The sequence below is a fragment of the Chlorocebus sabaeus genome, chromosome 17 (genome assembly GCF_047675955.1).
Source record: "Chlorocebus sabaeus isolate Y175 chromosome 17, mChlSab1.0.hap1, whole genome shotgun sequence".
In the NCBI taxonomy this organism is placed as follows: Eukaryota; Metazoa; Chordata; class Mammalia; order Primates; family Cercopithecidae; genus Chlorocebus; species Chlorocebus sabaeus.
Window position 1 is genome coordinate 41013279 of NC_132920.1, and position 72089 is coordinate 41085367.

Sequence of the window (72089 nt, forward strand, 5' to 3'; positions counted from 1 at the left end):
CCTCGTGTACTGAAGGAAAAAGGACGAGAGGCTGTGGGAATCCCAGTGGAGCTTGGAAGAGTAATTGCTGCAGTTCTCTCAGCATCTCTGGGAGAGCACAGCCCAGCCTGGGCTTGGCGGGCTGTGGTGTATCGGGGCAAAGTTTCTATGAAAGCGTAAAAGGTAGGAGATTTTGACAATGAAGTGAGGATTTGGGAAAGCAGGTGGGGGAAGGAAGGGTTCATTATAAGAGAGGCCAAGGCAATAAGTACCTGAGAGAAAAAAGCAGATAATGAAGGGAAAAAGAAAACTGCTACATTTTTTCATGTGGAAATGGATGGTTATAAAAATAAAATCAGAAGTCGCTGACCTACAAAATTCAGCTTCGGTGTGAGTCCCTGTGGTGGCAGAACTTTCAAGGTGGTAACTGTGGTGGATTTATGGAGGAGTCGGTGTGGGCCTTTGTCTTGCTGAGTTAAAGGCAGATATCTTGGGTGCACACAGCAACAAAGAGGGCTCTGATCTTTCTCCATGGAGAGACGTCTTGATGTATGGGGAGTAGGGAGGGCCCTGGTCTGGTCCCAGCAGGGACTGTCTTACAGTGAACAGACACACTAAGTATTAAGTAGATCAAAGAAAGATGATGTGCAAGTCTAGGAAGTTTTTAGGGGAAAGAGTCAAGTTTAGACTACATGTTAAGAAGATAAGGTAGTTTCTGGTAGGATGCTTTGGACATGGATGTGGTGGGAGAGGAGGGAGAGAGGAGACTGTGCTACTAGAGGGTGCCTGTGGGAGAAGGGAGGCTGAGGCCCAGGAAACCCCGTACCTTACAAATTTTGTGTCTTCTGTGCCTCCTCGTGGTCAGCCATTTCCACTCCCTGCTCAGCTCTAAACTTTCCTCCTCACTGGTTTTTTCTAAATGCCTCAGCATGGTCCCTGAGGCCCTTCCGAATAGCTCTGCCTTCCCAATAGCCTCCTTCCTGTAGTAAGCATGCCAGTATCATCCAGCGAGTAGATAACATTCTCATCGCCTCTCCTGGTTCATATATTTGAGTGTTACGGCCACTTGGTGGACCTCTTCTTTCTCTCTCCAGCCTTCCTGGATGAGCACCTCTCTGTTCTCACTGAGTCCTGGGGATTCTGGTCAACAGCTTGATCTTGGGTATCTATAAGACATCATTGCTGGGTCCGATTTGGCTACTTAGTGACTGTGTGGTCTAGGTAAGTTACTTAACTCACTCATCTTGGGTTAAGGATGTAGTCACATATGTAGTATAGTATCTGACACTCATAGTAAGTGCCTAGTCAGTGTTAGCTACTCTTACTACTAAAGCATCCTTTGTCAGACTCCAACTCCAGGCAGACTTAGGAAAGAATGAAAGTTCACCAGGGTCCCAACTATCATATGAAGATGCCCTGCTAGCCACCTACATGCTTAACAGATGCATCCCTTTTTCAGTATCCATTGCTTGCCCTTCAGACCTTTGCCAGAGCCCTCCAACTCCAGTGTTCTCTCCAGAGTTCTGCAAAATTCAGTGGACATAATTGGGGGAGTGGAGGAGGGGCATTCTAGGCTGTACTTACACAGATTGCATGTACCTTAGAGAACGAAAATGACATTCTAAATATTCACTCTTCCAGAAACTACATTCTAGAATTGCAATATTTTAGCTTCAGGTGAAGATGCTTTCTCAGAACTAGTTTGTCATTATGTCCTAATCCCATTAAAATTGAGATTAGACAGAAAGAAAAAAAAAAAAAAACGCATTTTTGTAATGCCTTGACATCATGTGTGTGCCATGTAAAGAGAGCCAAAAGTGGCTTTTAGAGTTATTGCTACCTCTCTCAATTCATTAGTGGTCATCTAGCTATTACATACTAAGAGAAAATGGAAGAAATGGAAGAAAATACCATTTATTAAGCCACTTAATAAAGTCACCTCTGAAAGTTGCCTTCCAGTGCTTGACATCACATAGGCTCCACTTAGATAATAATTTCCTTTGGGTATATACCCAGTTAGGGATTGCTAGGTCAAATGGTGTTTAAATGGTATATAATGGTGTAAATCATTCTACTATGAAGACACATGTTCATGTATGTTTATTGCGGCACTATTGACAATAGCAAAGACTTGGAACCAACCCAAATGCCCATCAATGATAGACTGGATAAAGAAAATGTGGCACATATACACCATGGAATACTATGCAGCCATAAAAATGGATGAGTTCATGTCCTTCACAGGGACATAGATGAAGCTGGAAACCATCATTCTCAGCAAACTAACGCAGGAACAGAAAGCCAAACACCACATGTTCTCACTCATAAGTGGGAGTTGAACAATGAGAATACATGGACACAGGGAGGGGAACATCACACACTGGGGCCTGTCAGGGGGTCAGGGGCAAGGGGAGGGATAGCATTAGGAGAAATACCTAATGTAGATGATGGGTTGATGGGTGCAGCAAACCACCATGGGAAGTGTATATCTATGTAACAAACCTGCACATTCTGCACATGTATCCCAGAACATAAAGTATAATTTTTAAAAAAAATCCTTACTCTCCCCCTTCTCTTATCCTCCATCCTTCCCCACTCCTACTCCCTCCCAGAGTGTAAATCTTAGAGGGACCAGCATCATTATTTATGACCATATTTTCAGTGGGTGAAGATTTGATCACAAAAGGGATTGATAAGAAAAAGAATTCCAGAAATTTGGAATGAGCCAAATGCTAAGATCCTGCGGTTACCCAGCTCTTTTACTTCGATTGAGACAGGGGAACTTGAGCTATGGGATTAAAATGGTCTCTCTATCACTTAATATTTCTCCTTTTCAACTGCATGTCACAAGGGCCCCTTCTGAAAGCTTTGGGCAAAATTCCCACGGCAACAAATTTCCCTGACTCTCTACTCTGTGTGATGCAACCACACAAACTCTTGTGCTTAGTCACACACACACACACACAAATGTAAAGCAGTGGTTCTCAAACTTGAGTGCACATCAGAATCACCCAGAGGTCTTAATAAACCACAGCTAGGTTGGGGTAGGACCTAATAATTTGCATTTCCTATGGGTTACCAGGTGATGCTGATGCTGATGCTGCTGGCCTGGAAAACATACTGAGAACCATTGAAGTAAAGTCTTCTCCTTTTCTAGCCTCAGAAACTATGCCTGTAGCTGAAGACTACACAGTTACTCATCACATCCAAGCTCGTAACACTGATTCATCTTCACTCCTAAGCCTGGGGCTGAGCTGCTTCCTGCACACTGGCTCTCAGCTCCCTGGGTGTGCCTCTGTCTTAGTTTGCAGGCCATAATCCATCTTGTGGCACCCACCCTATCTTGACTGCAGAATTTGCCATCTCTATTAGTCAGCTCAGGCTGCCATAACAAAGTATCACAGGCTGGGTGGATTGAACAGCATAAATCTATTTTCTCACAGTTCCGGAAGCTAGAAGTCCAAGATCAAGGTGTTGGAAGGATTGGTTTCTTCCGAGTTCTCTTTCTTTGGCTTGGAGGTAGCCATCTTCTCCTCCCTGTGTCCTCACTTGGTCATCTCCGAGTATGTTTCTGTGTTCTTATTTCCTCTCCTTAGAAAGACAGCAGGCGTGCTCGCTTTGGCAGTACATATACTAAAATTGGAAGGATAGCAGGCGTATTGTATTAGGGCCCTTGTTAGTGACCCCATTGTAATGTAACCACCTCTTTAAAGGTGCTGTCTCCTAATACAATCATGTTCTGAGGTCCTGAGAGTTAGAACTTTAACATATGAATTTCAGGGAGGGATATAATTTAGCCCCTAAGAGAGATGTGCCATTTTTCACGCCTCTCACCCTTCACCTCTTCCCATTCTTCTTGCTGTTTTATTCTGTCTTCTGCCAGCTTCCTAAGGGGACCCAGAGCCTCAAAGGCCTGAGGCTAATTGTGCTGCAGGGGCTCACGTGGGGTGGGTTTTGGTGATCTGCACACCGACGCCTACCTCTGTGAGGACTCTGTAGCCAACACCCGAGATAAGCAGCGCCCAGTCACAGGGAAAAGGGTAACAAATTGCTTGCAGAGGGACGACTGGCTCAGAGGTGGGTCATTATTCTTGTAACCTCCAGATCACAGGTAGCAGGCTGCACTGGGCTCTGTTGGCACCTACCACCCCGCCTCTCCGCTCCACTTGGAAATGGTACTGGATGAAACTAGAGGAGAAAGAGGCTGAAGGGCCTGTTTGCCTGGAGCCCATACTCTTTTTCATGGTAATGCAAACAGCTCCAAAAACCCACTAGAAATCTGTGGTCTATGGAGGAGAAAATGACCTCCCCCCATGGCTAGTAATAATTCCTGACGCTTTTTATGCTTTACATGGTTTTCTTCCATATGACGATGTTTGATGATGATGCCAGCCCCATGGGCAGCCAGACTGCTATAATTACACCCCACATTAGAGATTAAGAAACAAGTCTAAGTAAACAAAACAAAGACTTAGGTTGTGATCCACCCCCAATCAGAGGTCTGCCCTCTCAATTGTACTCTACCTACCTCATTTCTTTCTTCTAAGTGTTTTCCAAGATGTGGTCATTCACATAGCTTGCTTGCATTTTTGGCTATATTCACCCAAGCACCACTCACTGATTAATGAAGTCCATGGAAGATGAGGTCCTGATCTGAGTTTGGTACTAAGCAATATATTGAATTTCCAGGGGTTTGGTATGCTATTTTTTTTCCAATATGTATTGAAAATAATTATTAACTCCTATTACTTTAGGATATGCTTTCCATCTCACACTCTCTTCCCTCTGCTGTGACTTCTCCGTGGGGCTACAGAGGCATCTTGACAGCAATGTTTTTCAAACTCTTGGCTGCAATCCACAGTAAGAAATAAATCACATGGCAACACAGTACTCACATACATACGCATATATAAAACAAAAACCAGGTTCACGAGATAATACGTAACCTGGGTGTGACACGTACTATTTTCTATTCTATTTTTAATGCTTGTTGTGATACACTAAATTGATTTTATGACCCAATAATAAGTAGCTACCTGCAATTGGAAAAAGAATAGTCTTTTTACAGAATGTTCTGTCCAACTTTCAAAGCCTGACTTACATTTTGTTTGCACCTCCCAGGAGAGGAGACTGCAGGAGTCAGGCTGTAGAGAAGCTTCTGGGGCTCTCCCCTTACATTTCTCTTTTGGCCACTTAGGGCTCAGCAGGCTGCAGCCACCCAAAGAAGGAGGAGGCTTCTTGGACAGGGAGGGCACTGTAGCTCCAAGGTTGCTGGACTCAAGGTGGAAGTCTCCACTACATCCTTCCCTGAAAAAGAATCCAGAGAGACACACATTGGGAAACTCCACAGACACCCTCCCTCTGCCCTGTAGTGGGATAATTGGACAACCCATCCTAAATACTACATGTCGTCACCCCTCTGACCCCATCTGAGCTGAAATGGAGCTCTGGTGCCTACAGAGTGGACTTTTCCCTTTGCGATATTTTAAAGTTCTAGTCTAAAATATCTCTCCACAAATGCCTGAGGTCCCATCATCAGAATTGTATTCCTGTGGTTTCAGCATTACCATCCTAAAGATTCTTCTATATATATGAGTGTGCCTAAATTGAGTTTGTTTTTTTTTTTTGAGACGGAATCTCACTCTGTCGCCCAGGCTGGAGTGCAGTGGCGCGATCTCAGCTCACTGCAAACTCTGCCTCCCAGGTTCACGCCATTCTCCTGCCTCAGTCTCCTAGCTGGGACCACAGGCACCCGCCACCACGCCAGGCTAATTTTTTGTATTTTTAGTAGAGATGGGGTTTCACCGTGTTAGCCAGGATGGTCTCGATCTCCTGACCTCGTGATCCGCCCACCTCAGCCTCCCAAAGTGCTGGGATTGCAGGCGTGAGCCACCGCGACCAGCCTGAATTGAGTTTCTAAGGCTTTTCTCCTGGAGTCTGACCTTAGCTATAAGTTCCAGAAGTTGATTCTTCTTTTAAAGGGAGACCTACAGTAGTTGTTACCCTTCCTTACAACATAGAACTCATGACGCTGTAATGAAGGCCATAGCACTTCTTCTCAAAATTATGTTTTTAAACTTACAAAGTAAAATGTGTAGGATTACAAAGAAAACTATATCTATAATATCAAAAATTATCTTAGAATTTACATAAATGATGAGTATTAACAATATTTGGGGGTAACTGTAAAAATTGTAACATGATGAGAATAACATTAGATATATACTCTATGATATGTGTAACAGTTTTATGTGTAATAGTTATATATAATAGTTATATGTCTAATCAGCTATTTTCATCATGTTACAATTTTTACAGTTACCTCAAAATGTTAATATTCATCACATCTAAATTCTAAGAGAATTTTTATACTATATATACTGTATCAAAATATGTTTTAATTTGTAATACAATTATACATATATTTAAACCTAAATAAAATCTAGAGGCAGGTCTAATAAATAATCTAGAATAATGATAAGTATAAACAACATTACAAGGTATCTGCAAAAGCGTAACATGATGAAAATAGCAAATTTCCTTTGGTGGAAAGCCTCAGGTTCTGGTAACACGCTGTGGTTTGTCTACCTTCATAATGAAGGAAACGCTAGATTACAGTTAGAAGTTAATGACGCTAAAGATGTATTTTTTCCTGTCCAAGTTCATAGATCCTTTATATTCTTTCCATAGACCCCCACTTAAGGAGCCCAGATCTAGAGAGTTGTCTACTACTTTACCATTTCCTTTCCTGTCACGACCTTCCAGATTCTAAAGCTTCATCTGCTGAGCCTGGTTTTATGAATGTTGTGTGTTCTGCCTTCCAAATCTTGCTGTGTCCTTCCTCACGCGTCCCTCACCTGCCCGTGTGGTCAGCCCAGTTAGAGCAGTCAAGCCAGGGCCCACTCTCTACTACATCTGGGGATGGCCTTAGTGATGATGCTCCCCAAGTTCCCGGGGAGACCGTATCAGAGGGCAGCTTGACTTTGACTCCAAGAACTCCCTAAATCAATTATTCAGCCCCTGAAATTTTGTCAGGAGACCTGTAATTATCTCAGCATATTAATAATGTGAAGGAGAACCTGTCCTTATTTAAAGCCAGGGCCTTTTCCCTTCTCCAACCCTGCATATGAATAATACTTGTGTCTAGACTTTGGTTCCAAAAGATAGATCTTTATTCAGCAAGTGGGAGTCTACTGAGCTCAGCACAGAAGAGTTAACAGCAAAGCTGAGACATATTGCCACTTACCAAGGGGAGACCAGTTCTTGTCCCAGAGGGTGCAAAGAAGAATGTCTTTGTGGATCAATCAGGCCACTCAGTGATGTATCAGAGTGTAAAAAGACAGTATGACACAGTGAGAGTGCAGCAAATAAAAGCATGCATGTCATGTCTAAAGCAGTCAATTTCACATATTTTTTAAGTATGTATTTTGGGCTGGGGGACTGCAGCTTAGAGCACCCAACACAGCTCTGAAGCCAACATGTGGAGTCTGCTCAAAGGACTGCCATCACCATCTCCACGGCTCTCCAAGATGCAAGGGGCTGCCTAAGCAGTCACTTAGGGAAGAGAAAGGGGTTTGCCTTGGTTCTGACAAGTGGTTAGGAATTGAATTTAGCACTGTACTAAAGGTCACAACAGTTTAGACCAGCCTGACCAACATGGCAAAATCCCGTCTCTACCAAAAGTACAAAAATTAGCCGGGTGTCATGACAGACATCTGTAAGCTCAGCTGCTCAGGGGGCTGGGGCCTGAGAATCACTTGAACCTGGGAGGCGGAGGTTCAGTGAGCCAAGATCGCACCACTGCACTGCAGCCTGGGTGACAGAGGGAGACCCTGTCTCAAAAAAAAGAAAAAGAAAAAAAGAAAAACAACACTCAATTTTCAGCAAGGTAACTATGACAAAATTCTTCTTTGAGAGGAAAAAAAAAGTGGGATTAACATAAATAGACCAGAGTAATTCTGGGAATGACTTAAGGAAAGTTAGTCTTTGGGAACTATCTCTAGCATTTGGGGAGAAATAAGGACAATGACTCCTATATTTTTGTGCACCCCATTTTTGTTGCCCCCGTCAAGACACAAAATCTTGAGTTTGGAGGTTTACCCAGAGAACCAGCTTTTCTGTTCTTAGGTTCATATGTCAATTCTTTTGACATAAGCCCCTAGGTCTACTACCTCTAATCTAAATCAGGGCTGGGGCTGGCAGACCTCTGGGAGAATTGCCTGTGACATGTGGGAGGAACCTGAGGAACATTCAGGAAAAGGAAGAATGTCTCAGGAAGTTAAGCAGGGGATGTCCCATGGTGTAGATGAGATGAGGAGGGCTAGTCAGAGAATAAGAAACCATACTGAAGCACTCTGTTTCTTTCCACCTAGCCCAAGTGACTGAGGGACATGAAGCTGTCCAGTCTGATTCAACACCACCTTCCCTCTATCTCTTTCCCCACTCAAGCTGGCCTCAGGCATTTGGACAAGATGACAGGATGCAACCAGCACTCAGAAATGTGCGGCAGGCAGCCTAGGTAGAGTTACCATAGCAACAGCAAGACTTCTTGAAAGTCTTCTTGGAAGTCTTCTGAAAGGCTGTGTGGAATTGGAGGCAGGAAGACCTTCCCACTTTAAGGGTGCCTGTCACACCAAAACTGACCTGCAGGGGCAGCAGAAGAGAAAGACCAGAAAAGCAGCCTCTCCTGTCTGGACTAGGCTGGTAGGTGCTAGATGACCCTCACTATTACTTCCTATGAACAGGTGCACCTTTCTTTTGGGGGCATTGTTCAATGTTTCATCCAAGTTTAACCACAAAATAACTCCCCTACCTTCCTGTGTGGCAGACACATCACACTAGCATCTGAACAAAAACAGGAGCTGGGATGTGGACTCTTGAAAGGACATGGATCTGTCCCCTACTCCTAGAACACAATGTGCCAAATCTGGCCAGAGGTCAGTCTTTAAAAATCTAGTAATCTAAGGATTGTCTGTAGGTCTTCTTTGGTCAACTCATACGGGAGGGTTTGGGGTAAGAGTCATCCTTATATTGTTTCTCCACTTCCTTCTGACTATGGCATCAACTCATAATCTTTCAAGAGGATTTATATTCTTACTCTATTAAAATGTGAAACATATGCTATTGCTTCAATGAGGGACATGACACATGGCAAAGATGGTAATAGATGTGTATGGAAAGTGGCTCCCTGGTTGACCTGGGGGAACCCACCAGAATATGTGCCTCAGTGGGTCAGTGCCCTTGAGGGCTGGGTCCTGGGCTTCACAGGTTCAGCTCAGTGCAGTCACACTCTGATAGATGCATGGCAGTCACAGGCAGAGGCTGACCTGGAGACTATGTAATGGTGTATTAAAATAATTTCCCAAGAGGAAACCCAGACACACTCGGGTTTAAATTGGGCATCCTCATTTACTAGCTGTATGACCTTGGACAAGGTTATTTAACCACTTCTCTATGCTTCATCTGTGAAACAGGGATAATAATAACACCAGCTTTGCATGGTGGAGGTGAGGATTAAATATACTTACATATATACAAGTGCTTAGAATAGTACATGACACTGTAGAAGTCTTGTTATTGTTATTAAACTTGTAGAGTAGGATAGGCTGCACACCATACAACTCCAGAAGATGCCATTCACATAGACTCCAATGTCAATGGTGTCCCCAGAGTTGTGTAGTGCACAATCTGCATGGGTATGTGATAGCCCTGAAGTATTAATTCCCACTTTGCAAGGTTATTGCAAAAATTATAGTTAAATGCATGTGAAGTACTTTTTACATCATAGGCACTATAACTCACAGCTGCTGCTATGATTTTTACTGAGAGATATATCTGGCAGTTTAACAGCAATATTTGCACAGAGTACTTCTTCGTTTTGGGCAGGTTTGCCCAGAGACTAAATTTTATTAAAAGGCTATTGAGGAATTTGAAATATGTGAAAAGAAGTTAAATCTCATCTCAAGGTTATTCTCATTCCACCAGTATGGAGAGGCATCAGTCTTTAGACCACTGGGACTCACCATTCAAAAAGAGAGTCTTCCACCCTGAACATGGGCCATAGAAACACTGGCAATTCTTTACTCTTTAGCTCTTCTTTTCTTGGTCTCTATCAGTTGCCAGGAGCTTCTCTCACTGGATTACCTCATGGGCCTGCTACAATTAATTAGATAACTGCATCTCTTACATTAGCTAATCTTTAAATTGGTCTCCTCCTAATGAAATTTTAAGGAAGGCCCACAGGCTCCTTGATGAAATTTGAAAGGCCTCTTAGTCTTATCAGCTACAATTTTTAGAAATTATTAACTTAAGCAACATTACAGCCAAAAGAATCCATTGAGTATGAAGCTCAAACAACACATCTCTCTGTGGTCATTCTCCAGTGCTGTTGGACACATTTTCTCCGTGTTCTAACGAATGCGTGTGCCCTCTGTTTTGTTCTGCCTTTTTCATACAGTGTTATTTCATAAACAAATCTTCAATATTAATCATGTTTTAATAGCAAGTTATTCCAACAAAATATTCATCTCAGCATGCTGAGATATGTCCCTCTAGTGGGGTGTTTGAAGCAGCTAAAAATCTCAGCTGGCAGATATGATGTCTACAAGACACAAAGGATATGAGGGTACTGGGAATGACATGAAACAAACAGAAATGAAATAAACTGTACAACATTAGAGTTGGGAGTATCTTAGGGGCCTGTCTGGTCGAATCCTTTCATTTTACAAATGTAAAAACTGAGGCCCAGTGAGGAGATGTGACTTGCCTGAGGCTACATAATTAATCAGCCCCCTCCATTGGGTGGGGACCAGCTCCAGCAAAGGAGGAGCTTCTGCTGGCCTTCCGGGAGTGAGGAAGAGTAGCTCACACACAGCGGCGATGGGTTGCTGCTCTGTAGACATGCCCCATCAGCCTCACAAAGGGTCAGCACAGAGGCATCCATGCTCAGGTCCTGGGCTGCAAGCATCCCACGGAGGGGAAAGGAAGGTGTCAGAGCCAAACATGTGGCATTCGTCCACTCCCACCCAGCACCTGGAGGTGTGAAAAGACATCCCAAAAGGGAGAACCCAAAAGAGACAGGCAGCTAGAAACTCCTACACGGCTCGCTTCACTGCAAGACAGAGCCAAGCATGCCAAGCACGGGGGCGAGGAGCCCAGGGAGGAGGGGCCTTGGAAGAGTCATAAACAGCAGCTGCAACGTGAAGATCCACCCCGCCCCCAAAACCTATGGAGTCAGGTAGACTGGCATGTACTGGAACGGTGGGACTGGGTTGAACTTTCGAAGCCAGCTGGTCTTGCTGCCTCCTCTGATGGATGTAGAGACCAAGACCTAGGATCAGGAAGGGTCTCACTCAAGGTCACACATAGAATGAGGGGCTGACCAGTCTATAGAATGGAGCTGTCCTAATTCCAGTCCAGGACACTGTCCTGGGGTCCCCCTTTTTCTGGGGCCAGGGAAAGTAAATAATAGCAACTTTTGGAGGGTTGGGTGTATAAGATGACACCAATTGATTAATTGGGCATTTGTGACTCCAGCAACCTATTCACACATTCTTCTAGATGTCAGCGTTTGTTGCTTGGCGGCTCTAACTGGATGTAGGGTCTTAGGAAAACTGCATAGATTTGCATGCCTCTATTTCTTCACCTGCAAAATGGGGCTAATAATTGGACCTACTTCTTGGGTGGTTGTCTGAGTTAAATGTGAAGCACTTAGCACAATACCTGGGGCTGTGATGAATGGTATGTTATCATTCTATTCCACCACAGGACTGCTTCCTCCGCCCATGCAGCCCTCCCCATGGGAAAGTTTCCATTTCTCCAACGAGTTTACATCATCTACTATCTTCTCAATGTGGTATCTGTGCATCTCTGCCTTCACGAATCAAGAGCTGACTCACCACAAGTTCCAGACCAGTGTTTCCCAAACTGGAGTATTTTCCGAGAGTTATGAATTCTTGAAGTGTCTTTTTTCATCTTGTTAATTATAAATTTAGGAAAATCTACCTCATCCCTTGAGGGAAGAGAAATGTCCCCAAAGCTCCTGGCTCCCCTCTCTCCTCTGCAGAAAGTTCCTTTCTTTTTGATTGCCCTCTGGTTCTAACCATTCAAGAAGAGAGCGGCCCCAGGGACTAAATTAGAACTGGAAGCAAGGTGATGAGAAAGAGACCAGGAATGAATGACAGGCTTTGGAAAAGGGCAAACTGCAGTTCTCTCCGTGTTTTCTAGGAGCCAGCTCTTTTCTGAAAGATTTAAGGGAAGCTAAGGACCCATGGGGAGACAAGAAGATGGGAGGCTGGGAACAGGATACTGCAGATAAGAATTTGTTTTTCCTTACGCCTCCAAGAAAAAAAAAAAGGGGAGGGAAAACTGTAAACTAACCCTTTGCTTAGTTTGCCCAGAATCCTTCAGGGGTTCAGCACCACCACCCTGGAGGTCAGCCTCCACTCACAAGGGTTCATGTGATACAACTGCCTGGACCCAATACCACTGTTGGGGACTCTTCCCAGTCAATACCGGCAAAGGTGGCTGGTGACCCGAGTGTGCGTCTGGTGATCTCCGAGAGCAGGAGAAGAGGAAAGATGATGTTGGTAGGCATGGCACATTCCTTGTTTCCTATTCAAGATTGCAGAGCCCTTTCTCAAGAGCTTCCGGATTGACCAGAGGAACAGCAGGAATACTCCTGTTTGCAGCCAGTAGTAGGGAAAACTGAAAATACTTGTACTTAACCCTAGAGTGCAAGAAATAAGCATGGCAAGCCCTAGAAAGAACATCAGGAAAGCATTTCTTCCAGATAAGGTGCAAGCATGCTCATTTTATAGATGAGACACCTGAGGCCCAGGGAGATGAAGGGCTTGTCCAGCACGCTAAGCTTTTTAACTGTGGAGGAAGACTAGAACCCAGGCCTTCTGGATCCTCCTTTCTTCCCCATCCCTGCAGCCTCCATCCCAGGGAGTCTGGAGTCTTTTCGAGTGTACTGTGTGGCCTCAGGGCCTCCTGCAGAGCCCGGCACACTGTTGCCTTCCCAAATGCCCTCCTGCTGACTAGTGATCAGCCCCAATATTTATAATTTATAATAAAGATATGAGCCTATTTGGATATGTTTGTTTGGATAGCTCACATATTTAAGTTTCTATCAAGAAATGCAAAAAAATGCAACAAATACTATTGATATAGTTTGAATGTTGTCCTCTCTAAGTCTCACGTTAAATTGTAATCCCCAGTGTTGGAAGTGGGGCCTGGTGGGAGGTGATTGTATCATGAAGGTGGATTTCTCAAGAATGGTTTAACGCTGTCCTCTTCACTCAACCCTTGCAATAGTGAGTGAGTTACTGTGAGATCTGGCTGTTTAAGAGTGTGTGGCGTCTTCCCCTTCAGACTCTTTTTTTTTATTTCCATAGGTTATTGGGGAACAGGTGGTATTTGGTTACATGTGTAAGTTCTTTGGTGGTGATTTGTGAGATTTTGGTGCACCTATCACCCAAGCAGTATACACTGCACCCAATTTGCGGTCTTTTATCCCTCATCCCCTTCCCACCTTTCCCCTGAGTCCCCAAAGTCTACTGTGTCTTTCCTATACCTTTGCATCCTCATAGGAGTGAGAACATATGATGTTTGGTTTTCCATTCCTGAGTTACTTCACTTAGAATAATAGTCTCCAATCTCATCCAGGTTGCTGTAAATGCCATTAATTCATTCCTTTTATGGCTGAGTAGTATTCTATCATATACATACACCACAGTTTCTTTATCCACTTCTTCATCTGTGGGCATTTGGGTTGGTTCCACGTTTTTGCAATTGCAAATTGTGCTGCTATAAACATGCATGTGCAAGTATCTTTTTCATATAATGACTTATTTTCCTGTGGGTAGATGCCCAGTAGTGGGATTGCCGGATCAAATGGTAGTTCTACTTTTCTCCACGCTGTTTTCCATACTGGTTGTACTAGTTTACGTTCCCACCAGCAGTGTAGAAGTTCCCTCAGACTCTTGTTCCTGCTTTTGCGATGTGAGATGCCAGCTCCCTCTTCACCTTCCACCATGATTGGAAGCTTCCTGAAGGCTCCCCAGAAGCTGAGCAGATGCTGGTGCCATGCCTCCTGTACAGCCTGCAGAACCATAAGCCAAATAAATCTCTTTTCTTTATGAATTACCCAGTCTCTGATATTTCTTTATAGCAATGCAAGAACAGCCTAACTAACTTAGACTCCAACTTAAGAAATAAATATTATAAACACAGCCAAAGCCCCTGTGTGCACCTCCCTAATCATACTCCCCTCTCTCTCCCTCTCCTCTAGATCTAACTAGAGACATTGAATTGAATATTTGTCATTCCAAAGCATTTTTTTATACTTAATACATTATTCTTTACACAGACAGGACTCTGCAGGGCTATAAAAATGACCATACAGGCCGGGCGCGGTAGCTCAAGCCTGTAATCCAAGCACTTTGGGAGGCCGAGACGGGTGGATCACGAGGTCAGGAGATCGAGACCATCCTGGTTCACACGGTGAAACCCCGTCTCTACTAAAAAAAATACAAAAAACCAGCCGGGCGAGGTGGCAGGCGCCTGTAGTCCCAGCTACTCGGGAGGCTGAGGCCGGAGAATGGCGTGAACCCGGGAGGCGGAGCTTGCAGTGAGCTGAGATCCGGCCACTGCACTCCAGCCTGGGCGACAGAGCTACACTTCGCCTCAAAAAAAAAAAAAAAAAAAAAAAAAAAAAAAAAAAAAAAAAATGACCATACAAGCTGAAACTGTGCAAAATTATCTTAAAAATCTGTGAGAAAAAATTACAATGGTCTTGTGATCTTTACCATTTCTTGTCAAAAACATTAAAACTCTCTTAAGACTATAAATAGTATATGGAAATTGTTTTAAAAAAAATAGTGAAATCAGCATTTAAAATATTAATATTATCCAAATTATTTAATTTAAAACTTTAGAAACATTGAGAATTAAGGTGTTTTATTTCTTCATAAAAAACTTTCAAGAATAGTATGAACAGTGCTCACCTTCTCCTCACCATATAACTTACAATACAGAGCAAACATCTTTTCTATACTTGGCAAATCATCATACTCTTAAGTTTGTATCAACTTCTAGCATTTCATCCTTTGCATGCTCAGTGTTGCACAGTGTCTCTGAGAGTTCCCTTAATGTGAAACTTTCACCAGCATCACTTCCTCTGGAACATCCCCATCCTTTTCATCACAACCACTTTCTTCATAATGTCACTAAGTTGTCCTTCACTAAGTTCCTCTGGCTGCATATCTAGAGTCCCTCTCCTAGTGGTGGTGTCCATATTCCCACCACCAGCTTTTCCTTCTACAGTTCCATTGACATACTGTTTGAATTCCACTTGCAGCATTATCACTTTTTGTTTCTTTTCTGTGCTTTCATCTTTCAAGGTCAACTTCCTCTTTAGATTATCTATTTTTGCAAAGCGTAACATAGGTTTATCACCCAGAGACATGGAAGCAACATAGCTGCACACTTTGCTGTCTGTGTGTAAACTGGAAAACTGGATAGCAGATGCTCAGTGACCAGTCACCTGACAGACCATGAAAGAAGAAATCAGGATGCACATCTGTTCTTCATGGAGAAATGTGTGGAATGAAGAATTTGCATCAAAGTTTGTACTTTGTGCAATCACACACAGTCAATACGCTATCATAATTCAAATTTTAACCTTGTTGGGGACTGGTTCGACTAAACCACAACAGAACTTTGTACATGGGAACTGGGAAGAGCAAGGACTGCGTGCACTTCAAACAACACAAGTATGTCCATCAAAGCAATATGAGAAATAATTTTTTTGCTTTTAAGTTTCATATAAATTCTCATCATACTGCACGAATATTTCTTCATCTTCCAATACTATTTTTTCTTCCGTATGTTTGCATATCCATGTGGATATCCCCTGGATGAGGCCAGGAGCTCTCGGAAGTCACAGCCATGACCCTCCCATTGGCTGAGGTGCTCCCTAAGGGCCAGGTCTAATCTCTCCTTTACCTGAGTTCACTTGGAACCCCCAAAGGCACTGTCCGTGGAGCTGCTGAGAGAAGGGTGGATATAACTAACTGCAAAAAGTTTGGATTAGGATCACACCTCAGTTGCTGGAGAAACCATACTGGGACCACCTAAAAGATCCATGTGAGCAGAGGTCCCATCCCCAAAGGCACCTTTCAGTGTTCCAGCAAGCCCTCAGGGCTGCAGCTGTAAGCTTTTCCTGTCTCTATCATGTCTCCACTGTTCATTGCCCTTTAAAGTTAAATTGACTTTAATAGCATCCAATTTTCTCAAGTGCTAGAGAGACAGACAGGTTACAAAGGGAGTATTATTACCACCTCCTTTACCTTCTGGATTCCCAGATGGACATTAAAAAGTCACTTCATCTGACACTTGGCCCCTGGCCCCGGGAGAGGTAACCAGGGCAATAGTACTGGGCCCAGAGCTGGCTGTTAAAACCATAAGCTTCCCATTTTGCCTTTCTTGTGAGTGATAGGACAAAACCCCATTGCCCATTGCTGGGTGTCTATGGATGTATAGTTGTGTGTGTGTGTGTGTGTGTGTGTGTATGCATTTGTGATGCAAGTGAGCCTACATTTGCTTATGTGTGGGGGTTTCACCCCAAATACATATGATTAGGGGACTGTGTTGTACAAGTATATGTATTTTTTCATGTCTGTATCCTCAGTGTTTGGCACTTGGAGGTGCAAAGTAAATATTTGCTTAACAAAGTTACCAATCAATAGACAATGAGGCTGCACACTGTGTACATGCCCCTTCCATTTCACAGCACATCCTTTCCTTATTCCTACTTTTCCATGAGGAGAAGCCAGTTGAAGCCCATACTATACCACTGTATCAGTGTGTGGTAAGCAGGGAATGTTTGATGACTGTGTACTTATTGTCTCTGTGGTGTGTGTGTGTGTGTGTGATATGAATGGGTGTCCATGAGTAAGCCCAACCTACCTTCAGAAACAGCCTCAGGATGGGATCCCTGTGCCCCCCTTCTTATCCCTGCACCTCAGGCGCGGGAGTGCCCCTTCCTGGGCTCAAGCTGCACAGCTTTGTCCCTTTCCACTCCACCTCATGCACTTCATATCCATAGGGAAAGCAGCAGCCATATCACAGTCAACCAGCCCCAGGGGATAGAGAAACCTTTCTTACATCATGTGTACTATCTCCAGGCCCAGACCTGGGCCCCTCTGAACTGGCAGGCAGCTCAGTGAAGTTTCAAAGGAAAACAAATACTATCCCATCCCGAAAGTGTGTGTGCACACATGTGTGCATGTGTATACAAACCCATGAACATACCAGTGTCTAGGCGGTGTCCCAGGTCCAAAATCAGTATTTTAAGATTATGTTACTGGGTGATTAATCTAAGAATCCTTTGTGGTGACTGATTTTGCAGCTAAGGAGTGCTCAGCCTGTCTGTATTTGGGGTCTATGTAATGAATAAAAACACAGACACATACGAAACAGCACCTTGTCGGCCTTAGAACTCAGTTGGGTGATGCCAGTCTAGTGCAAACTAAGTGTACTGACCAAAACGTGGATAGCAGCCAGACGATGCAGTTGTGCCAGCTGGGGGCAGCCAGGAGGGCTGCATGAGGAACATGAAGCTCCACCAGGGCTCAGAGTGAGGCGGGATTTGTGCAACAGAAGATGGACAGAGGCTTTTTGTTGTTGTTTTTTTGTTTTTGTTTTTGTTTTTATTTTTTGAGATGGAGTCTCACTCTGTTGCCCAGACTGGAGTGCAATGGTACAATCTCAGCTTACTGCAACCTCTGCCTCCCAGGTTCAAGCGATTTTCCCCACCTCAGCCTCCTGAGTAGCTGGAAATACAGGTGCACGCCACCACACCCAGCTAATTTTTGTAATTTTAGTAGAGATAGGGTTTTGCCATATTGGCCAGCCTGGTCTTGAACTCCTGACCTCAGGCAATTTGCCCGCCTTGGCCTCCCAAAGTGCTGGGATTACAGGCCTGATCCACCATGCCCAGGCGAGGCTTTCAAATAGAGAGCCAACTGGGATACCAAGAGGAGGCCAAGATGGTGTCCCCAGCATCTGGAAGCAATTTATTTTACTAAGTGCATCTGTTCTCAACCCTAATTGGTGTCTGCTTACCTGGCACAGTAAAGCCAAAACATCCACACCAAGGTTTGCAGCAGACGAAAGGAAGGCATTTATTTGCAGGGCAGCAAGTAAGGAGAATTGGGCGGCTCACACTTAAAACCCCAACTCCCAGATGGCTTTCAGGTAAGGGTTTTTAAAGGCAGGGAGGCAGAGGTTACAGGCGAAGTCATAAATCAATACATGGAGAACATACATTAGTTTGACCTAACACAGTGGGACATCTCAAAGCAGGAAGCCACAGGTCAGAAGTGGATTCAGAGATTTTCCGATTTATGATTGGTTTAGGAAGGATTGCCTAAAAATGTGGGATCAGCAAAAAGGGATGTTAGCTCTGGCTGCAGGATGTGACTTTCTCCAGGCCCCTCAAGGAGAAATTTAGAACAAAGAGAGGTCGGAGTCCAGGCGTCAGTTTCCCCTTACCTGGGGTCTATGTGCCAGCATATCCATTTGGTGGGGATCCAGGTTCCTGAAAAACAACTCAGTGGCATGTGTTAAGATGTTACGTCTAGTTTCTACTGGGGAACCAAACATCCCATGATTCTAACTTCCTTGGCTATGGTCTTAAGCTAGTATTACCTTCTTCCTTACCACATTTACTTCTCAGGCACAGCTAGGTGCCTGAAATTTCCCTTAAAGGAACTGAAGAGGTTTTTTTTTCTATACTTGGGGGAGCCCACAGGCTCCTAAGAGGTCCCTGTTAAGTCTCACTTCCATTCAGCAAGTGATACAAATCCACGTGCATCTGTGTCATCCTCTCAGGAAGCCGTGCATTCATGCATCCATGTGGCATCTGTGGACCACCACCAAATGTGCACCAAGCATAGTGCTAGGCCCAGGAGGGTACAGACAAGGAGAGAGATCTTTCACAGATGGGAAAGTTGAGTCTCTGAGACTGACTCACGCAAGATCAGGGTCTAAGTGGTCAGGACTGGAGACCAGGTTGGCCTAGCTTCAAGTGCTATACCCTCTGCATGAAACTTATGATGGCAGAGGAGGTGGGAAGGGGACCCGGTAGGGTGGGATGCCAGGCTGACTGAGGAAGTCATGTGGATGAGGCTGAACAGGCTGGGCTTATGTGGGTTGAGGGGACAAAGATAATGACCTGGGCTGCCCTGATCTGGATCAGGAACTGTGGTTTTCTTGAAAGGTGACCTAGAGCTTCCAGGAGCTGTTGAGACTGAGGAGTTGGCATTGCCGCAGCAGGAGTGAGGAGGGGGTGGGAGTGCAGGCAGTGAAGGTGTGTATGGCACTGTGGCTGGTGTTCGGGGGCGACTGTGTCTCCTGAATGCTGATGCCATCCCCAAGGCATTTGTAATCAGCCCATGAAACCTGCCCTGGGTCTGAATCCATGAATACATTTATAGGTCATCCCTGTTCTCCAGGTGCTGGTGAATGGTCCCATAAAACACATCTCATTATGGCCCAAAGGGCTTCCCAACTCTAAAACCCCTTTTTATTTTAAAAACAAATTCTTAAAATCATTCCTTGATGAGGAAAGTACCCATGCTGACATTTCCAAGGGGGGATAGTGGAGGAAGGAGTTCCTGGGTGTTCCTGCAGCTGTGCCAGGGCTCTGGCTGTCTTCTGGGACATCATGCAACTCTTCTGGTCCTTTTTCTTCTCTGTATCGTAGCAAGGAAACGTGCATGCACATTCCTGTTTCTCAAGGTTGCTGTGAGGATAATTAGTTTACCTTCATCTGTCACCGTGCTCCCTTTACACCCAGCATCTGAGATTGTCTCTAATTATTATGACAAATCTCATGGAGCCCGCTGAGAGATCTGAGCTATCTCTGGACTTCAAACCCACGTGTGGCTTTTGTTTTCACTTGGTTGCTATTGGCTCCAAAGTTTCTATCTCCCTTCCGCACTTCTCCCCAAGGCTGCATGTCTGGTAGCCCGCAGGCCAGCCTGACATGACGGTCCTGTGGGTATCTTAACTTTGACCATACTGTGAACACCCCTCCAAGCCTGTTATCCTTCCCTTGGTCTCCCTCCCCACTTCTGGAATCAAATTCATTCAACAAATATTTATGTATTGAGCACCCCCCCCCCCCCCATGCAGGCCTTGTGGGGTGCTGGCATGGGGTAAGGGGAAAGGATGAGGCCTCAGCCTTTATGGAGTCTAGAATCTCCCATTACTTTCCTTCCAGATAGTTCTGGCAAGAAACCAAGAAACTATCTTAGATGTTTCTCTCCGTCTCCTCTCACTCCCAACCAGTTATCAAATCCCCTCAGTATTAGTTCCATGACTTTTTAATCTGCCCCTTCCTCTTCACCACCCCAGCCTGGTTCAGACCTCCTTTGTCACTGGAATGGACCACTGAGAACTTGCTGGCCTTCCCGTCCCCACCTTAGCTTCCTCCATCATATTGCTGTAACTCCCTTAGGGATCACTGTCTTCATAATAAAAACCAGACTCCTTCTCCTGACATCAGAGCCACAACCATCTAGACCCAGCCTGTCCTAGGTCTCACTTCTCACCATGCACCGCACACAGGATGCTTCACACACATAGATCTACTCTCTCTGCTGAACCTGTCAGACCTCCTTGCCTCAGTGAATGCAGTTTCCTCCAGGAGAAACTCCCTTATCCCTCCCACAAGCCCCCTCTCCACCTACACACACACTACCCTCCTTTCTCCACTGAGTAACATCTACCTGTCCTTTCAGGCTCTATTCAAATGTTGTGACTCTACAAAGACTTCCCTGATTTCTAGGTAGAAATAACTCATCTCTCTTCTTTCTTCTCAAAATGCTTCATCTGCACCTTTGTGCCAGCATTTATCACACTTTATCCTGTAGTCGGCTGAATGCTGTTCATGTTATTTTCCCTACGCTAATAATAACAGTCATAACAATAATTAATGCTGATTGATTGCTTGTACTGATCATTTGATATATATTGTCTCATTTAATTCTCAAGAGAACCTCACAAAATAGGTGTGTTATTTTCCCCATTTTGCAGAGGAGGAAGCAAGCTATGTAGCACGTAATCACATGCCTGAGGTCACCCAGAAATTTGGGCCCAGGTGCTCTGACCCTGGAGCCGGCACCCTTTCCCACTCCCATGAACTGCCTTCGGGAGGCTAGAGGTCAACAGGCAGAGGTTCAACTCACATCTCTGGGCTGCTTCTGCCTCCATCACAAAGCCAGGCACATGGAGGCAGGTCACCGACGCTTGTTGATTTAAGAGTTAAAGACCCATTGGCTGAAGAGTTGAAAGGAGATAGAGGATAGAAAATAGAGAAGGACATGGGGGTAGAAGAAAAGAGATTCCAGGGTTCCCTTAAACAGAATGTCCTCCTTCCTCCCAGCCTCCTTCCTCCCACTTAATTTTTCTTTCCTACTCTATTCATTTCCTGGGGTTGCCAGTTAAGGTGTTGGCAGGGCTATGCTTCCTCTGCCACCTCCAGGGGAGAATATTTCCTTGTCTCTTCCAGTTCCTGGTAGCCCCAGGAATTCCTTGGCTTGTGGCTGCATCACTCTAACCTCTACCTCCATCTTCACATGACTATCTTCCTTTTCTCTCTCTGTCTTCTCTTCTTATAAAGATAATAGTTATATGGGGAGGAGGCCCACTCTAATAACCACATCTTACCTTAATTATATCTTCAAAGACCCTGTTTCCAAGAAGATCACATTCACAGGTTAGAACCTCAACATATCCTTTGGGGGTATATAATTCAACCCCTAACACTGCCTATTAATCAGATTGCAACACGTGAGGATATAGGGCTTTCATAGCACCAATAAAACTGTAATCATCCACTACTGAGATACAAATCCCTGGTTCTGCTTTCTGAGTTGACATCGCCATATGATAAATCCCTAGTTCTTTAAGATGTTTAACTTGTGTCATTTTGAGACACATGAATTGACAGCTGGGGATGAAGACAGAGTGAGCCAGAAGAAAGGAGTGAGTGATGGCCCCTCTGGGCTGGATGAGTGCAGCCAAGGCAGTCCTGGCTTGTGACAGCTGCTTATCGGAGCTAACCAGGTGTTTTGTACAGCATTAGCCCCACCTGAGCTTCTTGCCCATCTTGGGTTCCACATTTGAGTTGGGTGATAGTCACAGCACAATCTCCCTTCCTCTCCCATGAGGGAAACTGTTTTTTCCAAAGTAAGACTTGTCCACTCTGCATTCTCTGTCGTTTCCCCACTCTCTGCCTCAGTTTACCCATCCATCAAATTAGGAAACCAAGAACACCTAAATTTAAGTGATTGGCATTGTGCCTCCTCCATTATGATCCTGGGTGTTCCCATGCATATCTGTGGGGCTCTGCCTGGCTTCCAAACACCAGGTAGCTCTAGCTGCTAGAGAGCTTTAAGGGCTTTGCTTCTCCATCTGAGCATCCTGACTGCTGCGTGTGGGGCTCTGCCCAGAGTCTAGAAGCTACCGTGCCTTCTCATAGGGAATGGGGGAAAAGACTGTGGATTATACATTGACTAGGGAACAGAAACAGTGCTGGGATATTTTATTAAATAACTACAACCCTGTTAGGTTATTATTATTAGCTCCATTTCACAATGAGGAAACTGAGGCCAGGGAAGTTAAAGTACCTTGCCTGCCCTCACAAGGCTCATAAGTGGAGGTTCTTTGTACATTGGGGTGCTGTGCCTAGACTCACAGTGCCAGCCTCCACAGGCCAGCTCTTGCTATGGCACCACTGTTCATGTTTACAGTTTCTCTGCTTCTGCCATTTTGGGTGGATTGGTTGAGCCACTGTTCAGCAGGACCACAGAAAATACTGGTTCCCCATTCCTCCAGTCCAACCCTGATTTCTGTCTCACACAGGGTCACTGAAGCCACAGGGCTACCACCGTGCTTCCTCCATCACTTAGTGTCTCCTTTGCTGCCCCCAACAGGGATTCTGGGGCCAAAGCACACACTGGCTTGCTTAGGCTCAGGTCTCAGGATTAGGAAAAAGGCAAGCAAGACAGTGGGAGTTACCCAGGGCACTGGCTCACATGGGCCTCCTCCCTGCCACCCCTCCTTAAGGTTTTATTTAACCAGGTAGTTGTGGGTGCAGTAAGGGAGGCTCAGATTGAATAACAGTTGAACACCAACACTGGGCTAAGCTAATGTCCACTCACAACCAGGGGCTCCAGAGAATGACCAGGAGGGTGGCGACAGGAAGAGCAATCCCCTGCAAAAAGAAACTCTGCCAGGGTGAGCTGTGAGCTCCGCCTGGTCTGCTGGTCACCCTTCATTCCTCTCTTTCTGGCTCCTCCTTCTTCACTTTCTCCACCCCTGTGTCTGCTCTTCTCTCTCTTTCTTGCCCTGTTTTATCATTTCTCTCTGCCAAGAGATCTTTGTCCCTGTCTTTTCATCTCTTTCTCAATCTGTCTCTCCTTCACTTGCTTTCTCCCTCCATCCCTAAACCAAACTTAGCCCCACTGGGCTCCAGGACCAGATGGATTGTGAAATAGAGTCCCCTTCCAAGGAGGAACGCTCTAGGCTCAGGTCAAAGCAGGAGCTGCTCACATGTGTGTGTGAGCACACACACACACACACACACACAGAGAGAGAGAGAGAGAGAGAGAGAGAATGCCATAGTCTAGGACGGCACAGGGAGATGTGACTTCCTTCTGTTCCCACATTCCCTTGGAAGCATCCTCCCTTTCCACTTCCCTTCTACATGGTGAGTGGTAGTTGGACGAGATGATGTTACACTGTCTAGTGTCCGGCACTGACACTCTGTAATTCTATGGAAATGGGTGACAGCACAAGAGGCTCAAGGCCACATGTCCATGAACTTCTCTTTTCTTCTTGAGGATTTCTGGCAGGTGTCTCAAGATCCCCAAGCACTGCAGCATGTAGGATGCTTTCTAGTGTCTCATGTTTGACTTCCAGTTGGACCATTTTGTGGTACCATAGCCCATTTCCTCTGGGTAGACCTTCACAAATAGGCAAGCAAGAACGCCCCAGTGCCATGGGCTCAGGGTAAGCGGGACTCTGTTTATGGCTCCTGAAGAGCCCTTATGCTATCCCCTATACTCTGCACCAGCTTCCCCTCCCTAGAACAGGAGCTAGGGTCTGAGCAGAGACCTTGCTGAGGGATATGAGGTAAGGTGGGGGCAGGACTGAGGTGGGGGCATATGGAGGGACAGACATGAGATGGAAAATGGTAGAAGCTTAGATATGACCTGTTTTCCTCACAGGACCAACTCCTGCCTGGGGGAGGGCTGGGGGTGGGCAGAAGAACTCTCAGCTTTGGGATTTCTCTGGGCAAGGGCGCCCAACTCAGCTTTTTAAAGAAAGAAGCCCCAGAAAGGAAGATGAAGCCCAGAGAATCCTTTGCCCAGGATGTAGTATAAATCTCAACCTGCTCCACAGGAAGGAGGAGAAACCTCATTCATAATCTTGATGAATTGGAAACTCAATAAGCCCAGGCCTGCCCAGATGAGTGCTCAATTAGTGAGAGGAGGAGAACACTGCTAATTCCCTTCTCCTTGGGCGGTGGGAACTGTGCCGCTCAGCCCTCCCTGCCCTTCTGGAAACTCCTGGGAAATGGCAACAACTTTGAACATTACACTGGCAGCCCCCACCTCAGTGAAGGTCCTTGAGCAAGCCTGAGAGAGCAGAAGTGACTTCTCTTTCTCCCTCCCTTCCTTCTTTTTTCTGTTTTCCTTCTTTTTCTGTTTTCCTTTCTTCGTTTCTCCCTTCCTCCTTCCATCCCTCCTTCCTTCTTTCCTTCCTTTTTCTCTTTCTCTTTTTTCCCTTCTTCCTTCCCTCCCTCCTTTCCTCCTTCCTTTTCTCTATCTTCCTTTCTCTTTTCCCCCTCTCCTTCCTTCTTTCTTTTCTTCCTTCTTCCCTCCCTCCCTCCCATTCTTTCTGTGGGTATATGTGAGTGTTAAGTGTCTTGGCCAGGGCCTTCTCAGATCCTTCTCAGATCATCATGCAGGAGCCCTCTCCCACCCACATTCCCATTTCCACCCTTCACCACCCCCACCATAGGCAACCACTCTCTTTTGTAGTGTACCCTGAGGTTAGATTTGTATGTTTATGCCTTTTTAATTCATACACATGGTATTGCATTGCAGACTCTGTTCTTTTCACTTTTCTTTTTTTAACTTCAGCACTATTTCAAAATGTCTAGCAGAGATGCTATGTGCAGATGGAGTTCATCATTCTGATTGCTGCCCAGAGTTTGCAGGGGATGCTGCCACATGCCACCTCTCTATTCGTCTAGCAATGGACACCTGTGTTGCCTCCAATCCCAGCTGCCACAGCACCACTACACAAAATAACCACGTGCATATCTGCAGTGGACCTTCATGAGGTCACCCTGTAGCTCATGTCCAGAATGCAGTTCTGGCTGAGGATATGCACAGCCTTGATCTGCCCAAGGACTGTGGGTGGGTAGGTTCTGCATTGGTGGCCCTGGCACTAGGAAAATACTTATTTTGTTTGGTGGTTCTACCTTCATAGACACAGCTAAGCCTAAGAAAATGCTGGAATTTTCCTGGTTGTGGTCCCACATTAGTAACAAATGCCCATGCCCCTTCAAGGTCAAGCAGCCCATTTCCAGGAGCACCATGCACACTGTGATTTTCTGTGTTATGCCCAGGGGGCCCTTCACAGGAGTGCAAGTTCGTGGTCCCCATGCCAGTCACTGCATGATTAAAGTTCCTTGGGAGAGGTGAGGCCCCTTGACCCGCCTCTGACTCATCTCTAGAAGTGAGTAACTGTGGTCTTGTCTCCATCAGGGTTGCTCCCTGGGGCCAGGCTGGGGAGAAGGGGGAGCTTGGACATAGAGATCTCAGCAGTCGGAGGAGGCCTGAGCACTTGGCCAGGCAGGGGAACTTCTGGGGACACCCTCATGAGTGTCCCTGCGTTTCTTAGTCCCCAGCCTTCAAACCCCCTGCCTCCTCCACCTTCACCTTTTCTCCCAAGTCACAGCTCAGCAATTTGATGCCACCACACCACCACCCTGCAACTGGCTCACCCTCCTCAGACTGAGGACCAGCATCCCAGCCTGACCACCACTGGGGTCTCTGGTGTGTCTCCACCACTAAGTCTCTGGTGGCAGCCAGATCTGAGACCCAGGTAGCTAATCTGTACTCCTGGAGAGACCAGCTGAATGAACAAACTTTTCAAAGTGCTGAAACTTTATTTGTAATAGCCCAAAACAACCACCAATCCAAATCAACCTAAACGGTAGAATGAGTGAGCCTATTGTAGTATGTTCATACGATGGAATACTACAAGGAAATGGAAAAAAAACAGCAAAGAACATCATGGATAAATTTCACGTGCATTGTACTGAGTAAAAGAAGCCAGACATAAAAGGGTTCATCCATGGCCAGGCACGTTGGCTCACAACTGTAATCCCAGCACATTGGGATGCCGAGGTGGGTGGACGTCTTGAGGTCAGGAGTTTGAGACCAGCCTGGCCAACATGGTAAAATCCCACATCTACCAAAAATACAAAAAAAAAAAAAAAAAAAAAAAAAATTAGCTGGGCGTGGTAGTGCTCACCTGTAATCACAGCTACTTGAGAGGCTGAAGCAGGAGAATCGCTTGAACCCAGGAGGTGGAGGTTGCATGCAGTGAGCCAAGATCATGCCACTGCACTCAGTCTGGGTGACAGAGTAAGACTCTGTCAAAAAAAAAAAAAAAAAAATGCTCATCCAGTACCATTTCTTTGAAGTTCAAAAGCAGACAAAACTGACAAAACTAGTCTATGGTAATAGAAATCAGAATAATAGTCACTCTTGGGGAAAGAACTTGACTGGGAAGAAGCACAGGGGAATCTTCTAGGGAGCTAGAAATGTTCCGTATCTTCATTTGGGTGATAGTTACACAAGGGTAACTTCACATACATCAAAATTCAATGAACATTTGAGTGGATATTTATTCAAAGAAGATATACAAATGGTCACTAAAATAAGCACATGAAACAATATTCAACACCATTAGTCATTCAGAAAATGCAAAAAAAATGTACAATGAGATGCCACTTCACTCCCACTAGGATAACTATAATTTTAAAAGAAAATAACAAGTGTTGGCAAGGAGGTGGAGAAATTGGAACCCTCATCTATTGCTGGTGAGAATCTAAAATTGGGCAACCACTTTGGAAAACAGTTTGGCAGTTTCTCAAAATGTTACAGATATAATTAGCATATGACCCAGGATTTCCACTCATAGGTATATATCCAAAAGAATTGAAAATACGTGTCCACACAAAAACTTATACATGAATGTTCATAGCAGCATTATTCATACTGATAATACCTTAAATATGGAGACAACCCAAATGCCCGTCAACTAAAGAATGGATAAACAAATGTGGTATATCTGTACAATGGAATATTATTGAGCAGTAAAAAGAAATGAAGTACTTATGCATGCCATGACATAGGTGGACCTTGAAAACATTATACTAAGTAAAAGAAGCCAGAAATGAAAGGTCATATATGATTCCACTTATATGAAATATCCAATATCCACAGAGGCAGAGGCAAATCCATAAGACAGAAAGTAGATTAATGGGTAAAGGGGTGAGGAGCAGTGAAGAACAGGACATGACTGTTAATGGATACAGGATTTATTTGGGGGATGATAAAAATATTCTGCATTAGACAGCAGTAAAGATTGCACAACTGTGAATATACCAAAAACTACTGAAACTTTAAAACTGTGAATTTTGTGATTGGTGAATTATATCTCAATAAAGCTGTTATTAAAAATTCATTGAGCAATACACTTAATATTTTGCATGTTGCTGTATAAAAACTATGCATAAGCAAATGAATAAATAAATGTACCTGAAAGCAAATGTTTAAAAAAAATCAGTACTAGGATTTAAAAAGTGAAATACAGAACAAGGTTCATAATACTGTATTCTTTGTGTGAAGTCGAAGTCATATACATGCAAAGCAACACCGCATTTCTATAGGGATTCATGCTAATTCAAAGATAAATGCTAGATTGCCCCTCAAGAAATCTGAATTTCTGCCTCTGAACTGAGTTCTCCTCTAAGTCCCAGATGATGGTCGTTGACCCTGATTCCCACCCAGACACCACCTGAACTCATTCGCCTGGGCTGAATCAGGTCCCTGGGTCTCTCACCCATTGTGTATGAACAGGAAGTTTGCTGCCCCGTCTGCCTTCTGAACTGAATCTCCTCTTGGAATATCTTTTACCAGATCCAGATATCCTAGTACTGGTGATTGTCCCGACCATCCATGATAGATCTACATGTCCTCTAAGCATGCCGGTAGGGACTACCTGGTCTTCTCCAGGGCAACCTTCTGACTGAGTCAGGCTCCCAAGCCTACCCCTAGCCTGAGGAGTGTCTGCACCTGCCTGGATGGCTGAGGGATGAGCAGGGTCCACTGTAATTGATACCACAGTCTGCCTGGTACCCAGGTACAGAGGCCTAGAAAGCAAGAGGTCTGTGTTCATTGCCTGACCACACTGACAGGGGCTAGATCTTGCCACGCAGTGCAGCAGACTCTATCTTTGGAGCATTTGAAATGACAGACACAGCCACTTATCTCATCAAGTGAAAGGACTGGTGATGAGAAACCCCCTGGACTGTCCAGATACTGATTTATCTCAAGCATCCCTTGAGAAGCTCTTTACGTAGTGAAGATACTGGCACAATTGTTGTATGTATTAGTCGAGCTTCTCAGTTGCAGACAACAGAATACTCTCTAGGTAGTTTAAGCAGAGAGCAGTTTAGTACAGATATAGAGAGCTCACAAAATCATTGGAACTGCAGAAGAAATACGCTCTATACTGGCCCAGTAAAGAAACCTATGCCTGTGAAATGGTTGGCAAGCTGCCATCACCACCACCCCTGCGACACACACACACACACACACACGCACCAGCCACCAGCACAAAGAGTGTTCTATCCCTTGCCTGGTCTCTCACGTAACTCACTCCCCAGTCAACGTCTCAGTCACACCTAATAAGAAGTCATATTGGAAGCTAGCAATAGGGTTGCTAGCCATCCCAGCTGGTCTGGGACTGGGGATTTCCCACGTTGCAGGACTTTCAATGCTAAATCAGAAAAGTCCCAGGCAAAACAGGGCAGGTTGGTTACCCTAGCTAGGAAATGTAGTGTTTTTGGAGTAAGCACTGGGGAGGTAGGAGTCATATTGCGGGGAACTGTCAAAATGTGGAGAGGAGGTCAGATGATTCGGGCCAGCTACAATGACAGATTATCTCTAAACTGCATGAAAAAAATAAATTAGAATCTTATAATCACCACTTATTGAGTATTTACTATATGCCCTGAGCTTGCTTGCCAAGTGCTTTAGTATTACTGTTATTTATTATTATTATTATTATTCTCTCATTCTATCTTCACCACAAACCTATGATAGTACATTATTTATCTAATGCTGTTATAGGTCCTGTTATGGAACTTACATTGTTGTGGGAGAAACAGACATTTAAGCCGAGGCATGAGCGAAGGGGAGGGAGCCAGACACACAGTGATGTGAGGAAAGGATGTTCTAGCCAGAAGGAACAGCAAGCGCGAAAACTGGAGGTGGGAACAGAAAGGAGTTTTGCACACTCAGGGAACAGAAGGAACTCTGTGTGGCTGCAGGAGAGCACATGAGAACGGGAAGGGGTACACAACAAGGTTTAGGTCTGGTAGACTATGGTAAGGCAGATGGATTGTACTTTAAGAAAAACTAGAAGCCAGTGGAGGGTTTTAAGCAGGGGAGTGGTGTGATTAGATTTTCATTTTATAGCCTGAGTCACAAAGCTGGTGAATGAGAAATGAAACCTGAAGCCAGATATGTATCATTACAGATTGCGTTATCATATGTTTTCAGCTACCATGCAAGCTGACGTCATCCAGGAATCATAAGCAAGCACCCCTAGTTTGTTCACAAATGCTCATTCTGTGTGTTGACTTCTCTACAGCAATGATTCTTCATCTGGAGCAGTTTTGTCCCCTGGGGGGACATTTGACAATGCCTGGAGGTATTTTTGGTTGGTACAACTTGTGGGTAGGAGGTGGTGCCAGCATGGAGTGGGTAGAGGCCAGGGATGCTCCTAAATGTCCTACAGTGTACAGGACAGCCCCACGACAAAGACTTGTCCAACCCCAGATGTCAACACTGCTCTCCAGTAAATCACAGTCATTTTCTCATGTGTACAATGATGGGTGAATTTAAATGAAAGCTGAGACTCCTTCCAACTCCCCGAATGTGTATTCTTTGCTTGGGAGACAGGAGTGCTTCAAAGCAGGCAGCGGGCCCTCAGCACACATCACAGGGGTTTCTGTGACACCAGGTCTTTCATTCATTCTACCACAAAGCCAGGCAGGTCCTGGTAGCACGGGAAGAAAGAAACTTAGCTAGTGAGTGTGGAGTGGAGAAAACCACTGGTTTGGTTGGGCTTTTCACCTCCTAGGAGCAGTTGCTGTGTTTCCCAGTGCTCCAGCAGCTAGGCAGTGTGGCAATCAATCAAGCAATTCCTGGCAGTGGGTCAGCTGATGGTAATGGGCCCGGCTCTGCCTGAGTCTTGGTGAGCTCTCCTGGGGCTTCCAAACACTCATGGCTGGGCATTGAGGCTGCAAGGATCGGGGGATGACCAGCCCCTTATACACTGCACAGTGACATTTGCACATGTACAGATACTCCCTATAATCTGTACTTAAACACAGTACTCCTACCGCATACACAGATTATGTTTTTCAATGCCTGCATATCCACACAGTTCCGGATCTCTCCTGGTGACCACATGACCAACCCATCAGACCAGACGGTGCATGGATTATAGAGTGGAGATTCCCTATTCACACTATGTTACCAACTTTGGAGGCTGGGTGCATGCACATACACCTTCCATTTCCAAACACCACAGGCTGACTGCACATCATTTATGCTGCAGGAATGCCACATTAGACTCACTAAAATGAATTGAGTGCTTACCATGTGCCACATGCCGTAAGTACTTATATACGTCTTCTCTTTGAGTCATTCTATCTTCATTTGGGTTCCTTGGAAAGCAAACCCTGAAGCAAAAATTTAGGAGCAAGTAGTTTAGTTGGGAGTTGATCCAGGGATTACTATGAGGGAATGGGGAGAAAGGCAGTGACAGGAGAAAAGCTCATGAAGGGTATGTAAATGAAGGATTCACCGCTCTGGGAAACTGTGGTTTGAGCCTCAGGGAGACCATATGGAACACTGCTCAGGTTTGTCCCCTCATCAGAGGAGAAAAAGCGTTGATCCCTCACTGCCTGGTTTGCTAAAGGAATGTAGACAGAACACCCACAACCTCTGCCACATCTCCCAATACCACTAAGGAAAGTATTAGATAACTCTATTTTAGATGAGGTAACAGGGGTTAGAAGAGGTTATGCTACCTTGTCCAAGGCAACATGGTTAATGAAGTGTGGAACCAGGATTCAAACTTGGGTCTGGCTAACTGCAGAGCCCACATTCATATTCACTGTATTAGCTTCCTCGAGCTGCCAAAAAAAAAAAAAAAAAAAAAAAAAAAAGTACCACAAAGTACCACACACACAGCGTGGCTTACACTACAGAAATGTATTGTCTCACAGTACTAGAGGCATGAAATTCAAGACCAAAGTGTCACCAGGGTTGGTTCCTTCTGAGGGCTGTGAGAGAGAATCTGTTCCATGCCTCTCCCCTAGTTTTCTGCTGGTTTGCTGCCAATCTTTAGTATTTCTTGGCTTGCAGAAGCATCACCCCAGCTCTGCCTTCATCTTCACATGATATTCTCTCTGTGTTCACTTCCATGTCTAAATGTCCCCTTTTTATAAAGACACCGACCATACTGAATCAGGGTCCATCTAAGGACCTCATCTTAACCAACTACACCTGCAATGACCTTATTTCCAAGTAAGGCTGCATCCAGAGGTACTGGGAGTTAGGACTTCAACACAGAACTTTTGAGGAGACACAATTCAACCTTTAACACCCTCCATGCCTGTCATCACTCCTCCGTACCCCATAGGCCTTTGTCCTGCATGTCCATTTTTATCCTTTGAGCTTGTCCACTGCACGCTGGACAAAAGAGCCCTGTAGCTTGTAGCTTATGTCCCTCACTTTTGATGGCCCTACCCTTCAGGTGATGGCATGACTAGATCGTGGCCAGAGGGCAGAGGACTGAGTGAGATGGATGAAGTCTGGGAGAAGGCCTTGGTGAGGAAGCTTGGGCCTGGGGTCCACCTCTCTGTCACCTTAATCACTGAGATTCAGTCACCAAATATAATAAAGAAAAGTATTACAGAAATAAAACACTGCCAAAAAATCTTTCTCAAATTATAAGTCCATGCAATGAGCAGTCTGGGTTTATAAAGAACAAATTATGCCAGACAACACTTGATTGTGCCTTTAAGGGAACTAGGAAATTAAGAGATGGGAAGGATGGAAGGGATGCAATATATCTTGATTTTAATACAGCAATTGATACACCGTCTTGTGGAATTGTCCCTGCAAAATTAATTCAAACTGGCTTGGTGAGGAGAACTGTCCCTGGGGTTGAAAACCAGGGGAAAGATAAACAAACAAATAATGATTAAAGGAGAAACCAAAACCCATAGCCCTAAGGTAGGGAAAGGAAGGAGGGTGACTTAAGATAGGGGAAGGAAGATTTTGAAATGTGCAGAGGTGTGGAATACGCCTAGGTGTTTGGAGAGCTGGAGAGGAGATGGCCCAGAGAAGGAGATTGACCAGGAGCCTGCCAGACAGTGGGATTCACCAGTGGCTCTATGCCAGGTGGGTCACATCACCAACACAAAGAGACTGGGAAACTGAAGGCTGCACCCTGAAGAAACCTACAATCTGAATGGAGGAAACCTACTAAAGGCAAGTACAGTCGACTTCAGGGGCAAAGTCAGGTGCTAGGTTTTGCTTTTTTCAAATGTATGACATTTGAAGTGAAGTAGCCCATTCTTTGGAATCCTAGAATCCTGACTTGGGCTTAGAATGTTAGAGTTGGCAGGGGCCTTAGTGAAGTCCTCTCTGTGCAGACGAGGAGACTGAGAGTCACAGAAAGAGAAGTATGTCTGGGGAGTTTGTCAGAAATGCAGATTCATGGACTCAGAACTCAGCGGTTCTGATTGTCATGGACTTTGGATAAGGCCGAGGAACCATCATTTGCAACAGATCAGTTAAAGATAACTTTGGTATGTGGATCACACTGAGAAACACTGGCCCACGATCACACTCTGGTCCTGTGCTTTTATTCTCTTTGTTTTTCTTTCTTCTTTCTTTCCTTCCTTCCAAAATGTTTTTCTCATGTGTCTACTATATGGAAGGCAGTGTTCTAGGTTCCAGAGATGCAGAGATAAAAAGTGACTTCCATCTTTGAGAAGTGGACAGTGAGGCTACCCAGTGGAATAATTTATAGAAGCATGAGGAGCTGAAGTCATGTTTAACGACTCTGTGAAAACACCATCAGCAAAATTCAGACAGTGGGAAACTACAGGGCAAACACCAGGCTTCCTCAGTAAATACACTACAAAGGGCAAAAATAAGAGGGAGGGAAGATCTATACATTAAAGGGGACTTAAGGGACACACCAATCAATTGTCATGTAAGACCTTACCTGGATCCTGATTTAAACAAATGCTGTTTAAAAGAACTATTATGAGGCAATCAGAAAAATGTGAACGTTTATGGATATTTGATTATTTTAACTAATTACAAGGTATGTTGAGATGGTATTATGGTTATTTCTTTAAACTTCCTTATCTACTAGATATAGAAACTAAAATTTTTATGGATAAAACAATTTGATGTTTACAATTGGCTTTAAACTAGCTCTATGTGTGTGTATGTGTGTGTGTGTGTGTGTCTAGGGTCAGCAGAGGGGTGTCTAGATCAAGCAAGATTGTAAGATTGTCTATGATTTATTGATTGTTGAAGCCAATTATGGGTAGTTCATTATACTATGAGGAGTTCATTACTATTCTATTTTGCATATGTTTGAAATTTTTCTTTTTTTTTAATTTATTTATTATTATTAAACTTCAAGTTGTAGGGTACATGTGCACAACGTGCAGGTTTGCTACATATGTATACTTGTGCCATGTTGGTGTGCTGCACCCATCAACTCATCATTTACATCAGGTATAACTCCCAATGCAATCCCTCCCCCGTCCCCCCTCCCCATGATAGGCCCCGGTGTGTGATGTTCCCCTTCCCGAGTCCAAGTGATCTCATTGTTCAGTTCCCGCCTATGAGTGAGAACATGCGGTGTTTGGTTTTCTGTTCTTGTGATAGTTTGCTGAGAATGATGGTTTCCAGCTGCATCCATGTCCCTACAAAGGACACAAACTCATCCTTTTTTATGGCTGCATAGTATTCCATGGTGTATATGTGCCACATTTTCTTAATCCAATCTGTCACTGATGGACATTTGGGTTGATTCCAAGTCTTTGCTATTGTGAATAGTGCTGCAATAAACATACGTGTGCATGTGTCTTTATAGCAGCATAATTTATAATCCTTTGGGTATATACCCAGTAATGGGATGGCTGGGTCATATGGTACATCTAGTTCTAGATCCTTGAGGAATCGCCATACTGTTTTCCATAATGGTTGAACTAGTTTACACTCCCACCAACAGTGTAAAAGTGTTCCTATTTCTCCACATCCTCTCCAGCACCTGTTGTTTCCTGACTTTTGAATGATCGCCATTCTAACTGGTGTGAGATGGTATCTCATTGGGGTTTTGATTTGCATTTCTCTGATGGCCAGTGATGATGAGCATTTTTTCATGTGTCTGTTGGCTGTATGAATGTCTTCTTTTGAGAAATGTCTGTTCATATCCTTTGCCCACTTTTGGATGGGGTTGTTTGTTTTTTTCTTGTAAATTTGTTTGAGTTCTTTGTAGGTTCTGGATATTAGCCCTTTGTCAGATGAGTAGATTGCAAAAATTTTCTCCCATTCTGTAGGTTGCCTGCTCACTCTGATGGTAGTTTCTTTTGCTGTGCAGAAGCTCTTTAGTTTAATGAGATCCCATTTGTCAATTTTGGCTTTTGCTGCCGTTGCTTTTGGTGTTTTAGACATGAAGTCTTTGCCCATGCCTATGTCCTGAATGGTACTACCTAGGTTTTCCTCTAGGATTTTTATGGTATTAGGTCTAACATTTAAGTCTCTAATCCATCTTGAATTAATTTTCGTATAAGGAGTAAGGAAAGGATCCAGTTTCAGGTTTCTACTTATGGCTAGCCAATTTTCCCAGCACCATTTATTAAATAGGGAATCCTTTCCCCATTTCTTGTTTCTCTCAGGTTTGTCAAAGATCAGATGGCTGTAGATGTGTGGTATTATTTCTGAGGACTCTGTTCTGTTCCATTGGTCTATATCTCTGTTTTGGTACCAGTACCATGCTGTTTTGGTTACTGTAGCCTTGTAGTGTAGTTTGAAGTCAGGTAGCGTGATGCCTCCAGCTTTGTTCTTTTGACTTAGGATTGTCTTGGAGATGCGGGCTCTTTTTTGGTTCCATATGAACTTTAAAGCAGTTTTTTCCAATTCTGTGAAGAAGCTCATTGGTAGCTTAATGGGGATGGCATTGAATCTATAAATTACCTTGGGCAGTATGGCCATTTTCACGATATTGATTCTTCCTATCCATGAGCATGGTATGTTCTTCCATTTGTTTGTGTCCTCTTTTATTTCACTGAGCAGTGGTTTGTAGTTCTCCTTGAAGAGGTCCTTTACATCCCTTGTAAGTTGGATTCCTAGGTATTTTATTCTCTTTGAAGCAATTGTGAATGGAAGTTCATTCCTGATTTGGCTCTCTGTTTGACTGTCACTGGTGTATAAGAATGCTTGTGATTTTTGCACATTAATTTTGTATCCTGAGACTTTGCTGAAGTTGCTTATCAGCTTAAGGAGATTTTGGGCTGAGACAATGGGGTTTTCTAAATATACAATCATGTCGTCTGCAAACAGGGACAATTTGACTTCTTCTTTTCCTAACTGAATCCCCTTGATTTCTTTCTCTTGCCTGATTGCCCTAGCCAGAACTTCCAACACTATGTTGAATAGGAGTGGTGAGAGAGGGCATCCCTGTCTTGTGCCAGTTTTCAAAGGGAATATTTCCAGTTTTTGCCCATTCAGTATGATATTGGCTGTGGGTTTGTCATAAATAGCTCTTATGATTTTGAGGTACGTTCCATCAATACCGAATTTATTGAGCGTTTTTAGCATGAAGGGCTGTTGAATTTTGTCAAAAGCCTTTTCTGCATCTATTGAGATAATGATGTGGTTCTTGTGAGGCAGATAAAACCACAAAGATGGGGAAAAAGCAGGGCAGAAAAGCTGGAAATTCAAAAAATAAGAGCGCATCTCCCCCGGCAAAGGAGCGCAGCTCATCGCCAGCAACGGATCAAAGCTGGACGGAGAATGACTTCGACGAGATGAGAGAAGAAGGCTTCAGTCCATCAAATTTCTCAGAGCTAAAGGAGGAATTACGTACCCAGCGCAAAGAAACTAAAAATCTTGAAAAAAAAGTGGAAGAATTGATGGCTAGAGTAATTAATGCAGAGAAGCTCACAAACGAAATGAAAGAGACGAAAACCATGGCACGAGAAATACGTGACAAATGCACAAGCTTCAGTAACCGACTCGATCAACTGGAAGAAAGAATGTCAGCGATTGAGGATCAAATGAATGAAATGAAGCGAGAAGAGAAACCAAAAGAAAAAAGAAGAAAAAGAAATGAACAAAGCCTGCAAGAAGTATGGGATTATGTAAAAAGACCAAATCTACGTCTGATTGGGGTACCTGAAAGTGAGGGGGAAAATGGAACCAAGTTGGAAAACACTCTTCAGGATATCATCCAGGAGAACTTCCCCAACCTAGTAGGGCAGGCCAACATTCAAATCCAGGAAATACAGAGAACGCCACAAAGATACTCCTCGAGAAGAGCAACTCCAAGACACATAATTGCCAGATTCACCAAAGTTGAAATGAAGGAAAAAATCTTAAGGGCAGCCAGAGAGAAAGGTCGGGTTACCCACAAAGGGAAGCCCATCAGACTAACAGCAGATCTCTCGGCAGAAACTCTTCAAGCCAGAAGAGAGTGGGGGCCAATATTCAACATTCTTAAAGAAAAGAATTTTAAACCCAGAATTTTATATCCAGCCAAACTAAGTTTCATAAGTGAAGGAGAAATAAAATCCTTTACAGATAAGCAAATGCTTAGAGATTTTGTCACCACTAGGCCTGCCTTACAAGAGACCCTGAAGGAAGCACTAAACATGGAAAGGAACAACCGGTACCAGCCATTGCAAAAACATGCCAAAATGTAAAGACCATCAAGGCTAGGAAGAAACTGCATCAACTAACGAGCAAAATAACCAGTTAATATCATAATGGCAGGATCAAGTTCACACATAACAATCTTAACCTTAAATGTAAATGGACTAAATGCTCCAATTAAAAGACACAGACTGGCAAACTGGATAAAGAGTCAAGACCCATCAGTCTGCTGTATTCAGGAGACCCATCTCACACGCAGAGACATACATAGGCTCAAAATAAAGGGATGGAGGAAGATTTACCAAGCAAATGGAGAACAAAAAAAAGCGGGGGTTGCAATACTAGTCTCTGATAAAACAGACTTTAAACCATCAAAGATCAAAAGAGACAAAGAAGGACATTACATAATGGTAAAGGGATCAATTCAACAGGAAGAGCTAACTATCCTAAATATATATGCACCCAATACAGGAGCACCCAGATTCATAAAGCAAGTCCTTAGAGACTTACAAAGAGACTTAGACTCCCATACAATAATAATGGGAGACTGCAACACTCCACTGTCAACATTAGACAGATCAACGAGACAGAAAGTTAACAAGGATATCCAGGAATTGAACTCATCTCTGCAGCAAGCAGACCTAATAGACATCTATAGAACTCTCCACCCCAAATCAACAGAATATACATTCTTCTCAGCACCACATCGTACTTACTCCAAAATTGACCACGTAATTGGAAGTAAAGCACTCCTCAGCAAATGTACAAGAACAGAAATTATAACAAACTGTCTCTCAGACCACAGTGCAATCAAATTAGAACTCAGTACTAAGAAACTCAATCAAAACCGCTCAACTACATGGAAACTGAACAACCTGCTCCTGAACGACTACTGGGTACATAACGAAATGAAGGCAGAAATAAAGATGTTCTTTGAAACCAATGAGAACAAAGATACAACATACCAGAATCTCTGGGACACATTTAAAGCAGTGTGTAGAGGGAAATTTATAGCACTAAATGCCCACAAGAGAAAGCAGGAAAGATCTAAAATTGACACTCTAACATCGCAATTAAAAGAACTAGAGAAGCAAGAGCAAACACATTCGAAAGCTAGCAGAAGGCAAGAAATAACTAAGATCAGAGCAGAACTGAAGGAGATAGAGACACAAAAAACCCTCCAAAAAATCAATGAATCCAGGAGTTGGTTTTTTGAAAAGATCAACAAAATTGACAGACCACTAGCAAGACTAATAAAGAAGAAAAGAGAGAAGAATCAAATCGACGCAATTAAAAGTGATAAAGGGGATATCACCACCGACCCCACAGATATACAAACTACCATCAGAGAATACTATAAACACCTCTACGCAAATAAACTGGAAAATCTAGAAGAAATGGATAATTTCCTGGACACTTACACTCTTCCAAGACTAAACCAGGAAGAAGTTGAATCCCTGAATAGACCAATAGTAGGCTCTGAAATTGAGGCAATAATTAATAGCCTACCAACCAAAAAAAGTCCAGGACCAGATGGATTCACAGCTGAATTCTACCAGAGGTACAAGGAAGAGCTGGTACCATTCCTTCTGAAACTATTCCAATCAATAGAAAAAGAGGGAATCCTCCCTAACTCATTTTATGAGGCCAACATCATCCTGATACCAAAGCCTGGCAGAGACACAACAAAAAAAGAGAATTTTAGACCAATATCCCTGATGAACATAGATGCAAAAATCCTCAATAAAATACTGGCAAACCGGATTCAGCAGCACATCAAAAAGCTTATCCACCATGATCAAGTGGGCTTCATCCCTGGGATGCAAGGCTGGTTCAACATTCGCAAATCAATGAAATTTTTCTAATAGAAAGAAAGAGAGAAAGAAGAAAGGATGCAGAGAGGGAGAGAGAGAGAGAGAGAGAGAAGGGAGGTAGGGAATCCAGGTGGCAAGTGGTGGATGGAATTGTAGACTGATGACCACACAGAATGAACCAGGGAGAGTCTCTACTCTGGCAAGAGGGTTCAGTTCAGAAAAGGAATCAGCATTAACCAGGCCAAGATGCGAGGTGGAGGTATGGGGGAGGCCCGTGTAGATGTAGAAAGAATGTGCGGCCATGGCTGTGGAAACCACAAGAGAAGAGCAAGGACCTGACCCCCAGCACTGGGTGGGCTGGGCTCAGGAGCTCAGGGGATTCTGGTAGGTGAGGGAAGTAACCAAAGGATTTCAGACAAAAGAGACATAGAAAGACACATGTTTGGTTAGCTCACCTGGGCTTCTCTGTGGAGATTGGACCTGGCTAGGGAGACCAGTGGAGGGAAAACAAGTTATGCCAAGGGGGTGTGAACAGAAGGGGACACTGGAGACATTTAGGAAGTAGACTCTACAGGATGTAGTGTTTGGGGGGTCTCCTGTGCTTTTTGTTGGATGTCTAAAGGGATGGTAATATCATCTCTCAGCCAAGGCAGGGAACACAGGCAAAGGACCTGGTGGGGTAAGAGGTGACAGATTCATGTGGACACCTCAGATTTGTGGGAAAGCCAGGGAGAGATGTTTCACATGCCTTTGGATGTATAGCATTGCAGCTCAGAGGAGAGGTCTAAACCAGGGGATGTAAACATGGCCTTGAGAAGAGGGAGAAGAGGAAAGGAGGGCCTGAGTCAGCGTCTTGGAGCAACACTGATATCTCAGCTGATGGTAGTGGGAGCCTGCACCTGGTCCCAGTATCCCAATCCATTCTCTGCCAGCTCCTCTCTTACAACTTTTGCACTTGAGTTTTGGGGTCCGCTAGTGTCTGGAGTCTCCTGGGTCAGGCCGACTGGTGGCAGCTGCTTTCTCTTGGTTCCCTCACTGACCATTCCTGCCAAGTAATTCTTGTACCTGCCTGTGAACCAACACTTGCTCAGGAAGCTGAAGGATGCCTCCATCACCAAAGCCCTTTTTCATCATGGTCAACCCAGCTGTACTTGCCTGTGTATTGTTTCTCTGTCGCTTGCTTCAGTTGGGCAGAATGGGGTGGTGGCAACACACAACACCTCTAGAGGCCACTGGACCTGGGGTTAAGTCCCAGCTCAGCCATCAGGGAGTGTATAGACTCAGTCGTGTTATTTTACCTCTCAATGTCTGTTTCCTCATCTGCAAAAGAAAAGGAACGAATGAGATTTGTACTAGCCTCTTAAATGCCATAATGCACAAATAGCACTTCACTGTATGCTATATAAATGTCATTTTTGTTATTCTCCTTGTTCTTACAGACCTGCCTGTCTGGACAGTTGAGCAGCCCCTGCTCCGCCCCTATGGCTCCTGCAGACAGCATTGGTTCCTCTTTTCCTGGGTGACAAGCACCCGCCTGGCCCTCCCCTTGGATACTAACATCCTCCTAGCTCTTGACTCTCTCTCTGGCTTCTCACCAGCTGGGCTTCCCTGCCTAATTCTGAATGTTGGTGTCTCTGTAGCTTCTTGCCCTGAACCAACAGTCTTCTGAGAACTACAGCCCAGTGGGCATCTCCAGTTATATCATATTCTTTTCAAAAAATTAACTGTACACATCTGTTTGTGATACTAATTCTTCTAAAGTTTAACTACTAAAGTGACGGAGAAACAAATGAAAGGTGCCCCCACCCCAGATGAACATAGCTGTCATTCCATCTGGGTATTGAGGTGGCCCAGGGGACAGGGCTGCTTGGTAAGGCCTGTCTGTGGCAAGTGAAGCCACACCTTCTGTTCTTTTTGCACAAACAAGACAAGAAAACTCATTTGTGCTCATGGGAGCCAGCCCCATCCTCCATGATACCCCAGACATTATCCAGACGGCCAGTTTCCAGAGCATTTATTAAACAACCATTTACGGAGAGCCCACCATGAGGCAGCCACTGAGTGCTGAAATTGAATTTATTTTCTGTGTTAAGTCTCAGAAAAGATTGGAAAGCCTTGTCCGTGAGGCCTCGAGGTAGAATTGCTATGCCTTTACAGAATGAAATGTGTGCTGTTTTGTGTACTGCTATTTATTGTTCCTCTTGCTTCCTTGGAGGGAAAAATAAGATCTCAGTCCTATGGGGTGCCGCCAAGCAAGGCAGCTGCAAGGGTTTGGAGATCAGCTTGAAGGGGCAAGAGGTACCTCTTTTTTCTAAGGCCATCTTAATTCACTGCTGTGTCTCATTTAAAGTGGTATTTTAGGGGAAAGGAGAGAGGGTGTTTATCTGTTGTTGTTTTTAAAGATAAACTTAAAATAAGGGATTGATTGGAAGACTTTTCCTTCTGTAGCAGAATCTACGTATCAGCCCCTCGTATGCGTGTTCCCTTCCTTTCGCCAACAGAACCCGGATTTCAGCTCTGGCCTCTCATCTAGCAGGAGTTTCCCAGGCCCCCCAGCAGCTGTCTATGGGGCCAAGTTCTTGCCCAGGGTATTTAAGGAGAAATTATGTCGTCAACTTCTGGGTCTTACCCCTCTAACGTTTCAGTGTTGACGCCTCTATATCACCCAGACACAGTGCCAGGAAACTGCAGGGACTATGGAGACAAGGGCAATGATCTAGAGAAGCAGTCTGGGACCCTAATAACCTCACAAGTTGGGCCACCGGCCCACCATGAACCAGCTGCCTCTCACTGGATGGCCACATAAGAGAAAAGTTAACCCACTGAATTTTGAATGTTTCTTTGTTAGAGCAGCTTAGCCTCTACCCTAACTAATACATTCTTTACTACAGTACAGTTGTTAAAGTCCTAAATTATTTGAGTGTCTTTGTTACAAATTATCAGACTCCTCCTTCCTTTCACCCCCAAACTCACCACTCTTTAAGTCCCCTCTCCTCCGGGCAGCACACCCAAGAATCCTGTGACAGCTACTTGCAAAGTTTTTGCTCTTTTACATCCTGGCTGCTAGAGAAGCTTTATTTCCCTGCAACACCTTAAAATGTACACAGTGAAACAGTAAATGGCTTACTACTGAAAACACAGCTTACCCTTGAGAAGTTCCGTTTTTTCGTGCCTTGATCTCTCTATGTCGAAGAGTATGTTTGGGTTAGAGAAAGTCATGTCAGAGCAGCGAAGTGGCTTCTGTTTAAAGCAGAATGTTTTCAGGAGTGGCACGTCAACCTGGAGGATCTTGGGATCCACTCTTGCCCTTCCTGGCCCCACCTGCAGCTGTTCTGGTTAAACCTTCAGGGGTGTGAGAGGATTGTTACTTGATAAGAAGCATCCCACCAAGAGGAGAGGTGGGGGGATTGCATAAAGATGTATTTCCTTTCATGTTAAAAGAGAGAAAATAAAAGAGCAAGGGAAATCACAGTAATATAATTTTTAAAAATCCTTGTCAGGCAGCACTTCAGGCAGGAGAAAGGTGTTGAGAAATCAAGTAAACAATGACAGCACGCCAGGACTCCCAAAAGACTAGGTGTTGCTTGTGGAAGCCGCCTGAGAAAGAGAAAGGACATACTCAGGATAAAAATGAAATAAAAACTGGATCATGGTGGTGAGAAGAAAGGAAATTCCACCTCTGATCCCCATCTCACAAATGCATAAACTGCTTTATTGTTTTGCTGAGAAGCTCACAAAATGCATAAACCACCTTATTGAAACAAAGACTAATACCTCTGATGGCTCCTGTCACCTCTGCCAGCCCTGCTCAGAGGGGTGAGAACCTCCCGTCTGCCCTTGGCCCATCCAGACCCTCAACCAGTTTGGGTCAAGATAGCCTGCACAGTCCTGGGCTCCCCACTGGCCAGCCAGTGAAGTCTGGAAGCAACTTTGCAGCCGTGACATCTAATGCATCTGGGTGAGTCTCACACACACCCGTGTTCACTGAGCAGCAGCTTCCCCCATGACCCTCACCAATCTGACAAGTAGATAAACAATGGATTTGGGCAAGGATTCAAATCCCAGCTCTGCTACTTCCCAGTTGAATGATCTTGGACAAATTATTTAATGGTTCTCTCTCTGTTTTCTCCCTTGTCAATTCACAAGGCTATGTTAAGGATAAAAAAATAGTAGATATTAAATACTTGCCCCTCTCTGTGAAATTTCTTTCCTTCTTTTGTGGTCTTTGAGTTCATAAGGCATCTGCCCCGCCCTGAGGCCTGGGTCCTTTACCCCCCTGACTCCGTGGTCCCGATAGCTCACTTTACTCCTGTTCCAGATATCCCTTCAAAACTTGGTCCCTGTACCCACCCCAGACCTCTGTGAAGGCTGCCTTCCCTCTTCCCCCACAGACATCCCTGTTATGATCAGCCAGGGACACAGGCCGTCAGCCCCATCCCATCTCCACAGAGGCTGTGATGCCACCCTTGCCTCACTGAGGCCCAGAGGGGCTTCTGCTGAGCAGGGTGAGCTGAGGAAGGTGCCCAGACCTCCCCACTACATGTCAGGGTCCCAGACCTGTAGTCAGCTTCCAATTCTGCCTTTGCTGCTCTCAGCCGTGAGGCCCTGAAGCCCGTCCTTGCTTTGGACTGCTCCTTATGTGAGATCAATGCACATGCTCAGTGTTTGAGCCAGCTTGACAGAGGGGCTCAGATCCCCACTCCTAGAGGAGCTGCATTTGAAGTTCCCGTCACTTCAGCAAGACACGAGTTTCTCTTATGCTGCACTGTGACTCTTGGTTTTCTTTCAGTGGGGCTCACTCTGGGGTTCCTTCTCGGTTTCTGGTGGCCCTTGCTCCCCTCTTCAGCCTCTGCTATTGCATGACTCATTGTGCCCACCTCCTTCTCCATGATGTCACCCATTGAGGCCGGAACCATCATGGCTCATCAGAGCGATGACAATGGTCTTAAAGCGGAATCAGGAGACAATGAGTGCTTCTTCCACTCTGGATGAGACTGAGGACTCATTCCTATTTGAATGAGGTGTCACTCAGATGAAACACCATCCCTCCCTTAGTGGGGGAAGCCTGCAGTGGAGAGGGGGACACTCAAGGACCTCCTGCTAATTGCTGCTGTCAGGTATTTCCAGGAGGAACAAGAGCAGGCTTCAAGGGGCAGGGTGGAGCCAATCCCTGGCCTGTCTGCACAAGTGTCCCAGCTCTCCACATCCTGGCCACTTTCTCCCACTGAGATGCGCTTCATGCTAAAACCTTTCTCAAGTCCGTCAGTCAGTAATGAGTGAGCACCTACTATGTGCCAACACTGTGCCCTTTGCTCCCTTCAGAAGCCCCACAGGTGTCCACAGACCTCGGTAAAAACCTGCCAACCAGGTGATGATTACAATCTTCTTGCTGTCACTGGTTCCATGCAGAACTCAAATAATTTGCATTCCCAGGGTATTCCAAACGCAGTACAAAACGGCTGATCTTGGCCAACATTTTGAGGGCTTCTGGAAGACCAAATTGAGACCTGGGAGCTGAAGCAACAGTGCCACGATCCCAGCCCTGGGCTCTTCACTCATTCTGTCTCTGCCTGACATGCTGGCACCAGCTGAAAGGTGCTCCATGTCTCTCCAATTCTGTGTCGCACAGGATGTCCCAACATCCCATCTGGTTCCTACCTGACTGTTCAGGATCTGGGAGGCAAGTCACTTTGCAGGAAGCCAAGGCTGTGAGTAAGGATGTGGAGGGAAAGGCTGAGGTGCCAGCTGTGGGCTAAGACCAGACCTTTGCCTCGTAGAGTGACTATCTGGGGCAATGCAGGCTCCAATGTCAGTCTAATTACAGGCCTGTCATTATTCATTAGTCCCGTGGAGTGGCTGGTAGGGTGGAAATGAAAGAAGTGTGAAAGGAAGCTGGGAAAGCGGGAATGAGCTCAGCCAGGAGGGCCCTGGGGAGAGCAGGGGTGCTGGCCACGCTGACCCAGGCACCCCACGCCTCTCATTCCCCACCTATTTCCATGACCTCCACTCCCCCTCAGCACCCAGAGAGTAGCCAGACAAAATCTTGGTGCAAAAGTCCTCTGTCCCTCCCCAACTTTGTGCTCCTGGGTCCTGAGGTCTGTTTCCCCACTCCCTCTAACTAGGGCAGTTCATTCCTTCACAAATACTCCTTCAATCCCTACTACCTGCTTGCCATTCTTCTAGGCCCTGGGAGGTAATGGCGAAGGGGTCTGATTTTAAGTGGGGAAAGTCTGAGGAAGTGACATTTGAGCAGGGCCCTAATGTTCAGGAGGGGGGACTAGAACAACAGAAGTGCAGGTGCAAAGGGCGTGGGGCAGGCTGCAACACACTTAATCTGTGAAGGGAAGCCCAGGGATGGGGCAGAATGAGCTAGGAAAGAATGGGAGGGACGCAGGTCAGATCACACACAGTTGGCAGAAGGTGAGGTACAAGGGTAAGAACAGGGAGACGGACCACAAGCCGGTGCAACAGTCCAGGTGTGTGACGGTTTTGACTTAGACTGGGATGGTGAGGAGTGATCTTTCTTAGAGTTTATATTTCAGATACTCTGAACTCAGCTCTCACCACCTCCCTTAGCTATGGCTCCCCACCCCTAAAGTGATGCTGGACCTATCATTTCACATGCCCTCATTCCAAATATCTTCCTCATGTGGCTGAGGCTCACACACATGCAACCAGCCACCATCGTCAAGGCTGCCAGGCCATCCTCGGGACGGGGGTCCAACCCTGCAGTGAGGCTGTCTGCCCCTCCTTACCACTTCTTCACATATTTAACTCAAATGACACTTACAGAAAGCAACCCGAGACTGTGTCAGCCCGGGGCTACCGTTATAGAAGAAGACATCGCAGTTTCCCTGTGACAATGAAGAGTAGGAGGTGAACTCTGTGGCACTGAACTAGATGGTTGTATTAAACAGATCATACCACTTCTTTCCAATTATTTAGACTTTTTAAGCAGTGAGCAGGAACTGGATGGTGGCAGAACTCCTGAGGTGCCCACGGGCAGCCTCGCTTCTGGTTATAGAGAACTAGGAAGCCCAACTAGAGGACTCAGATTCTTTGGGTGTGTGCCAGGCCCCCCAGCCAGATGCCAGGCTCCTGGGCTCCCGCCGCACCCTTCATCTCTGAGTCCTCAGCACCTGCCATAGGCAATGTTCTCACAGTGCCTGCCAAACCAGTGGAGGAATAAATGGAGAGATGACATGAGGGCTGCCTTGTGCCCCCACCCTAGAACAGTGCCAGGAACATAGGAGAAAGTGAATTGAGGATGGTCCCACTCTTTCAACGGTCTCCTCTCTGCTTCCAAAGGTGAGAGCCAACCAACCAATCAGGGAGGGGACGGAGGCTCAGGTGTCAGGGCCTGAGAAGATGTCACTATTACCCCTTTAAGGCAACAGACTACCATGCTTTAATAGGTCCATTGTGGGGAGGCAAGCTTTGCTGGGCCAGGCATAGTTTGGGCACTTTTCAAATCATAGGGTGACTGCCCGCCTGGCTTGAGCATAGATCTGGCCCTCCTGCAGGACCCCCAGCCCTTGGGCAAGGAGACCGGTGGGAAGCAGGCCTGTGGGGGCTTCTCTGTTCCAATAACAATGCAACAGTAACTACTAACATCCAACTGGCCCTCCTGGGCCTAAGACACTGTTATATACATTCTTTCTTTTGCCTCTCATTGCACCCTGGAGGGAGACAGACAGTGTGGATTGCCCCCAAGGTCCTGCAAGAAGTAAGAGCCAAGACCAGATTTGAGCTCTGGTTTTCTGAATCCACCTTCTCAGCTCTCTTCCCCACACCACACAGCTCCCCAGTAACAGTGTGGAGTTCAGAGCAGCAGGAACCATCAGTGATCATTGACTGTGGGCTCATCATTGCACAGTGGGGGCCCAGGAAGGAATGGGGCCTCCTGCACCTGGACCCACCTTTCACACACCAGGCTACCTATGCCTATTTTCCCAGGGGTTTTTGGTCTCTTGAGATTCTGTCCTGCTATCACCATTTTACTTTCTAGACTATTCCTCTTCACCTCTAAGACAGCTGAGGCAGTTTACAGCTGTTTACTAGCAGTCAGATAGAGGAGGAACTTAAGTGGAATATAAACTATTGAATTAAATTATCCTCTTCAAATGCCACCCAGTACTCGCTCTACCTGAGAATTTCAATCAATGCTGGTAACTTCCTTCTCTTTAATGGAATGCACCAGACAAGTTTTTTTGCCTGCCATTTGAGCTGGGCTGCTGCTGTGGCAGATGCCGTTATAGGGGACAGAGATGTTCGTGCAGACATGCATGACAATGCGTCACCTGAAAGCATAGCTTTCTTGAGCTCCCAGCAGTGCCATTAGCAGGTTGGGAAATTGTTTCACTCTTTGAGCCTGGGTGTTAGACAGAGGCATCCACAGGAGGGTCAGTGAGGCCCTCCAGGAGATGGGGGGTGGAGTTCTGTCCTTCAGTACACCTTTTAGAGACTCAGGGAAACAGTGGTGTGGGAGAGGAAGGGTAGCGGGGGAGGAAGACGGATTCCCTCCTAGCACCAAAAAATACAGGTAAAGCTCATAGCCATACAAACACCACCCACTAATTACAAGTCAAAGGGATGGAATGTTGTACCCTCCGTATTTATAAAACAGAATGTCCCTGGGCTGGGAGTTCCTGGGTTCAAGTCCTGGTTCCAACATTTGTTAGCCATGCTGTCGGAAGCAGGCCTCTTCTCTGCGGCTCCATTTCCCTTTTCTGTAAAATAGCTTCCCTGCCTACATTATGGGGAATGCAAAAGCATTGACATCTTCCAAGTGCTGTACAATTGTGAGTTCCAATACATTGGGCGGTGGGAGGGGTCCTTTGAGAGATATCCCTCTGGACCCCCACAGACCTCTTAAGTGGCCTCTGGGCCAGGTGAAGAGGGGCCAAGGCCATTTGCATCTTGGAAGGAGGGCTCGGCTGGGATGGCCATCCTGGAAGTGACCTCTGGGAGGCAGCAGAGGAGGTGCTATGGAGCCGCCACAACTGGAGTTCCCAGCCGGCGATCCTCAGGGGACAGGGAAGGGGAAGGAAGCCCTGAGACTGAGTGACTGGCACTGTTTCATAGATAGGGAAGTCAATGTGGGAGTTCCACAGGGCCTGCTGGGCCCGTGGTTGGGGGTCACCACCACCAAGCTGTGTCCTGATGCCATTCCTTCCCCAGGGCTTGGGCTTCTTCCTTTCTACCCTGACCCTGGAAATATGATCCTTCCAAGTTCACTCCTCAGCAAAATTTTCCATCCTCAGAATGGGTTTTCCAGGCAGGACAAAACATGCTTTTAAGACTCTCTTCTCGGCCGGGCGCGGTGGCTCAAGCCTGTAATCCCAGCACTTTGGGAGGCCGAGACAGGTGGATCACGAGGTCAGGAGATCGAGACCATCCTGGCTAACACGGTGAAACCCCGTCTCTACTAAAAAATACAAAAAACTAGCCGGGTGAGTTGGCGGGCGCCTGTAATCCCACCTATTCGGGAGGCTGAGGCAGGAGAATGGCATAAATCCGGGAGGTGGAGCTTGCAGTGAGCTGAGATCCGGCCACCGCACTCCAGCCCGGGTGACAGAGTGAGACTCCGTCTCAAAAAAAAAAAAAAAAAAGACTCTCTTCTCAAGGATAATAGAAACTTCCTTACTTACAGCACAAGGAAAAACAAGGCAAAAATAATTACTGAGCGCCTACTATGTGTCAGCGTTGTGCCAGCCGGTTTATGCACACTAATCTCATTTACACCACATAGTAACTGGCTGAAGTGGGTTAGCCCATTTTACAGATGAGGAAACTGAGGCATGGGGAGTTAAATAACTTTGACAGGATCATACGGGTGGGTAAGTGATCAAGCTGGGGTTCAAACCTAGAGTTCCCTGACTCCAATGTGCATGTTCTTTCTACCATGTTAACTACGTAAACATGACAGAATGGTCAAGGAGGCAGAGCAGACTCCACAAAGACAAAATGACAAAATATTTGCCATTTCTTCACGCTAGAAACATTTGAATTGCTAAGAAACAACAAAGATACAGAAGAGTTATAGGACCCAGACTTGGAGATCTTCTTACCAGTTTCCACCTCCATTTTGGGTCTCTCTATAACCAGCTTCCTGTGGCCAGTCCGTTCTTCACTGAGAATCCTTTTGCTTTTAGTTTTTGTGCTGTTGCCTTTGTTGAGAGTTCTTACAGAGCTCTTCCCAAGATGGTTCTCTGCTTATCTTTCACATTCTGGTCTATGCTGGCTCCCTTAACTCTTGGCAAGCGCATGCTCCTCCAGGTTTTTTTTTCACTAGCAAAATTATTTTCCCTTCTTCATTCAAAACATGATGCTAGAGCTCCAATCTTGAGCTGGATGCTAGACAAGGACCTTGGGACAACAGTGATTACCACTTAGCAAGCACTTGCTACTGGACAGGATTCATATATGCTGTGTGTTAGCATGCAGTATCTCATTTAATTGTCTGAACATCCTTAGGGTAGGTGTTAGTGTCTCTGTTTGATAGATCGGGTAGCTAAGGCCCAGAGTCACTGAGTAAGCTGCCCAACATCAGACAGTCAGTTCTAAACCTCAGCTCTGTGTGGTCCAGAACCTCTGGCATTAACCCCACCCACAGGGGATGGTCAGGAAGATAACCCGCTTCCCCATCCTCTCTACTGTGGATCTTGATTCTTACTATAAGTTAATATAGATTCTCAATATAATTTAATATACCAAATAGATGACAGTGGGACTCTGCTGGGATAGAAGAGAAATATGTAATACGTCTGCTAGGATCTGCAGTCCATTTGAAGAGACTAACACATGAAATGCATTCCATGACCTCCCTTGGGTCCTGGGACATTCTTGTGTGTTCCTTCCCACCTCCCTAACATTCCCTTTGATCTCCTGCCCAAGCTGCCCTGTTAATGCTGGTGTTCTACAGGGCTCCATCTTCAACCTATCTCTCTTCTCACACCACATCAGGGCTTAGAGATTTGAATAACCACAAGGAGTGTGCAGAAATTCACCCAGCAGGCTGAACATTAAACAATAGCTGCTTGTACAGCAACCAAACAAAACCTTTGCCTGGCTACAGGCCTTGAACCATACCCAGCCTGACAAAGCTTCCAAACAAAACAGAACATGTTGGCAATCTAAGCCATGCTCAGAGCTGCAGGGTTGTTGCTCTTATTTCTATTTTCCCGGGACAATTTCATCTATCTCAAGTATTTATCTATTATCTACTTCCTCCATGATGATAACATCGGCATCTGCTGTCTTCAGCCCAGGTCTCTCTCCTGGCTTCCGACTCTGTGCATGTGACGGTCTGGTGACATCTCTAGCTGCCTCTAGACCCAACTTGGCCAAACTTGAATGCACCATCCCCCATTTCTCTCCATCCTCCTACCTGTGTTTATCTCCCCCCTTTCCCTTTCCCATCCCAGTTTCTCACTTTCTTGCTCGCTCTGTCTCTCTCTCTCCAGCCCTCCAGTACCTGCCCTAGTTCAGGCTGTTGCCCTAGTCCCCTTGAATATTGCTGTAGCCTCCTACGTAGGTCCCACCGCCCCCCATCCATCCTTCTCACTGCAGCCTGAGTCACTGACCAAAAATAAAAATCTAAGGCTACCTCCAGCTTAAAATTCATAGCCTGTGGGAAAAGACACAAACCCCTTAGCTCGGTATCCAAGCCCTCCCCAGCCGGGCAGCACATACGTCTAGAGCCACCCCTGGTTCTCACTTCACTCTCTGGGCACAACCAATTGTGTGCACTTGTCCTACATACACCACAGAGCACCATGCTCCAGCATCTCTAGGCCCACTGCTGCCTCTGCCTGGAGAACCTTCCTTTCCCACCCACCCACACTCTGCCTTTGCCAAGCCACTGCTATATATTTTGAAATTCTACATCGGTGCCACCGCCTCTGAGAAGCCTTCTCTGACATCCCCCAAGTCTGGACCAGGCACCCCTCCTTTTGAGGGGGGCGGTGCCCAGTATCTGGTACCATGGCACAAGATTTCAACATTGCTTGTTTATTTGTCTGTGAACCAGAAGGCAACCGCACCTGGCAGGCACTGGAGTTGCCTACCCAACACCTAGGACCTTTTCCTGATTTTATTCAGGCAAGAAATTGTTCAGTCTTGAGGATGATGGTTATTTTTTTTTTAACTTTTAAAAATTTTATTTTTTATTGATACATAATAGTTGTGCATACATTGGGGATACATGTGATAATTTAACACATTTGAATAACTTGTAAAGTTCAAATCATTATACTCGGGATATATATTGCCTTAAATATTTGTCTTTTCTTCACGCTAGAAACATTTGAATTGCTATCTTCTAGCTCCTTTGAAATATACAATAGATAATTAGTAGTTAACCTTTACTGGGAGCCAAGTACTGTGCTAAGCACCTTATGTACATTAAACATTTAATCCTTACATCAACCTGTGAAGTATCATTATCACCATTTTACAAATGAGAAAACTGAGGAACAAAAGGTTAAGCTCCTTGCCCAGGGTTATATAACTCAGAAGTGATGAAGCCATGATTTGAACTCTGGCCATCAGGCTCCAGAGCCTGGGCTCTTAGTGGACATGATAGACGCACTGTTTTTCCCATGAACAGCACATCACAATTGGCCCAAGGCAGCCAGTTATGGCATCCCATTCTGGTTTGCCTGTGACTGGTCTAGAAACAGGCATGTGATCCAGATACGGTCACTGGGTTATAATGAGAAGGCAGCAAGGCACTTCTAGGAAAGATGTTCTTCCCCTACAAAAAAAAAAAAAAAAAAAAGGAGCAAAGTGAAGGTCCCTGTTCTGTCTTTGAGCATTAGGATATTAGGATGTTGTTGGGGGCTGTGATGGCCATCTTGCCATCTAAGGAGAGATATCACTGATGCACCAAGAATGGTTCTTGATGGCACTGCTGAGCTGTGGAACCTACAGCCTCTAAGGACCACAGCCCTGGACTTCTTTCTTATTTTAGATGAGATAATGAATATCTGCATTGTTTTGTCAGAGGTGTTTAAACTGGAGCAACTCCATCTTGAATAGGGGCTGGATAAAATAAGGCTGAGACCTACTGGGTGGCATTCCCAGACAGGCATTCTAAGTCACAGGATGAGATAGGAGGTCAGCACAGATACAAGTAACAAAGACCTTGCTGATAAAACAGGTTGTAGGAAAGAAGCCGGCTAAAACCCACCAAAAGCAAGATGGCAATGAGAGTGACCTTAGGTCATCCTCACTGCTACCACTCCTACCAGTGCCATGACAGTTTACAAATGCCAAGGCAACGTCAGGAAGTTACCCTATATAGTCTAAAAAGGGGATGCATCAATAATCCACCCCTTGGTAGCATGTAATCAAGAAATAACCATAAAAATGGGCCACCAACAGTCCTCAGGACTGTTCTGCCTGTGGAGTAGCCATTCTTTATTCCTTTACTTTCTTAATAAACTAGCTTTCACTTTACTCTGTAGATTTGCCTCGAATTCTTTATTGCACAAGATCCAAGAACCCCCTCTTGGGGTCTGGATTAGGACCCCTTTCTGGTAAGAGTTTAGGCCACTACTGGCTGAGTATTGCTACTTGCAGCCAAACCCATACACCCATCCAATGCCTAGAACAGGGTCTGGCACATTGTAGGCCCTTCATAAAGGGTTGTCCAATGAAGGAAATGGAAAACCATGTGAGCATATGTGGCAAAACAGGATAAACTCAAAGCACTACATGAATATGGAGAAAGATTCATTTTCTTGAGCCTCAGTTTCCTCATTGAGGGGGCTAGGCTCAGTGGGTTCACTTAGGCTCCCACTTTATTTTAAGTACAAGAAAAGATGAAGTTTCAGGTGTGCAGGACGGACAATAAACATTATGGGAGAAGAGACCCAGGGAATCCCTCACAACTGCTCACTGCTTATCCTTGGCAAGCTGAGGGAGCCTGTCAAAGGGCATCACTTTCTGTGGGAAGGCTCAAAGAAACACATCTAAATAGAAGAGAGTATGATAAGGGACTCGCCCAGGGGCCAGCCTCTGAAACAAAGAACTGCAAAGACCTCTGCTCTCTTGGCCTTTGATTTAACTCAATACAATCTGGAAACATCTGAATGACTTTCTTTGTTCACTGTAGAGTCCTAAGGGCTGCCCAGAGGCCTGCCTGTTTATCCACCACAGGAAGCTGGCAGTAACTCAGCAGGTGCAAAGCACACACCTTGCTCTACCTGTCAGATCAGTCACTAAGATAAGGCCACAGGGGTCACTCATGAGTCCAGGGGCATTGGCATGGGATCTAAGGCACCTGATGCAGCAGGCCAGCTGTTGGCCAAGTAACAAGGACCCTGAGTCCTACTCTGAGGCTTCCCTGGCTCCCTTTTGCTGTCCCTAGTCATCCTTTGTGGGACACTTTAGGAAATTATACATTAGTTCAATGTTCACTTCAATTTATCAACTAAAAGTCTGTGTTCTGCACTCAGAAATATCTTAGTCAACTGGATGTGAGTATGAACTGAAGTCTTTCTCAGGGCTATTTGCTAACTAAATCTTATCTCCCCTAAGATGCCTTTGATGTGTTCACCTTGCAAGCTTTGTACCAGTTTTTAACCATTGTTTTGCACTGCTTATCTCTTATATTACTTAACGTTTTACCTATTTTCTAGTTCCCAACTAGACTATAAATACCTAAAAGACAGAGCCCACATCTTCTATCCATACTTAGGATTCAATTATTCATTAATTCATTCATTTATTCAACAAACATCTATTAAGAGGTGGACTTTGTTCTAGGTCTGAGCTTTCAAAACAAGTAAGACATAGCCCCTACTTTCAAGATCTGAAAGTCTATTTAGGGGAGACAGACTGTAGAAGCAGACAGTTAGGTCCCCTCCTCATCTTCATCCTGGGGTTCACGTTCTGAGTGTCACAACCCCACTCAACCAGCCTTTATTTGAGCTACTCTGAGTAACTATGTTTCTTGCAATCAAGAGAAACAAATTACGGCATCCTCTAGGGTAAGAAATGCCTAAACTGACTCTTAAAGGATCAGTATAAGGGAAATGAGGGCATGGGGAGGATATTCCTGGCAGAGGGCACAGCACGAGCAACAGCATGAAGGCCAAGAACAGCTTGTTATGGGCAATGCCAAACACATGTGCATTCATTTCTATTTTTGATCCTTCATTGTGGAATGAAAGGCTTTGTCCACAGTAAAGCAATCCCAAACACCAAAAGACTGATAAAGGAGGTATTTTGGGACTTGCGTAGGGAGGAAAGTCCCTTCCCTGAGCCTGCAAAAATCACACTGTGTACGCAGCTGTCTCCAAACGCCAATGCTTAAAACCAATCCTGCTGATTCACAGCAGCTTCTTTGGTGGCCAAAGATACACGAGAGAGAAGGAGTAGCCCAAATGCAATGGCCAAAGTCCTGGGAATGAGAGAAATGTCTCAAAAGAGAGAATGGCGAGGTTGAAAAGGACACTAAGAGATGACTTCATCCAGCTGAGTCCTGAAGGCCTCACACCAAGATGAGAGAAATGTAGAACCAGAATCCAGCCTCCCATCCCTGGAAAATCCCACGGAAGGTATTTCCTTCTATGCAGAGAAATACCATTTCCCCTGCAATTTGGTACTTACACATAAGAGGAATACAGACTCCCAAAGCTTAGGAGAATGGGGAATATTATTATGATACAAGGCTGTGTTCAGTCTACCCTTTAGCTTCCCAGAAAAGGCTGGCTCCAGCATACACAGCCAATGGCACATGCTCTAAAAAACATCCAGAGCATCTAAACAAGGCAATGTTATCCCCCTTCCTCTGCCAGGGCTCCACTGGGCTCCAACTAGTCCTTCATCTCTCAAGATCCATTTCTAGGAGCCCACATCTTGATAAATGACTGGTAAGAGTCACTTAATCCCACAGAAATTAAGTGACCTACTGTGTGTAAGGCCTTGTCGTTGGAGAAGTGTGAAAAGCTCAGATTTTCTTACTTGGGACCCATCCCAATCCCCCAACGCCAAGGGATCAGATGTGGTTAGCAAGGACACCCTTGACCCATAAGGACATTCACTCCAAGCTCTGGCTTCCATCCAGCTCAGGGGATTGTCTTTCCATGACCTAAAGTGGCATCCTGCTTGCCTCTCATCTAGCAGGAGCCACAGACCTGCTTTGCTTTCTAAAAAACTGGTGCCCCTGTGCTTACCTTCAACTTCAAAGATGGCTACTTAAGGGCAAAACATACTCACTCAAATGCAAGTTCAGTGAGGGCAGTGGCTTTATCTCGTTCATTTTTGAACCCCCAGAATCTAGAACAGTGTCTGGCACATTGTTATGGTTCAATAAATGTCGAATGAGTGAAAGCATTTGTTAGATGCCTTCACCACTAGACTGTAGCCTTGTTGTTTACCACTATATCCTCTGTTTAGAACAGCATCCAGCATGTTGTAGGAACTCAACAAGTATTTCTTAAATGAATAAGTATTAGGTTACTGAATTTTTTTGACAAGTAATTTTTTTACAATGTATTCAGCATTTATTCAACTAATTATTGAGTTTCTTCCTCATGTCAAGCCCTGGGCCAGGCCTGGAGATCCAAAGATGCCCAAGATAGAGTCCCTGCCTCTAGATAGTCACAGTCTAGTGGAACAGATAAATATGAAAACAAATAAAGTAGAGGCCAGGCGCAGTGGCTCACACCTGTAATCACAGCACTTTGGGAGGCCAAGGCAGGAGGATCACTTGAGCCCACAAGTTCGAGACCAGCCTGGGAAATATAGCAAGACCTCGTCTTTACAATAAAATAAAATAACTTACTTAGATGTGGTGGCACATGCCTATAGCCCCAGCTACTCAGTTCGCCTGAACCCAGGATATTGAGGCCGCAGTGAACCCTATTCACACCACTGTGCTCCAGCCTGGTTGACAGAACAAGACTGTCTCAAAAAACAAAAAGTAACAAAGTAGAAGCCCTTGAATCTGGCAAGACTTAAACTCACAGTTTGTCAGAAAATCGAAAATATCAAAGTGGAGAATCATAAAAATTCCTACCATGCTAGACAACTTCCACTTGCCCCCGATCCGCTCTTCTCCACTCTGTCTGCTTTCTACACTGGGGGTTTCAACTTTATGGACTGCATCAACGGACTCCTGTTCCTTCTTCCTTCCTGTTGGGTTTGTAAATAAGAGACACTGGTAGAAGCTTGCAGGAAGAAAGAAGGGAAAGGCCAGGGCATTTAATTCCCTGTTTCCCCCATGCAGCACCTTGGCTCACTGGCTGCCTCCCTCATCCCGAAGCTCAGCTGCTGTCAGGAGCCCTTCTGCATTCCCCCAACTTGAGGTCCTATCCTGTAGTTTTCCTAATTTCTACCCACAGTTTTATAAGCAATCCTTTTATTTTATTAAACCCTCTTCAAAGTATCTAATTTGAGCATGTAATTTCTTCTCTGCTGTGATGCTACTAACATACACCCCTTAAACATTTTTTCAACTTAAAAAATACACACACACACACACACACACACACGTACTAATTCACCTGTTCCTTAAAAGGCCAAGATCTTTTCTTTGGTTGTGGGTCTGCTAGTTGAATTTCCATGTCCTCTTTCATTCATAAACAACATCCATAACGTGTAGACTATGAGTTGCCTATTTCTTTTTCTTTAAATTGGAGTGAGAATTTAAGGACACTTGCTAATGCAATTCAAGTGCAGAAAACCTTGAGATTTTTACAGGTTGTTTTCTAATCTTTTACAGTTGTTTCACCCACACCTAATTTTCCAGCAGTTTGTTTTCATGACTCACATTTAGGGAGCCTTTTCTCCCTTTTAAAATCTCAACATTGATTTATTCATTTATTTCTTGATCAACATCCATTCATCAACTCCTACTCTGTCTCAGGCCGTAGGTTGGAACATGAGGCACAAAGGCGGGGCCACCATGGTCTCTGTCTTTGAGTTCAGTCTTGAGGAGATACACACATGATAGCATCTCATGAAAATGAGCTTTCTCAAACCCCTTCATGCATCAGCTTCATGTGTCTTCCTGAAGCATTCAACTTTTAAGTTGTATAAAAACAACTCTCACTCTTTTTCCCCTGTATTTCATTGGTCTGTGCCGCACTCAGTTAGACTGTGCAACTACTATAACAGGTGGAATGAGGCTAGGCAGGTTTGGGAGCTCATGGTATGTGTCTAACTCAATAGGTGAGAGCAGAAGTGATAGCTAGAAGCCGGTCAACCGTAAAGGTTCACTGGGCCTCAGACATTGATTAGCATGCATCAGAGGGTGAGCAGAGAGCTTGCCTTAAGCCAGAAGTTTGGGCTTTAAGCAGATGCTATGGTATATGTGTGTGTCCCTACAAATTCATATGTTGAAACCCTAACCCCCTTTAAGTGATGGTACTAGGATGTGGGGCTTTTGGAAGTGATTAGGTTATGGGGCCAGAACCCTCATGACTGGTATTCATGATCTTATAAAAGAGGCTCAAGAGAAACCCCCTCACCCCTTCTCTCTGTGAGAACACAGCAGGAAGGCACCATCTATGAGCCAGAAAATAGGTCCTCACCAGACACTGAATCTGCTGGCACCTTGATCTTGGACTTCCCAGCCTCCAGATTGTGAGAAATAAATCTCTATTGTTTGTAAGCCACCCAATCTATGGTATTTTGTTACAGCAGCCTAAATGGAATAATAGCAGCAGAGGTTACTTAAGAGAAATACACTACACTTAATGTACAGAGGTGTGAGAGAGAGGTATGCTAGGATGCATCACATACAAGTGCTAAAATGTATGGATGGCCATTGTTTTGGACTGAGCTCCTGCACTAAGCCCCAAGAGACCAGACCAAATCACAATGGAGCCACTCATGCTAGGTACCACATAATCAAACATACCTTTAAAATGGGCTGGTAGTAAGAAAAAGAAGAAAGAGAGACAGAAAGAGAAAGAGAGAGAGAAAGAGGAAAGGAAAGGAAACAAAACGAAACGAAATGAAAGGAAAAGAGAGGAGAGAGAAAGAAAAAGAAAGAAAGAAAGAAAAAAGAAAGAAAGAAAGGGGCGGCAGGGAGGGAGGGAGGAAGGGAGGAAGGGAGGAAGGGAGGGAGGGAGAGAGGGAGGGAGGGAGGGAGGAAGGAAGGAAGGAAGGAAGGAAGGAAGGAAGGAAGGAAGGAAGGTAGGTTGATTAGTTGATTTACAGCAACCAGGCAGTCTACTTGAGCAGGCATGATAAAGAAGTCCTCTCTGTGAACCCCACGACTTTGAAAAAGCCTGCTTTTTGTTCCTTGGTTTTGGTTTATTCAGCATTTTCTGCCTGTAAAGCCAACACCCTCTACTCAGGTCATCAGAGCTGATGTATGTTTTCTAGAAGGGATGCTGCCTGATTCATGAATTGCTAATACAAGCCAATCACACCTTTAAACTCAATGTGTTGAAATTGTATCTTTTGACAAATGGTAAGTTTCAAGACATAGAGAGGAAGGCTTCTCAAAAAAGATGACATGAGAGTTGGTCTTAAAATACCAGCAGGAGTTTGGCAGAGAAGGAAGAGATTCCAAGCTTAGTAACAAGCATATATAAAGGTAGTGACAAAAGGCATGTAGATAATGTGTACACCTATGACTTAAGTGCATGTGGGCACATGAGTCCTAGGACACATATCCAAAGACAAAATGTTCATAGTGGCCCAGTTTGAACAGAAAAAAAAAACAACTAGAAGCTACGGTGGGAGAATGTCTTTTTAAATGAGGTACAATTACATACTGGAATACTATACAGTAGTGAAAATGAATGAATTATAGCTACATACAATATCATGGATGAATCTTCAGAATATGAAATTGATTAAGATAGCAGAATTTATACAGCATGACTGCACTTCTAAAAGTTCAAAAAGTTCTAAAAAGTTCAAAAAAACAGAATGGATTTTGTTGTTGTGGGTTTAATAAAAAATGGTAAACAGCAAAAAGGCCAGTGTGGCTGGAGCAGAGAGAAAGGCGGTGAGAGTGGTAGGATATGGCATCAGAAACATGGTGAGGCAGGCACATGGTGAGGCACCCACCGGCCATCATAGGCCTTGGGGTTTCCCCTGAGCGGAGTGGGGAGCCATTGCAGGCTTTTGAGCAGAGGAGTGACCTGATTCAACTAATGTTTTCAAAGTCTGTATGTATGTCTAAATTGTGTCCACCTATGAAACAAATATATTGCCTACATGATAAAACATGTGTAACAAATTAGACAAATCACACACTAATACACCAAGCCATAAACCATTCTTAGAGTGAAGTTCTTTGTTAATGACAGTGGATATACATTCACATTTCATATAGCTTTAGTGATAGTTTTGAAATGTAGAAGCTGGCTCTACCACTGCTGTTGTAGTTTCCTCACACTGCTGACCAAGAGTTTGTCATGGGAGTAAGAAAATGCCAGTTTAGCTATATCTCACCATCCACTTGGGCTTGACTTACAGATATTATTTTGTTGTAGGGATACCTTTAAGCAGTTTGTTCTTTTGTGGGGGCTAGTTTAGGTGACACTTGATAAGGTAATCTGCAGATCTTCATCAGGGCACCCATATAACAGCAATGCACACGACTGGAAGCAAAGCCACAGGCACCCTTCCTGTCCCCGATCTTCCCCTCTGTCTGCATCTCTGAGGATTCTATGGGATAGAAGGTGAAGTCCTCGGACTGGCTGGTTCCTATGGTACCTACAGGCCTGTGAACATCAGGTCTGGAAGAGAAAGGCATGTGCAGACAATGCCTTGGTCAGAGGGATAGGTAGAGAATCCTCCTAAAGGGATGGTTTAGAGCTGCCATTCAATACAGAGGTCACTAGTCACATGTGCTATTATTGAACTCTGGAAGTGGCTAGTGCAAATTAAGATGAGCTTTAAATGTAAAATACACCTGCATTTCAAAGATCTTGTTAAAAAAAAAAAAACAGCAAAATATCTCATTAATTTTTTAAAAAGTGTATTTTTTTAGAGTGCATGTTAAAATAATATTTTTATAATATTGGGTTGAGTTTAATAAATTAACATTAATTTTACCTGCTTTGTTTTTTTCCCTTTTTTCCCTATTATTTGCTTAATGTGACTACTAGACAGTTTTTTATTGCATACATGGCTCATATTTGTCGCTCACATTGTATTTCCATTGAATAGCACTGGTCTAGACAGAAAACCAGTTCCCTAAGTTATGAAAAGTCCAGATTTATCAACATTATCAGTACCTTTTGTTCCAATTGGTCTTGCCCATCATGTTCCCAATAACGGCCCCATTAAGTGAAGAAGCCTGTGGTGAATGCCTTTAGGGCACATTGTGAAGGTGGTTCCCTGTGATTCAGGTAGGTGATGACTAATGAACCAGGGCTCTGCCATGTACTTGCCAGGTGACCTCGGAAACATCACCGGCACATGGCTTTCCTTCCTTGTCTGTAAAAATATGAAGGGAATTCATCATATAATACCCCATCTTTCTGGCTCTGGGTGCCTCCTTCCAGAAGTATTTGCACTTTTAAAAGGGAGTCTCTAGAAGGCAATGCTCAACCCAAATTAAGAAATGCCAATGGCAAAACTTCAGGCCCCAGTGGAGGAGGAGTTTTTTAAGTAGAGAGATCCCCCTGGGTCCCTGCAAATCACAGCTCAGATTCTATGTGAAACTGATAAACATATAGGAACTCACAGGACAGACTGGCCCTGTGAGAAGTAGTAGGCTGGGATGGAGATTCCAGATGGGTCTTCATTTGTACCACCAAGCATATGCTGTCGATTTAAGCTGCATGGTCAGGCTATTATTTCATGAGCACATCCTCCTCTGGCACATACACACACACTTCCATAAGTGCAAACATCCACATGCACACACAATGAGACAGCAGAAGGTGCTTAAGAAAGCAGGCTCCCAGTCCAAGAGAAGACAGCATCCCTCACTTAGAGAGACAGAAGGACAGGAAGGGGTCTCCAGGAGCCTCAGGAAGCAGGTGGCATGCTGCCAGGTCATGCATAGGAGCCTGATCCAAGGCCAGTGAGACAGAGCAGCAGAGGCTGCAGGGCATCCAGAGACAAACAAATAATGAGCTGGCAGCTCCCAGAGAAGTGGCGAAGCTAATTGCGTACCTGACAATGGTAAGCAGTTAGGCAAAATGGAGAGTTCCAGCAGGGGAAAATCTAGTTATCACAGATGGCCTGGCTCTGAAAAGTGAGGGGAAAGGGCACTTAAGAAAGGAGAGATTCTTCCCCAAAAATGGCAGCTGTGAGATGGAGAAGGGAGGGGTGCCCACATTTATGCATTCACTTCATTCGATGCCATGTGAACAAACAGGTCATTTACGTGCTTTGAACACAGAGAGATAAACTAAAACGGAGTTCCTCTTAAACCACCCTTATCCATCCAAGCTTTATCCAACTCCAAATTCTGCCTCCTCCAGGAAGCCTTCCTTTCCCAGCAACTGCAGTCATAAATGGTCTTGCTATGAATTTCCAAAGTAATTTAAAGCAAATAGTCAGGGCCAGATCTAGGGGGAGAAATCAACTCAACACCTCACACACAAAAAGTCAACTTAATTTAAAACTGTTTATTTTTTGTTAAGAAAACATTCACTTCGTTGTTAAATTAAAAACAGTAAGCATCTAATTGTATGAAATGTGTACTAGATAGAATATATTAAAGGGTGGGAGAAAGAGAAAAAGCAATGAGATGGGAGGAAAAGGAAGAGAGTAACAAAATAAGTTAAGTGGAAAAGGGAGCAGTACATGGGGGAGAGAGAAAGAGACAGGAAGAGAGAAATAATTATATGAATGAAGAGCTAAAGAAGAAAGAAAGGTTGGAAGGACGTGTTGTACACTCAGAATGTCACTTTTAAAAAGAATACGTATTCTACTATGGACTTTGTCTAAAAATGTTCATTAGGTCAAGTTGGTTACTAGAGTTGTTTAGGTCTTCTATAACCTTATTGATTTTATATCTAGTTGTATCAATCACTGAGAGAGGCATGTCGGAGTCTCCAACTATGATGTGTTTTCTATTTCATCCTCCAGTTCTGTCAATTTTTGCTTTACTTATTTTCAGGTTTTATGGTAGGATTCATACATGTTTAGAATTGTAATGTCTTTTGATGAATTGACCCTTTTGCTCTTCTGTAGTGTTCTTCTTATCCCTGGTAACTTTCCATGTTATGAAGTCTATCTTTTCTGATATTCATCTAACCACTTCAGCTATGTTTTTAAATTATGGTAAACTACACATAAAATTTACCATCTTAGTCATTTTTCAGTGTTCAATAGTGTTTAGTGGTGTTAAGTATATTCACATAGCTGTGCAACCCATCTCCAGGACGTTTTTATCTCGCAAAACTGAAACTCTGTGCTCATTAAGCCACATTTCACCCATTTTCTCCTCCCCACAGCCCCGTCAACCATTCTACTTTCTTCTTCTATAAATTTGACCATTCTAGACACCGTATACAAATGGAATTATACTGCACTTGTCTTTTTTGACTGGCTGATTTCACTTAGCATAATTTCCTCAAGAGTCGTCCATATTGTAGCGTGTGTCAGAATTCCCCTCCTTTTTAAGGCTGAATAATATTCCACTGTGTGGCTAGACCATATTTCATGTATCCATCCAGCTGTCTATGCACATTTGGGTTGCTTCTACCTCTTGGCTATTGTACATAACGCTGTGAACATGAGTGTACAAATATCTCTCAGGAACTGGCTTTCAATTCTTTTGGATCTATACCCAGAAGTCAAATTGCTAGATTGTATAATAATTCTATTTTAAATAGAACCACTAGACTTTTTCCATATTGGCCACGCCACTTTAATCGCTTTAGTTATCTCTTGATTACTGTTTGAATGGTACATATTTTCCATTATTTACTTTTAATCTAAACCTATTTGTATTTTTATATCTGAAGTCTGTCTCATAGACAACATAGAGGTGGGATGTTGTTTTCTTGTTATTTTCCAGTCTGACAATCTCGGTGTATTAAGAGCATTTATATTTCACGTGATTCTATGTAATTTAACTGACATGATTGAATTTAGATCTATTGTTTCATTAGTTTTTCCCCAGTTTCTTGCTCCTGTTTCCCCTTTCCAGCTTTCTCTTGCACTATTTGAATATTTTTAGTATTATATTTTAATATACCTTTTAACTTTTTAGCTATATCTCTTCATATTATTTTTAATGGTTTCTCTATAAAGTATAATATACATGGATATTTTTTCACATTCCATTTAGAATTAATAGTTTACCACTGCAGGCAAAATATAAAAGCTAGGAATGTCCATTTTAAAGTGGCATCCAAGTGTAAAGGCAAGGTAGAATGTGTACTGTTTGTTTAGTATTAAAGTGGTGAATATGAATGCGTACATGTTTGAACATGCATATAGTATTTCTGGAAGCCCACACAAGAAATCCTTAGTAGTGACTTGCTCTGGGCAGGGCAAGGGTAGGAAGGAGGACAGGGATGGGAGCAGAGTTGTTTCTCATGGTAAATCTCCTTGTATCTTCATTTTTTTTTGCCAAGTTTATCTATTGCCTTCTCAGAAAATAATCTACAGAAAGCTTTATCCATTTCTTATTCAAAAATATCCCTATAAATGTCAATAGTGACCTAATTGTTGAAGATTTTATGAAAGCTCAAATTTTAAAAAATTTAGGAGTTCTGCTTTTAAAAGAATAATCTAAAGCAATTGAAATTATACATCAGTGACCACAGAAATCACTTTTAAAGAGTAAGATGAAGTTCAATTAAAGGCCCCAGAATCTCTTTGTAGAGTCACTTCCAGCCTTTCTCATTTCAGTGGATGACACAACATCTAAGCTCCAGTGATTGGTCTTAGTGAATCAGGGCTAACCTATTCTTCTTGCCAGTGATTGATTTACAGCTAAGCATGGGGCCAATGAGACCTGACAGAAGTTCCACTGGAGCCCTTATGAGAAAGTTTTCTTGCCCTTGAGACAAAGACCCCATTAAAGACAGCCCTATTTCTGCCTTTGGACATCACTGTGTTAGAATGCGTGGCCTAAAACTGCTGTAAAGAGCTGGAGGCAGAATCCTACCACCTACTATCTCTTTGTTGTATGACTAATATATTCCCTTTCTGTTTGAGGTTTAAGAGTTTTTTTATTACTTGCAACTGATAGCTTTCTAACCAATATACCATCACTTTTTTTCATGTATTCATTATTTACATCCACATAAGCCCTTCTACATGTGAGAGCAGGGATACAGTATTGATAAATGCATGAGCCCTCGCTGCCTTCAAGGAGCCTATAGTCAAGTATTCCTGCATCTGTCATGTCCTTTGCTTGCACTTGTCTCTCATGATCATTTCTGACCCTTTATGGGTCACCTCTATAATATACACACCTAATTGTTTACCTTCCCTGTGAACTGCCATGACTGACAACCCTTCCTTAATGTCATACATACCCTATACTTTTGTTATAGCGCTTTTTAGACTGCCTTGCAATCGCCTCGTCATTAGCCTGTGAGCTCCTATTGTGAACCCCCAAGGCAGTCACAGGGCCTGGATACTAATAATGCTTGGTCAGGCATCTGCTGACTAGCCACCCTAAGGACTGGGGGCACTGTGAAGGCAAGTTCAAATGTTGGGGAAAAGTCACCAGCTATTGCTTAGAAGCCAGAACAGGGGATGCAGGCAGGTCCTGAACTACAAGCCAAAAGAGGAGAGAACACAGAGAGGAAGGAGTGCCATAGAGGCAAAGGACAAAAACCCCTGTCCCTATGGGCCCTTCCTCCAAGCCCCAAACTCCTTGACTTCTCCTCCCAGAGGTCACTGCACAACCAGGAATCCACCCAAAAGAAATATGAAGCTTTCATCTGTTTAGCTGTTTGGCTGGATGGGCCCTTGTTTTTATACTCACAGGTTTAGTTAGATAACACTCTTCCCTTCCACCAAAGTTCTGCACCCCTCCACCCCCACCCTCCTTGATCTTCAGACATGGCTCATCATGTTTCTGGCCCTGCCTGCCTCATTTCTAACCCATCCTTCTTAGCCAGTTCACCAGTAAGTGGTTTCCTGATCGATTCTTCTCAATGGGTTTTCTCAAAAGCCCTTTTAAATTAAATGCTATTATTTGTTCCAAGGTTACTAAAGCCAACATAAGCCAGCCCAGGTTCCAGTGCAGCTCAAACAGGTGACTTCTCATATGACACAAAAGTTCTTAATTGCAGACCACAGAATTCACTCTAGTGGATTTAAACACAAGGGTTTTTATTAGAGGTAAAAATAGTGAAGAAGGCTGAAGAAACAAAACTAGACGAATACTTTTCAACCCTTGCTTTACATTAGAATAGCCAAGAGAGCTTACAAAAATAAAATGCTCATGTCTTCGTTCAAGCCAATTAAATCAGAATTTGTAGCATTTTTTTAAATGTTCAGATGATTCTAGTGTATAACCAAGATGCAGAGCTATTACTCCAGGCCAATGGGTCTCAACCTTGGCTACGTACTGGAATCACCTGGGTAGTTTTTAAAATGTTGATCCCAGGCACCACCCTTAGAGATTATGACATAATATGGGGTGTGGCCTTGGCACCTGCAGTGTTCAAAGCTTCCCAGGTGATTCTAATTAGAGCCTTGGCAGAGCTCCAGTATAGTCTAAGCCAGTACTGCTCAACCTTGAATGGGTGTGTGAATCACCTGGAGATGATTCCCTAGGAGTAGCCTGGCGCCTGGGATTCTATTCCTGATCTGCGGACAACAGTTTGGGATGCTAGGCATTAAACTGAACTTCCAGGATTGGCTCCCAAAATTACAGCACAGAATTGGGCCACCTAAGGAGCTGCAGCCTCCCCTGCAACCAGGAAGCTGCAGTATCTGATATCTGCCACCAACAGCTGTCAGCAACAAAACCGGCACTCCTGTGGTGACGTCCACTGGCCAAGTAAATATCCACACACACTCCACCTCTCCCCTCAGTGACTTAGATCCAAATCCAAATCTCACCTGACTACAGCTGCTTGGTGACTCCTAAGGTGACACCCTGAATCTACCTGCAAAGATTCCTGGGAAACACATTTGCCAGCTCTTCAGTCTCAGCATATTAGAGAGGGATTGAAACAAGTGTTGAATAAACCAATCAGCAGTTACCGGAACAGTGCCAGGAGAGTCACACTGTCTACCTTACTGAAGCCTGAAATTCTACCATTTGAAAATAATTTCTCAAAATGAAGCACTGTTGGCCGGGCATGGTGTCTCACGCCTGTAATCCCAGCACTTTGGGAGGCTGAGGCGGGTGGATCACGAGGTCAAGAGATCGAGACCAGCTTGGCCAACATGGTGAAACCCTGTCTCTACTAAAAATACAAAAAATTAGCCAGATGTGGTGGCATGTGCCTGTAGTCCCAGCTACTCGGGAGAATGAAACAGGAGAAGCACTTGAACCCGGGAGGTGGAGGTTGCAGTGAGCCGAGATCACGCCACTGCACTCCAGCCTGGGCAACAGAACGAGACTCTGTCTCAAAAAAAAGAAAAAAAAGTAAGCACTGTTGATAAATGCACAAGGTTATCCACGCCAGCAAAAGATGACCAAAGAATTTGAAACAGCCTTAGAAGACTGGCTAAGCATGAAGCACCCTTATAGTAGAATAATACTATGCAGCTAATGAAACAAAAAATAAAAATAAGGCAACTCTCAATGGGCTGATATTGAAGGATCTACAAGGCATATTAAAAAGTAAAATGTAAAAAAGCAAGATGCTATAATTTATGCAAAAGGGATACAAGAAATACGTGTACCTTTAAGTTAATATGGACCTTCTGGAAGGATGCATACCAAATAGGACTCAGATATTAATTTCAGACAGCGGAACTAGGTGGTTAGAGGATGGAGACGGACCATAGGCTTGGCACAATACATCTGTTCTACGTTTTGGATTTTGCAGCTATTATATAAATGAATACAATCTCCTTTATAAATGAATTAAAATCTGCTCTATGAAAATGCCCTGCAAATTGTGACAGATGCATGCATGCATTTATTCAATGCAGATGTATCTAACCCTCTCCCCATTCTGAGCCCTGTCTCAGTTCTGTGGAAGGGCCATGGCATGGTCCCCTAGACTGTAAGACCCCATGCCACAATATGGTGGGTGCAACAGCAGAGGTGGACACACAGAGCCCCAGAGCACAGAGGAGGGGTTGATTGGTTTAGTCTAAGGGGCCCCAGGTATGTGGACTATAGAAGACATCATTTGAAGGGAGACTTAAGGAAGATGTAAAATTGTGCTTGGTGAAGAAGAACATTCCAGACAGACAGAATAGCTTGTGCAGTCTGCGGCTTGACAGAAGGCACAGTATGCTCTGAGCAGTATGAGCAAATAAGATGGTCAGAGCAGATGTCAGCGTGTCAGGGGTGTATACCCACATGCATCTCCCGGAGCTCCCCACAACTCCCTGTGTGCATGAGGATGTACAGAGCAAATCATCACTGGATAGACTTTGAGGTTGGGAAGATTTCAGTGTGAGATTCCCAGCTGTAGAGTGGTTCTCTTCTTCTGACCAAGTCCATCTGAAAAGTGACAAACAACAGGAACTGCTAGGCTCAGAGGTAGACCTAGCTGCACTTGATTATTGGTGCACTCAAAAAAACCTTGAACTAGGCTGGGTGCGGTGGTTCACGCCTGTAATCCCTGCACTTTGGAAGGCCAGAGTGGGCAGATCGTGAGGTCAAGAGTTTGAGACCAGCCTGGGCAATATAGTGAAACCCTGTCTCTACTAAAAATACAAAAATTAGCCAGGTGTGGTGGCGCGTGCCTGTAGTCTCAGCTACTCAGGAGGCTAAGGCAGGAGAATCGCTTGAACCCGGGAGGCGGAGGTTCCAGTGAGCCAAGATTGTGTCACTACACTCCAGCCTGGACAACAGAGTGAGACGCTGTCTCAAAAAAAATAAATTAATTAAAAAAAGAAACACCTTGAACTGAGGCAAAGAAGAAGCTAGAAAACCTCTGCTCTTAAAACACTTGGACTCTGGAAGGGAAACATCACACACTGGGGCCTATTATGGGGAGGGTGGGGGGAGGGATTGCATTGGGAGTTATACCTGATGTAAATGACGAGTTGATGGGTGCTGACGAGTTGATGGGTGCAGCACACCAACGTGGCACAAGTATACATATGTAACAAACCTACACATTGTGCACATGTACTCTAGAACTTAAAGTATAGTAAAAAAGAAAACAATAATAATAATAATAATAATAAACACTATTGTGAAATTTTAGGACCTTTATCTGAAGAAACTGCTTCATGCTTTGAAGGAGTAATGGGTCCTCCCACCACTGCCCACCGCCCACTCCCAGGTACTGCTGCGATGAACAAAGGCAGAATGCTGAAGCCCACAGAGATGTCTTTGTCTGCATTCTCTCTCACCTTCCTCTTCTTGGGACCCCCCTCTGCTGTGGGAGTTTAGACAGAGATACAAGCATTGAGAACAGTGCAGCAGGCCAGAAAAGGGCAAAGGCATATTGGACAGGATCATAAAAGACGTCATAGAAGAGGGCCATTTAGGCTGCACCTGATGGGCAAGAAGGACTCAGGTGGGGAATAGGAGGAGGACGTCAGGGACAGGGAGAGATGACACCACAAGAGCATGAGAAAGGGAGATGGGAAACACAGAGACAAGAGACAGACAATTTCCAGAGATGGTAGATTCACCTCCCAGGCTGCCATAGCAATGCACCACATTGGGTGGCTTAGAACAACAGAAACTAATTCTCTCATAGTTCTAGAGGCACAAAGTCTAAAATCAAGGTGCCATCAGGGCCATGCTCTCTCTGAAGACCCTAAGGAAAGATCCTTTCTTGCTTCTTTCTAGATCCTGGTATTCCTGAGCTTATAGAGACATCACTGCAAACTCTACCTGTGTCATCACTTGGAAATCTCCTTGTGTGTCAAAATGTCCCTCTTCTTATAAGGATGCCAGTTATTAGATTTAGGGCCCACCCTAATCCAGTGTGACCTCATCTTCACATTATTGCATCGGCCAAGACTATTTCCAAATAAGGTCATACATACAGGTACCAGGGATTGGGACTTCAACATATCTTTTGGGAGACACAATTCAATACACGACAGATATTATTAAATAAGTATCCTCTTCTGAGGAAACTGTGGAAGTTTAGTTAAGAATTCTAAGGCTGTCTCCAAGCTCAGAGATAGAAAGTAATGGATCTGCAGGGCTTTCCATAGTCACTGCAGGGGAGTTCTGCCAAGTGCTAGCCCTGCTCAGTTTAGACTTGGATTGCAAGCAATGAAAAACAGGTGAATTTAATCAAAGAGCAGCTCTTGTCCCTTTGTGGAGTCCTTCAGACTATGATCAGGATGCTCCCAGCTCCAAAATTCCCCATCTGTACTGGAAGCTGGCCTGTCTTTCCCAGGTCATCCACTCGGTGTATCTTCTCCCTCCTACTCCCTCAGCCGCCATCACCAGTCCTGTGTGCCATAAACTCAGGTTGAATTTCCTGGCTAATAAACTAGTCATTGCCAACAGCACACATAGTTTCGTGTGCCAGTTGGCCATTTGCTTCTTAATAAATGGGAACTTCTTGGAGACGAAATTCCTTAACACAGAGGACAGATTTAGCCCAATGGGGCTTTATCATGTTCCTTAACCCACTAAGCATCAAGGAGAAGTGGGACCTAATCCTTAGAGTAATCCAGTGCTTTGGGGATTTGCTCCCCAACTCAGTGTTAACTGTGTGGCCTAGACAGACCTTGAGGGTGACAGGGTGGAGATGGAAAAGTGTATAACCTACTTATGAAAAAGAAAAAATGCAGTAATCCAGGAATCATCAGGCCCGAGCTTTAGTCCCAACTCTGCTCTCAATAGCTGTGTGATCTGCAGTGAGCTCTCATGTCTGCAAAACTCATTCTAGTAATTACCCGTGTGACCAGCAGCAGATCCCTTCTCCCTGGACCTTAGCTCTTGCTCCTCTCAGTGGCGGAATGAACAGAGGTCTCCTCTGGTTATGACATTTATTAGTGATTTTTACAAGATGGTTTGACTCAAATCATATTTTAAAAATTCTTGTCTGTGCTTGAACACTTCAAATGTTTTATTACTAGGTCTACAGTACATAACAAAGTAATTGTGTAATTAAGAGATAATGTCAATGCTGTAGAACAATGTTGACAAGATAATAGCCTTCTGAAACCACATAAATGCCAAAGCAAGTGTACAGACTGATAGGTAGAAAAACAGAAAAACAAGTGGCAAATGGCCCAGAAGCTCTTTGTAGTCCATGTTGGTTTATGTGCCTCTTTCCCCAGCTTCTGTCATGACATTCAAGTTCTGGTCTCCATCATGCCCCAGTTCCCAGGCATGTGGGTCAACACTGAGGAGGACAGGATTCATCTGCGACAGCTGGTCCCCATCGTCCCTTTACAGGCAGACTCACAGAAAATGAGTCCCATTGGCCCCCACCTTTGGAGAGGCTAGAGGTCATGTAGTTCAGACTCCCTTAGTGCCTGCCATTGCCAGATAAAGATGAGACCAGAGTCAAGAAGGATTTGCTCTGGGGAACTTCTGAGCTGATTTATGGAAAAGGACTGGAGCCCTGGATTCCTTCCCAGTTTGCCACTTCTCCTTACTCTAGCCAGAATGCCTTGCTTAGATGCAGTTTCTCAGCAGAGAGAAGGGAGCTGCAGGAAGTGGAAAAGGGATGGTTCACATGACCTGGAGGCCCGGAAGCATTTCCCTGCAAGCAGAAGGAGGGGATCAGGCATTGTCCTAACCAGGCAGCCTAGAAAGAGGAAAGTCAGGAAGTGATACAACTATGAAGGCCATGAGTGTGGAGGAGGGCTTGTCAGCTACATGTTACAGTATTTGGTTTTCTGTTTGTTTGTTTGTTTGTTTGTTTGTTTGTATTGAGAAGGAGTCTCACTTTGTTGCCAGGCTGGAGTGTAGTGGCCCGATTTCAGCTCACTGCAACCTCCGCCTCCCGGGTTCAAGTGATTCTCCTGCCTCAGCCTCCTGAGTAGCTGGGACTACAGGCATGCACCACCATGCCCAGCTAATTTTTGTATTTTTAGTAGAGACAGGGTTTCACCATGTTGGCCAGCATGGTCTCAATCTCTTGACCTCATGATCTGCCTGCCTCAGCCTCCCAAAGTGCTGGGATTACAGGCATGAGCCACCGCGCCTTGCCTACGTGTTACAGTATTAAGAAGGGCTGTACACCCTTGAATTTGAGGAGAGGTAAGAACGGAGCAAAGAGGGATGTGCTCCTGGTTCATGGGCATGGAAAGAGGCTAGACCACCCTCTTTTGGAAAAAGAGACCTCATGTGCTACAAAGACTACTGGGTTTAGAGCCAGAAGAACTGAGTAGAAGCTAGTTATTTGTTCAGTGACTTTGAATGAATCACGGACTTCCCCTTTCTAGGCTATAGCTTCCTTAGCTCTGAAATGAGGGCAATGAACCCAATCAATAGTGCCCACATACGCTGAACTGAGGCTGACTTCAATTTCCAGCTGCTCCCTGGGTGGCTAGCATGATCAGGGGGCTAGCTACTCCTTGAAGCTTCTCCCAACTCTATCATCCATAGATTCTAGGAAAATATCAATTGATTCACAGTGGTTTTGATAAATTCCTGGATGCCAGAGCTATAACAGGGTCCTAAGTATAGTTGTGGGATTGAGTTGCACCAGACCTATGAGAATAACATCAGGTAGACATGCAATTCGTTGATCTCCCTGTTGGACACAGAAGCCGGGATAAATGGCCCACAGGTCCAAAGAGGTTTCAGCCCTGTCCTCCCACTCCTCCATGCCTTTGAGCATGCTCTTCCCTCCTCCCCACCTTGTCCCCCAACCCAACCCTTCTCTCCTCCCCTTCCTATTCTACTCGGGATACCGGGATACCGACTGGGGAAGCTCTGCTGACTTCTCTGAGCTGAGTTAATTACTTTCTTTGTCACATTGAA